Below are 72,089 nucleotides of genomic sequence, written 5' to 3'. Positions count from 1 at the left end.
CTGAAGAAGAGAAGGATGAGAAGATGGTGGATGGAGATAAATACAGCGGGAAATTGAACCAGCACTTGAACTAGTGGACCCTTTTTGTAAACTTACGGAAGTGGAAGATGAAAAGGATGACCAAGAGGATGAGACACCAATAATTTTGAGTGAGAAGGAAATAAATGATGAGACAAAGAAAAAGAAAAGGAAAAAGAAAAAAAATAAAAAAATATGAAAAAAATGAATAAAAAATGAGAGAAGAGAAGAGGAGAAGAAGAGTAAGAGTGAGCGTGCCATAGAGAAGAAAAAGGAGGCAGCTCCAGCTGAAGGGAAAGAGGTTCCATATCCATTGGTACCCTTAAACAAAGAAAGGGAGTGGCACCTAACTCGGTTCCTTGATATCTTCAAGAAATTGGAGATTACTATGCCTTTTAGAGAGGCTTTACAGCAGATGCCACTCTACTCAAAGTTCCTGAAAGATTTGCTAACCAAAAAGAGCAAGTACATACATACTGACACCATTGTTGTGGAGGAAATTGTAGTGCAATAATTCAACCGAACCTTCCACCAAAGCATAAAGATCCAGGCAGTGTCACTATTCCTTGCTCGACTGGTGCAATTTCTGTGGGAACAACTCTTATTGATTTAGGAGCAAGTATTAATTTAATGTCATTTTCCATGTGTCGGAGGATGGGAGAGCTGGAGATAATGCATACAAGAATGACTCTGTAGTTAGCTGACCGCTCCATCACCAGGCCATATGGAGTTATTGAAGATGTTTTGGTCCGAGTGAAGCATATTACTTTCCCTGCAGATTTTGTGGTCATGGATATAGAGGAAGATGCTGAAATTCCCATAATTCTAAGACGTCCTTTCATGTTAACTGCCAACTGTTTCGTGGATATGGGGAAAGGCAAACTAGAATTAAGTGTGGAGGATCAGAAAATTTTATTCAATTTATTTGAAGCAATGAAGCACTCAAATGATCAACAGGCCTGTTGTGATGGGGAAAAGGTGGAACAGGAGATAGAATTAGCAGCTACAACCATGATACTGCAGTCCCCTTTGGAAAAAGCATTGAATAATCATGTCGAATGTCTGACCAAGGAAGAGGAAGAAGAAATGCGGGCTTGTATTGAAGAGTTAGATGGTGCAGGGGAAAAGTCTGTTGGACATACAATGTTTGAAGAATTGAAGGGCAGCAGGCCAACGGAAAAACCCAAAGTAGAATTGAAGACTCTGCCTGTACACTTAAAGTATGTATTTCTGGAGAAAAACGAAGTCAAACCATTCATAATTAGCAACTCCTTGAAGAAGGCCGAAGAGGATCAACTAGTGCAGATTTTGAAGAAGCACAAAGCAGCGATTAGATGAAACATCTCTGATTTAAAAGGGATCAGTCCATCTTACTGTATGCACAAAATTAACATGGAAGCTGACTACAAGCCAGTGAGACAACCACAAAGATGACTGAATCCAGTCATGAAAGAAGAGGTGTGCAAGGAAGTACTCAAGTTGCTGGACCAAAATGTTTGTTCTGAGATGGATGAAGTTGAGGAGGAGAAGGTTCTAAAGGTTGGAACCAAGTTTGACCCTGATCCATAAAGTAAGATGCGTCAAGCTAATGACGTTAAAGGAGCACTTGCTGGGAGGCAACCCAGTCCTTTTTAATTTTATGTTCATTGCATTTAGTTTGGGAATACTTGTTTGTGATTGTTTGAATGAATATTCAGCATGTTTTGCATTGAAAATGGGGTTGATCAAGCATCTTTGGAAGTTGTGGATGGAAACACTTAGAAAATTTTTTCAGTCATCCACTCGCTCAGCGTGCCCCATGCGCTAAGTGAATAATCCTTCACGCACTGAGCGAGTCACTTCTCGCGCTAAGTGCATCAACCCCTGTTCATTGGCTGAAGGGGTCTTGTTGAGCGAGCCTTGTGTGCTAAGCCCAAAAACTTCTTTGGAATTTCATCTTTTGGAATTAGGCTAAGTGAGTCATCTCACTAAGTGCACAACTTCATCTCGCTAAGCGCCCACTGTACGCTAAGCATAATTCCTTCTCTATTGGACCTTATTTTGAATTGGGCCCAGCGGGTCAAACCGCTGAGCCCAAATCCCTCTCAAGTTTGGAATTGAGCTAAGCGAGAGCCACTCGCTAAGTGAGCTCCACTACTGCATCAGGAAGCATTTTATTCATTAAGCCGGCCCATGGCCCGCTAAGCAAAAATTGCAGACCAATCAGAGCTACAGAACTCGTTAAGCGTGACCCTTCGCGCTAAGCCCAATTTCTTCTCTGGAATGTCATATTTTTGAATTGGGCTAAGTGAGTCTGCCCGCTAAGTGTATGAGTTTGAATTCTGAAAACTAAAAAGTCCTTGAGTGCTCGCTAACCGAGTGACCCACGCTAAGCGAGGCAGTCGAAACTTCCAAAAATAAGGCTTAACTGCCTTAGGCAGTTTTCTTTTGTGCATTTACAAACATCTTCTCACTCTCATCCTTTGCATCCTGCACTCATCTGCACTGTGCTCACATTGCGCTCTCTGCTTCTCTGCTTTCCTCTTGCTCATTTCTTACTGTAATCCAAGTAAGTAATCCCAACTTTGCACTTTAATTTTTGTTCTGAACCTTTGGATAAAGGACTTATTTTAGTAGTTTGAAGCTTTGATTTTGTGATTGAGTTGTTATGAGATTTTGTTCATGCGCTAAGCGAGTCAGATTGCTAAGCGCAATTTCTTTTCTGTTTTGTTTATTTTGGGAATTGGGCTTAGCGAGTCTACTCGCTAAGCCAATTAAGTTCCAGTAGTGTATTTAGGCTAAGCGCCTGCTGGCGCTAAGCCTGTTTAGTGTGTCACGCTAAGCGAGTCAGTCTCGCTAAGCATAATTAGCTCTCTGTTAGAGAATAAGGCTTAGTGAGCCATGCTCGCTTAGCCACTGTCTTGTTTCAGCTAAGCAGTGTGTCTTGCATAGCCAGAGTCTTTGTTTTTGTGTTGTCGCGCTAAGCGTGCCCTTTGTGCTAAGCGAGTGATGATATTTTCATAAGGCACGCTAAGTGACTCAGTCTCGCTAAGAGCCTAGTCTGTTTTTCAGTTTTATTTTTCTGTTTTCAGTTGAAATAAAAACCTGTCTAACTTGATTCTTGTGCTCATTTTTGATGCAGATAGCCTCCAGGAAGAGGAAAGCCATAACATCCCGGCCCCAGGAACCCTATGATACCACTAGATTCACCTCTGAGGGGGCCTGAGAACGTTATTCACAGAACATTCACTCCCGAAACATCCTTTCAAAGAGGAATGTTAATCTTTTTGTCACTGAGTACGACAAATTCTGTCGAGAGTTGATCAGGGGGAACTGGCACAAGGCCTTGACCTTGTTCATTGACGGGCACATTGATGTGGCCCTGGTCAAGGAATTTTACTCGAACCTGTATGACGCTGAAGACAAATCACCAAAATAGGTTCGAGTCAGAGGGCGGCTGATTAATTATGATGCAGCATCACTGAATGCTTTCCTGGAGACTCCACCAGTGATTCAGCCATGGGAGCAGTACCCTTCTTACTCTATCTTTTGCAGGTCACGCACAGATCCTCAGGAGCTTGCCTCTAAGCTTTGTATTCCAAGGCGTGGATTTGTTCTGAATGCTGATGGAGCGCCTTGGAAGCTCCCGAGGAAGCATCTGATGACGCTGGCCCAGACCTGTAGCGTGCTGTCATATTCTAACCTCGCCCCCACTTCTTATACCTCTGATCTGAACATGGATCGGGCGAGGTTAGTTTATGGAATAGTTATGAAGATGGACATGGACGTGGGCTTCCTCATATCACATCAAATCTCTTAGATGGCCCAGTCCAACTCCTCGAGGCTCGGCTTTCCAGCCCTTATTTCTGCACTTTGCGTGGTCCGAGGAGTAGTCTCAGATTCTCTGACCTTCGAGTCCCTCAGGCCTGCCATTAATTTGGCATACATAAAGAAGAACTGTTGGAACCTAGATGATCCCACGATCGAATTTCCAGGGACCCGCAAGGCACGGGCTCAAGGATCTGAGGGTCCATCTTCAGCTGCTCCTCCTGCTCTTGCTTCCTCTGCACTTGCTCCAGCCCCTTCTACTTCAGCACCACCACTTCCTCCTGCTCATTCTCCAGCACCAGTTCCCTCTGCTCCATCCTCATCATTCCAGTGCCGATGCTCCGAAGTCATGATTCCTATGTTGCAGATCATCCACCGTGGCTTATGCCTGGTGATGCAAAGTATGCATGACTCGACTCAGCATCGGCCTTTTATTAGCATGGATGAGTTCGTGGCACAAATGGCCTGGCCAAGAGTCCAGTTTTCTCCTTTAAGGGGAGGTGAGGCTTCCGCAACCTAGGAGCCTCTGCCAGAGCCAGAGGTTGCTCATGAGGCCACTCTAGAGGCGACTTCACAGGTTTCACATGCTACTTCACCTGTCGTGGAGGTCTCTAAGGGTGAAGAAGGCGCCGAGGACATTGACTATGCAGTAGATCTACAGGCGGCGCAGAGTACCTGGGATCCCTGGCCTACAGCAGCACAGGAGACACCTCAGCCAGCCCAAGATACTCTTTCTTCACCTCATGGAGAGCCTGCATCAGCTCAGGACGAGCCCACTGCTACTTAGGATGATTGTTGACAGGACTTTCATTTATTTTTCTACTTTAGATACATTTTATTTTTAGTTTATGTTTTTAGTACAATCTTTATGTTCAGTTTATTTAGTTAGTAAATTTTGAAAGCTTGTTGAACAGTTTTCAATTTGATTATTATTATAGTGGTTTGGTTTGAATTGATTTGATATGAAAATCTTGTGTTTGTGATTGGATTGTGTCATACCCTAATTTTGTCTGGGGACCATTGTTTGGTGGCATGCAACCTTCGCCTGACCGCCTCGACGTACTTAACACCCATCGCTAGGTAATCCGTAAAGTTTCGCGACATTCTGGAAATAAAAAAGAAGCATTATTGCGCAATCCGTAAAGTTCCACAACATTCTGGAAGTAAAAAAGAAGCATTGTTGCACAATCCGTAAAGTTCCGCAACATTCCGGAAAGAAAATGGATATCGTTACGGAATCTGTAAAGTTTGGTGAGATTTCAGAAAGAAAACAGCCAAAAACACAAAAATGGGGGGGGGGTGAACTTATCAAGATAAGGGTGTAAATAGCAATTCGAGTCTAGGACCTTCTGGAACATTTTGGAAGTTAGGTTGCTTAAGGAGGAAGCAACTGGGCAGCAAGCTCCTCCACGTTTTCGAAAAATGGTTTCCAGGGCTTCCGTGCCTTCCGTAATGCTTCCGTAAAATTTCTGAAAACCTTGGGTAAGCATATTTCACTTAACATTGGTGAAAGGAAAGAGAAAAAAAGATGAAAATCAAATCCAAAACACTTCCGTAAGGCTTCCGTAACTTTTCCATAAAATACGAAAAGGGGGGTGAACTTAGTAATTCAGGTGCCCTTAGAAATCTTCTTCATTAAGTCTCTGGGCGGCAAGCACCTCTCTTTTTCCCTATAAATAGGGGAGGGGGCTGTTTCAAAAATACTCATCACCCCTTGGCTATGTATTTCGGTTGTTTTGGGTGAAATAATGTGTTTTCGTGAAGAAAATCCAAGCCAAGGTGCTTCCGTAATCGATTCTGTAGAAATTCTTCATCGTTCTTCACCGTTCTTCGTTCGTTCTTCTTCGTTCTTCGGTCTTCAACCGGTAAGTTCCCGAAATCGAATCTTTCAATTCATTCTATGCACCCTTAGTGGTCCCTACTTGTTTTGTGTACTTTCACTTTCATTTCGCTTACTTTCAGTATTCTTTTCTTCCGTTTTAACGGGCTTTAACCGTTTATTTAAGTCGTTTTCTCACCTAATAAATGATAAAATGAATTTCAACCGATCATTTGTGTTGTAATCTTGTTTAATCACTGTTAAAACAAAATCTAACCGATCATTCACACTATAACCACGGTTAAACCAAAAAAAGGCAAAATAATAATAAAATAATCAAAATATCTTGAAAAATAATAATAAAATACTCAAAATATCTTTGAATAAAATAATCAAAAAAATCAATTGGACGTTTTTCTTTGGAAGTTTCGTTGAATGAATTGACTAATAACCAAAGTGAAACTAAGGCTAAAATCAACTCACAAATCTAATTTTGTCCGCAAAAGTCACTCAAAACCATTTTAAGGTCCAACGCCTTAAACGATCCTCTTTGCTTTTATCGGTTAACATGGACCATTCAAAAGCATAAAATCAACACAACTTTACCGCTTTTGCAAGAACTACGTAAGTCTGAGTTCCTCATCGCAATTAAGGATACGTAGGAGCAAAAGCCCCGCTTTTGTCGACCACCCCAAGAGATCGTTAATGATCCAATGCCTTAACGTTTCTCTCCTTTCAAAAACAAGAGATTGTTAATGGTCCAACGCCTTAATGTTTCTCTCCTTTCAAAATCAAAAGATCGTTTAATGGTCCAACACCTTAAATGACTTTTGTTCGGTTAAAATTGATCTTGCGGAAAAAGATCAAAACAACTTAACCAACGTTTAGTTATGAAAGAACTATGTAGGTCTGATTTCCTCATCGCAATTGAGGATACGTAGGAGCGAGGGAAACACCCTTGTCGACCACACCAAAATTAAAAACATAAAAAGCATAAAAACACAAAAAGACATAAAAAAGGGAAAATAAAACAAATTGAAGACATGATATTGCACATTTGATTAAAGGCTGCCGTCCCTTGTGACGGACGCGTGGGGTGCTAATACCTTTCCCGTGCGTAAAAACAACTCTCGAACCTTTCACGATTAAAGTTCGTAGACCACACCTTTTCTGGTTTTTCCGACGTTTTCCTCGAATAAACGTTGGTGGCGACTCCACGTATTTTCCTTTCTTGGAAGACGCACCCGTGAGCCTCGCGTTGCCCTCCCGTCGAAAGGTAGGTTGCGACAGTTGGCGACTCCACTGGGGACTGTTTTTAGAGAGTTATGCCTTCTAATCTCGTGCAATATCATGACTTCCTCCTTTTTCGGTTTCCTTTTACTTCCCTTACGTTCTTGTATATAACTCTTTGATGCTTTTAGTGTGTTTTTGAAATATATGCATGAGATAGATATTTATTCATTTAATGCACACAAACACCAACATTATTTGTACACACAGTGAGTTGAAAAGGGGCCCTATACCCGGGTCCATGGGAACATAAGGAGTGGAGGTGAATCTGTGGTCATGCTGGGTCTCCGACTTGCTTGATAACAGTGAACCCTCATCTAGAGTTTTTCTCTTTGATAACATATTGTTGTTGGTAGTCCCTACTGCCGCAATATATTTTTTCGAAGGGGATGATACCTCTAGAAACCATCAAGAGAGATATGACCACCTTGGGAATTATCACTAAAAGCCTTTTAGTTCCTCCCATTTAGGTCCCTAAAATAGGGGCACGAAGCGAACACGCTGCGTGCATTTTAAACACTGCCATACATATAACCTAAATGTCATGTACGCATTTGTTGTATGATTATTTGAGGATATTGCCATGTTGTGTACATCCCCCTATTGCGCTTTTGCGCATCTGCATCATGTCGTCACGCATGCGTTGTATGTTGGTCTCATCTTTTGTCACGGGAAGCTGGAAGGTCCATATCACCTTCTTAACTGTACACATGAGGCACTGTTCCCCCAAATGCGCAAGTAAGAAGATATGATTTTTCGGTCTCTCGTGTTCGTAAATGCATTCATATCATGCACCACATAAGCATCTCTTCATGGCATCGTAAAGGACATATCATTCCTGCATTTGTCACTTATCATTTCATGCATTGCATTTTGCATAAGTCATTTCATCACCATGCATCTACGTCTAAGATGTTTTTTGCATACCATTTTTTTTCATGTTTACTCATGCATGATCCTTGCATTTTCCTCTGCAAAACAAAAACAAAAAAGGAAGCATGAAAATTCACGCTGCATTCTTAGTTGCATATGTTCGGTACCATGAGCCAACCATGTTGGGATCATAAACCCGTTTCACTTAAAAACAAAATGATTGAACATGGTACCTAATGCATGGTTAACCAAGAAAAAGATGTTTCTTCGGGCATCTCAATTTCATAATTACATTTGCCATGCATAGCTTAAGTATGCTCGAGCCATTCATCTCTGTGAAATGTTGTCAAATTATTGGCAATTGAAATTGCCATTCCTTGGGTTATGGGGTTGAACCCAGCTTATGATTTTACAGAAAAGGTTCATCAAGTCAAGTTGAAGTATGAAAGTAACCATCTTGCCAAAAATTGGGGCAAAAGATGGATTGAGTTACATCACTGCTTCGTCTACTGCCAAACACATTTAGGACTGTTGATGTCCTTGTTACTTCCAGTTTCACTTTGACCAAGATGTCATGGACCATGTTGAAAATCTAAACTAATTCAACCCCATGCCCTACGTAAAAATTCGCAATACTTCAACTGTGTATCATTCGCATACATCCATGTTTTTCATTGGTTGCATTGTTCATTGCATTCTTTCCTTGAAAACCAAATTGTAATCATTGTAATCAAACCGAAAGAATGCGCTTTACGACACCCTTACCAAATGCGTGCTAGAGCTAAAGTAATGGGTGAAGTAGAGGATGTACAATAACAGATCAAGGCTGACATGGAGGCCATGAAAGAGAAAATGGCCACAATGATGGAGGCCAATATGAGCGTGAATGAGATAATGGAGGTCAATGCGGCTGCATTGTTGAGGTGGACCCGACTCAACCATCTGTCCTCAATCAAATAAGTCATCCAACCTCGGATGTGAGAGGCAAAGAGTTGGCAAGTATGGGCGGCCCCCATTGTGTGCAAATTCAAAACAAGCACGCCTTCGCTCCATATGGCTTGCCTCCCAACTATACACCACCCAATGTGGCGTACACTCCTAGTGAGGATGTCAATAACTCCGCTCCTATACTCATTGAGAGCCGACAACCTCATCATGCACATGTCTCTCAACCCATGGGGGGAGACATATGAAATACCCCACCACAATCTAGCCGACTTCGAGCCTTGCCTCGGATATGCCACTGAATGGCAAGCAGTTGGTGGTATACTCCTGCAAAACACTTTGGAGGGCCCTCAATTTTTCCCCCAACCACAACCCTTGCATTCCACAGCAGGTAAAATCCCTCCTATTATGGAAGAAATGGGAAAAGTTGGATCACATAGAGGAAAGGCTCAGGGCCATTGAAGGAGGCGAAGATTATGGCTTCGCTAACCTAGAAGAGTTGTTCCTAGTACCCAATATCATCACCCCTCCCAAGTTCAAGGTGCCGGACTTTGACAAGTACAAGGGGACTACTTGCCCCAAGAACCATCTAAAGATGTATTGTTGGAAGATGGGGGCATACGCAAAAGATGAAGAACTGCTGATACATTTCTTCCAAGAAAGTCTTACTGGGGTAGCTGTTACCTGGTACACTAACTTGGAACCTTCCCAAGTCCATTCTTGGAAGGACCTAATGGTTGCTTTCGTTAGGCAGTGTCAGTACAATTCTGATATGGCTCCAGATAGGCGCCATATAGGATGCAACTACAGAACATGTGCAAAAAGGGGCACAAATCTTTCAAAGAATATGCCCAAAGGTGGAGAGACCTGGCAGCTCAAGTGGCACCTCCAATGACGGAGAAAGAGATGATCACAATAATAATAGACACATTACGAGTGTTTTACTATGAAAAAATGGTGGGGGTATGCACCTTCAAGCTTTGCGGATACGACTTGAACGCAACATGTGCATATCATGGAGGAGTTTCGGGACATTCCATTGAGCACTGTATGACTTCGAAGCGTAAGGTGAAAAGTCTAATTGATGCGGGCTGGTTGAAACATGAGGAGAATCGCTTGTGAATCCTAACATTGACAAGCGACACTACACACAGGGCAATTTTGAAAGCTGTTGTTAGATGTCTCTAATGACTCATCAGGATTTTCAAGTTTATGCCATTATTGTAAACCACAGTTACAATGCTAAATAAAATGGATAAATTTGACATCTTTGTCCCTCATCCTCTCGTAATTACATCTTTGCTTCCACTGGAATGTGAGTGCAAGCCATTGGTTTGTTTGCTTAAGCGACCTGTGCTCCTAAGTTTTTTGACTTCCAAGACCGTTCAATCAGAGATTACTCGTCCTGCATGTTGGTGGGGGTGCCGTAAAACGACGAGTAAAGTTCAAAACAATAAGTTTCAAAATAAAAGAAAAAAAAACATTTGATTGATTGTGTGTCGAATAAAGTACAGACATTCATGTGACCTCATTTTATCATTCCTGAAAGTTTGTCTTTTTTGAGAGAGAATGTGAGTTATCAAGAATAGGAATCATTTTACTTAATCTGTCAATTGAAAAAAATCCTTCAAATGTTTCTTGTCCTTGAAAATTCATTTTTGAGAACCTGCACAGTTTCTTCCTTGCTACAAGGTCATGACAAAAGACAAGGTTGATACCTCAAAGCCCTACACTGGGGCAATGAGGGGCATCGTGCATGAGCCTCAAGCGAACCTAGGGGCAGATCAAAAGTTCTCACCTGTCGATGTTTTTAAACAAAAAAGGGGGGGGGGGACAAACCCTGGAATTTCAATGGATTGATTAAACGTCAAACGACTCCATTGTCGTCACTCCAAAATGGTCAAGTGTTTAAATCAAACAGAACATACACTCTGAGGGAGTTCCTAGAGAGATTTGCAAAACATAGGATAATGTTACATGAATTATCACCTCTTTCAAAAGGACAGTCGATCTGTGTTTTCCAAAAAAAATAAAATCAAATCAAAATCACAAAATAGGGAAAGAATGTCATGAACAATGTACAACTTTCCACTACATTGCATTGTTGCATACGAAGTCCACATTTACCGCATTTCAAGGCAAAGGTTGCATGCATCTCCATCCCTAAAAATCATGTTAACTACATAGATTTCCAACATCTAATGTCCCAACTTTTAAGTTTGGGATGAGAGGCCCTCTCGATGAGTCAATCTCTTGCTTTCTCATAGGGGTGGACCCTCGGGTACTAGTACCTATCGCCTTAGGAGGGTTGCATGCCCTCACCTTTAGAGGGCTGCATGTCCTCGCCTTTAGAGGGCTGCACGCCCTCGCCTTAAGAGGGCTGCATGCCCTCGCCTTTAGAGGGCTACACGCCCTCGCCTTTAGAGGACTACACGTCCTCACCTTCAGAGGGCTACACGCCCTCGCCTTCAGAGGACTACACGTCCTCGCCTTCAGAGGGTTGCATACCCTCACCTTTAGAGGACTACATGTCCAGGCCTTCATAGGGCTACACGCCCTTACCTTCAGAGGGCTACACGTCCTTACCTTCAGAGGGCTACACGCCCTCTCCATTAGAGGACTACACGTCCTCGCCTTCAGAGGGCTACACGCCCTCACCTTCAGAGGAGTACACGTCCTCGCCTTCAGAGGGCTACACGCCCTCGCCTTCAGAGGACTACACGTCCTCGCCTTTAGAGGGCTGCATGCCTTCGCCTTTAGAGGACTACACGTCCTCACCTTCAGAGGACTACACGTCCTCGCCTTCAGAGGGCTACACGCCCTCGCCTTCAGAGGACTACACGTCCTCACCTTTAGAGGGCTGCACGCCCTCGCCTTCAGAGGACTACACGTCCTCACCTTTAGAGGACTACACATCCTCGCCTTCAGAGGGCTACACGCCCTCGCCTTCAGAGGACTACACGTCCTCGCCTTCAAAGGGCTACACGCCCTCGCCTTCAAAGGACTACACGTCCTCGCCTTTAAAGGACTACACGTCCTCGCCTTCTGAGGACTACACGTCCTCACCTTCAGAGGACTACAAATCCTCACCTTTAGAGGACTACACGTCCTCGCCTTCAGAGGGCTACACGTTCTCACCTTCAGAGGACTACACGTCCTCCCCTTTAGAGGGCTATACGCCCTCACTTTCGTAGGGCTACACACCCTCACCTTCAGAGGACTACACGTCCTTGCCTTCAGAGGGCTACATGCCCTTGCCTTCAGAGGACTACACGTCCTCACCTTTAGAGGACTACGCGCCCTTGCCTTCATGGGGCTGCACGCCCTCGCCTTCATAGGACTCCACATCTGCACCTTCAGAGAACTCAAGGTCCTCCGCCCTTAATGCTTAATCGAGGCCTGCGCTCTCGGATGAAGGGCTAGTAGTTTGCTTTTATCAGTTCCTGGGCCACCCCCTGATATTGGAAGGTGACCAATTGTACGAGCACAACCAGAGAGGGAGGCTATTGTGCAACTACTATGCATATTGGGGCAAGATTTCACCCGTGTCGCTGCAAAGAGACGAGTGCGGATCATGTGCACCAACATGACCACTCTTACGCAGATAGGGATGATGTTGCTACTTAGCAACATTCTTCCCAGCGACCACAATACCCATCTCCCCCTACGGAAGTATCAGTTGGTCCGTGACCGACAAGTCATCACACGTCCAGCTCCAGACGTTAAAGAAGCGCTACTAGGAGGCAACCTAGTACCTTTTAAATTTTTACTTGTTATTTGATCACCTTTTGTTTTTCAAGTCATAGTAGGACACACCTAGTTGCTCATGATCCTAGGAATTTAAATAAAACAAGCACAAGCTCAGAGGGTAGTCATACCTCACAATATATATATATATATATATATATATATATATATATATATATATATATATATATGTTTAGGTAGCAAGATACCTTGGATATGCATGTATATAGCAAAAATACCTCACAAAAATATACATATGTTTAGGTAGCAAAATACCTCAAAAAAAACAAAAAAAGAAAAACAAACAAGAACAAAAAATATATCTTTTGGCTGAAAAGCCAACACGCTTTTCAAAAAAAATAACTTCTAGCTTTTCTTTGAAAAAAAATTCACCGATTAAAACAAAGGGTTTTTTTGAAAAAAAATGTGTATACACCTGAAGGGTGAATGCTGTGAAAATTTTTCCAAACACCCAAAATGGACTCGGATGAATGCATGAATTGATAAAAGAACATGTTTTGGAAACACTGGGTTGACTTAATAGGGAAAATGAATCCTGAGCCCTAGTGTCACATGACCATAAAAACTTGATGCTTGAGTGTCCACATGGGTGCGTGCATGACTAGTTTTGCATAAAATTTCCAAATTATCATTGTTGCATGTGTGTCATGGAAATAATATGGGGCATCCCCTTTATCCCTGAACCGCTGGCCAAACCCACACCCTGACATATTTCATGTCCAGCCGTTCTACAAGCCTTGAGCCAAAATCCCAACTTACCATAAACCTTGACCCGGGGTGAGAATGTCTATCCTTACCCTCGGAAGAAAACAAAAAAAAGAAAGTTCCCGATCAAAGATCGGAAGAAAGCAAAGGAAGAAAATTCCCAATCAAGATTGGAAGAAAGCAAAAAAAAAAAAAAAATCCCGATCAAAGATCGGAAGAAAACAAAATATACAGAAAGGTCTTTGGACCAGACAATATCTGAACAATGCAGAATTGTCACAAGTAAACAAGAAAAGAAAGAAAACCACGACTTGAAGTGGTCCCCTCCCTTTGATTGCCAACCAAAATCTTATGCGCTAGCGACTTTCTCGCCCCGCACTAAACAAAAACAGAAAAGGAAAAGGCCAAAACACACAAAGCCAAATTTCCCACCAAAACACCATTCCCAAAAAAGTCCTATTAATCCATGATCACGCACGTAATCTTTGATTTGATAGGAAATGATTTGCAAAATTAAGTCATGCCATATCTATGGTTCAGAATTAGGATAAAACACTTACCTGTGTGAGATTGATACGCTTCGAGTGATTTTCTTCTATTTTGTTGGACCCAGTGTTTCCTTTAAATGGTCGTTTAGAAACGAAACGGTAACATCCAAAATCTCATTTATGGTTATCAGAAAATTTCATCAGCATACTCTCCTTCCCCAATAGACACATTGTTTTTCATAAAAAAATTATGTGTTGCTCTGATCGATTGGAGGTTTTGTTTCTTTACTAAAGCATGTTCGCATTTTAGTGAAAAAACACTGAGACTATTTTAGTCTCACAAAGTCAAGAACTATGTAGGTCTGAGTTCCTCATCACAAATTGAGGATACGTAGGAGCAAAAGCCCTGCTTTTGTCGATCACCCCACCTTTTGTTACCGTGACCCAAGAGTCCAGTGGCATGTGGAGATACCCGACAGTAACCCACAAACACCATTTGCTATCAAGTGACCCGAGAGTCTCGTAGCATGCGGAGACACCCGACGGTAACCCGCACACACCCTTTGCTATCCAACGACCCGAGAGTCCAGTAGCATGCGGAGACACCTTACGGTTATCCGCACCTCGTCATTCGGAGACCCCAAGTTCAATTGACAAGCAGAGGCCAATGAGGTCATCTGCACCCTTTTCGGAGATGTCAGCATCTTTCGGTAGAGACTATTTTAGTCTCACACCGCTTTCGCAAGAACTACGTTGGTCTGAATTCCTCATCGCGATTGAGGATACGTAGGAGCAAAAGCCCCGCTTTTATCGACCGCCCCACCTTTCGCTATCGTGACCTGTGAGTTCATTGGCACGCGGAGACGCCATATACGGTAACCCGCACACACTTTTTTGCTATCCATCAGACTCAGAGTCCGGTAACACGTAGAGACTAACGTCGTCATCAACACCCTTTGTCAACCAGGGGCAAGCAAGCCCATTGACACGCAGAGACTAACGTCGTCTTCTGCACCTTTTGTCATCTAGGGATGACAAGTCCGATGACATGCGGGGGTACCGTATGGTTATCCGCACCTTTGGTCATCTAGAGATGGCAAGTCCGATGACATGCGGGGGAATCGTATAGTTATCCGCACCTTTCGTCAACCAGAGGTAAACAAGCCCAATGACGCGCAGAGACTAACGTCGTCATCTGCATCCTTTGTCAACCAGGGGCAAGCAAGCCCGTTGACAAGCAGAGACTAACGTCGTCTTTTGCACCTTTTATCATCTAGAGACGGCAAGTCCGATGACATGCGGGGGTACCGTATGGTTATCCGCACCTTTTGTCATCCCGAGCGGCAAGTCCGATGAAATGCGGGGGTACCGTATGGTTATCCGCACCTTTCGTCAACCAGGAGCAAACAAGCCCGTTGACGCGCAGAAACTAGTGTTGTCATCTGTACCCTTTGTCAACCAGGGGCAAGCAAGCCCGTTGACACGCAGAGACTAACATCGTCTTCTGCACCTGTTGTCATCTAGAGACGGGAAGTCCGATGACATGTGGGGGTACCATATGGTTATCCGCACCTTTTGTCATCTAGAGACGTCGAGTCCGATGACATGCGGGGGTACCATATGGTTATCCGCACCTTTTGTCATCTAGAGACAGCGAGTCCGATGACATGTGGGGGTATCGTATGGTTATCCGAACTTGTTGTCATCTAGAGACGGCAAGTCTGATGACATGCGGGGGTACCGTATGGTTATCCGCACCTTTTGTCATCCCGAGACAGCGAGTCCGGTGACATGCGGAGATACTCAAGTGGTTATCCGCACGAACGTTTTCTATTAACCATGACCTGGGAAGTCAGGTGGTAGGCGGAGATACCTTATGGTCATCCGCACCTTTCGTCAACCGAGGCGAACGAATTTGACGGTATCAGGATGATGTTGGTCGTTTGATTCTGATTATTTTCAAAAATTTTACAGGTTTACTCTAGTCGTCTGAAGACATTCAAGCCCAACGACGCACGGGATTCTTCTCTGCTGGGCCGGGACGATCAAGTGCGATAGCACGTGGAAACGTCGTGGTTATCCCATTTTATCGCTTTCAAGACACTGAAGTTTTGTTGACGCTTCTGATGCCTTTTCTTTCTTTCTGAATGACAGGTTCCGTTGGTTGGGATATTGATCGGCTGAATGATGTTCCGCTCGAAAGGAAAGAGAAAAAAAGATGAAAATCAAATCCAAAACACTTCTGTAAGGCTTCCATAACTATTCCATAAAATACAAAAAGGGGGTGAACTTAGTAATTTGGGTGCCCTTAGAAATCTTCTTCATTAAGTCTCTGGGCAGCAAGCACCTCTCTTTTTCCCTATAAATAGAGGAGGGGGTTGTTTCAAAAATACTCATCACCCCTTGGCTATGCATTTCGGCTGTTTTGGGTGAAAAAATGTGTTTTCGTGAAGAAAATCCAAGCCGAGGTGCTTCCGTAACGCTTTCGTAAGCGATTATGTGGAAATTCTTCATCGTTCTTCACCGTTCTTCGTTCGTTCTTCGTCGTTCTTCGGTCTTCAACCGGTAAGTTCCCGAAATCGAATCTTTCAATTCATTCTATGCACCCTTAGTGGTCCCTACTTGTTTTGTGTACTTTCACTTTCATTTCGCTTATTTTCAGTTTTCTTTTCTTTCGTTTTTAACGTGCTTTAACTGTTTATTTAAGTCGTTTTCTCACCTAATAAATGATAAATTGAATTTCAACCGATCATTTGTGTTGTAATCTCGTTTAATCACTGTTAAAATAAAATTTAACCGATCGTTCACACTGTAACCACGATTAAACAAAAAAAGGCAAAATAATAATAAAATAATCAAAATATCTTGAAAAATAATAATAAAATAATCAAAATATCTTTGAATAAAATAATAAAAAAAATCAATTGGACGTTTTTCTTTGGAAGTTTCCTTGAATGAATTGACTAATAATCAAAGTGAAACTAAGGCTAAAATCAACTCACAAATCAAGCTTTGTTCGCAAAAGTCACTCAAAACCGTTTTAAGGTCCAACGCCTTAAACGGTCTTCTTTGCTTTTATCGGTTAACATGAACCGTTCAAAAGCATAAAATCAACACATAACTTTACCGCTTTTGCAAGAACTACGTAGGTCTAATTTCCTCATCGCAATTGAGGATACGTAGGAGCAAAAGCCCCGCTTTTGTCGACCACCCCAAGAGATCGTTAATGGTCCAATGCCTTAACGTTTCTCTCCTTTCAAAAACAAGAGATTGTTAATGGTCCAATGCCTTAATGTTTCTCTCCTTTCAAAATCAAAAGATCGTTTAATGGTCTAACACCTTAAATGACCTTTGTTCGGTTAAAATTGATCTTGTGGAAAAAGATCAAAACAACTTAACCAACATTTAGTTCTGAAAGAACTACGTAGGTCTGATTTCCTCATCGCAATTGAGGATATGTAGGAGCGAGGGAAACACCCTTGTCGACCACACCAAAATTAAAAACATAAAAAGCATAAAAACACAAAAAGACATAAAAAAGGGAAAATAAAACAAATTGAAGACATGATATTGCACATTTGATTAAAGGTTGTCGTCCCTTGTGACAGATGCGTGGGGTGCTAATACCTTCCCCATGCATAAAAACAACTCTCGAACCTTTCACAATTAAAGTTCGTAGACCACACCTTTTCTGGTTTTTCCGATGTTTTCCTTGAATAAACGTTGGTGGCGACTCCGTGCATTTTCCTTTCTTGGAAGACGCACCCATGAGCCCCGCGTCGCCCTCCCGCCGAAGGGTAGGTAGCAACAGATTGGATTGATCAATGGCATGAATTAAGTGAATTGTAATGCGTAAATCATATGCTTTGAATAAGTATTCAGTAATTAGAAGAGAAAGAACATGGATTAGATACATGATTGAAAATGTTAGTTGGTTTGACAGATTGATTATGAAGAAAATCATTAGTCGTTACCCTGTGAGTGTGTGATCTTTAATTGAGAGAACGACTAACATTGGGTACTGATTTTTGCATGAATATCTGATTACTGAATGAATGCATGAGTTTGAAGATGATGAAGGCAATGATTGATTGAAACAGTTACTTAGCCAAAAAGCTTACCTTGTGCATGAATGGCATATCCCTTGCACCCATGTTGAGCTGAAAATTTAATTGCTTGATTTGAACCTTGAGCTTGTGAAATTATATCTCCATCTATCTTGTCTTAGGTTGTAGGAGAGTACCATTCATAACAGGATTGGTTCAAAGCAAATTTGTTCCAAATTTGGGGGAGTTCATTGGGTGATAGCAATTGTGGTAAGCAAAATGTCAGCACACACAGAAAAGTATATAAAAAAAGAGAAATTTCAAAAATAAAACTAAGTGTGTGCTGTCATAAAGCTGTTTGAAAGCTAAGTGTGGTAAATATTGAAAGGCAAGTAATAAAAGCTGGAATAAAAGAGAAAAGGGTTTATCTAAGGATGAATGATCTCTTAGAACTTAAGACTTTTGCATCCTAGAAAAACCATGATTTGTTTGCAGCCCAGCCTCATTACAAGCCAAGAAAAGTCCTTCGGATTCAATTTTGTGTATTTGTGACTGTATGGCATGAGATGAAATGCAAAGATTGAGACTTGTGTTGGTTGTTAATTGATAAATTGCCTAAACACTTGTGCTTAAGTGAAACAGTGACCGTGAGGCATTGGCTTGATGATCCTTCCTTGATATCTGTCTTGCTTACTAACTTATTTCGCTTGTGTTCCTAATTATCATGTTCATATCTTTGAAAAAATGCATATCTTGTGAAAAGTTGTTGGTTGAAGCATTGTATGCCACTTGTGTCATGTTATTGAATGCTTGGAAACAAACACAATTTTGAATAACCACTGTGATTTTGTCACTTGAGGACAAGTGAACTGTTCTTTCTTTGTTTGAGGACAAGCAAAACTGTAAATTTGGGGGAGTTTGTTAGTCGTCATTTACGACTAACTTTTGTATAGAAAAGTGTTATAAAATGTTTGTCTTTTCCCCAATTTATGGTTCTTTTTGTAGGTTTGTACATATTTTTAGGTTTAATTTAGTTTTGTTTAGTAGAAATGCCTAATATTGTGAATTTAATGTGTTTCAACTTCAATTTCAGGTAAAAAGGATGAAATTTGTGAAGGCTAGCAGATGGTGTCTCGCTAAGCGAGGCTTGTGTGCTTAGAGAGAATCATGCGCTAAGCGAGGCACTCAGCCCGCTTAGCGAGTTGGGAGAATTTGGAGGAGAATCTTAGAAGCATCTGCGCGCTCAGTGAGACGTTTGTCTCTTCCTGCGCTAAGCGCGCCCAGCTCGCTCAGTGGATATTCACTTACTTGCGCTAAGTGCGCCTTTGAGGTTAGAAAGCCCTTTTTAAGCCTGAAATGAAGAGAAAAGAGGGCTTGGCTGAGAATAGAGAAAAACAGAGAATAGAGGCGCAGAATAGAGCAAGGTAGCAAAAACCTTAGCTTTTAGGTAGATTCTAGGTTTTTGAGTGATTTTTCGGTCCTTAGAGGTGGAGGAGACATCCTCCCCACTATGTATATGTGAATTGCTCTCAAACCCCTTCTCCTGCTTGTATAAGGTGCTTCCTTGTGATGGAAGGCTAAACCCATTGTTGGGGAATTCTGCTGAGTAATTGATGTAAACTCTTACCCTATTTATTTAAAGTTGTTTTATGTGTTCATTGTTTCTATCTGTGCTTTATTATCGCATGCTTGTGGCTTAATCACCCATTTGTATATGTTGTTAGGAGCTATAGCATTGGAAAATGTATTGCATCCTTAGAACTGGATAGGACAGGGCTAAGTTATCGTATGTCTGGACACGGAGTGCGGTAATTTAGTTTTTATTATGTTGTAGTCGTAACGCTGCTCGGTTAGGCTAAGTTCAACAAGAGACATCTGAGAATGAAGCTTAATTTGAATTAGTCCAAACTCATGAGACATCGGTGTTTGGTATTTTAGCCCTCAGCATAGAACACAAAAATAACCTTAAATAGAGAAATACTTTTAATTGCATCAAGTATCTCAGTAGGAGGACCCAACGCTTTTACATATTTGTTTTCACATCCACTTGCTCATATTTACTGTTTTCAATTAGAATAGAAATCAATTTTGTTTTTAATTCATGATAATCAATTCTTTGCACAAATGTCTGCCTATTGAATGATGCTTTGCCAAATAAAACAAGTTCCCTGAGTTTGATACTCGGTTCTTACTGTTTTATTATTACTTGCATGACTCGGTACACTTGCCGGTTAGATTTTGCATCACCAATTTTAACAAGTAGTACGAAGGCGAAACAGGTGCCAATCAAACTATCACAGACATTTTTCTCCATATGCATAACGTCCAGACAATGCCGAACATCTAGATCGCACCAATATGGGAGATCAAAGAATATGGACCTTTTCTTCCAAATGTTCTTCGCAGACAAGTCCTTTTTTTTGTGTCTTACCAAAGATAGTTACAATGTCTTTCACCCGATCATAAACATCATGTCCACATAATGGTTGAGGCGCACTTTCAATCTCATTATCTCCATTAAATGCTTTCTTCAAACGCCGGTATGGGTGATTATGGCTTAAAAATCTTTTGTGCCTTGTATATATTGTCTTCTTCCCGTGTGTTAGTTGGATGTAACTAGTGTTTTTTTTTTCACAAATAGGACATGCGTGGTGTCCTTTCACACTATATCCACTCAAATTACCATAAGCCGCAAAGTCGTTAACAATGCACAAAATCATTGCACGTAACTGGAAGGTGTCTTGAACATTCGCATAATAGACATTAAGCTCGTCTACCCACAATTTCCTCAAGTCTTCAATCAAGGGACTAAGAAAAACATCAATATCATTTCCTGGCTGTTTTGGACCAGCTATCATCATAGACAACATTATATATTTTCGCTTCATGCATAACCACAGAGGAAGGTTGTAAATCATTAACAAAACCGTCCATGAACTATGATTGGTGGTCAAGTTACCGAAAGGATTCATTCCATCTGAAGCAAGAGCAAGCCTTAGGTTTCTTGGATCCTGTGCAAATTCTAGATACAATCGATCAATTGTCTTCCATTGTGGACAATCAGTGGGATGTCGGAGCAGGCCATCCTTTATTCTTCCATCTGCATGCCACCTTAAATTTTTTGCATCCGATGCACTACCAAACAATCTCTTAAACCTTGGTATTATTGGCAAATACCAACATACCTTGGCTGGACGACTACTACTTGTGGATGCACCATCAATGCATTCCCCATGGCTGACTTTGTAGCATTAGACGCCACATGTGGGGCAGTTACGCATTTCTGCAAACTCATTTCTGTACCAAATGAAGTCATTAGGACATGCCGACGGGACATAATATGCATGATAATCTCACTTTTTCATAAAAAGGTGTGGTCCTATCCCATTCAGGAACTCTTTTTTTTTTTAAGTCATTCATATGTAAAAGTTAAGTACGATATGGTAAATTTGATAAAATTTTGGTAGCGCATTGGTCTCCAAGTGCACAAAATGAAACAGGTCATATGATTTGACCACGTTTAAGGATGCACCCGAAGAACAAAGCCATATGCAATCAACCGAAACTTAATCAAATATAACACAACGTACTTAACATATAACTATGAATGAACCTAAAAAAATAAGTGCTCCCAAACTGTCCAAGCAGACAATTCAAGATCCAATACAGTGATTAATCCAAACTGTCCGTATTAATCACTGTATTGAGGCTTGAACGGGAAACTAAGGGTCACTCAGCATGCACATAATATTAATATTTAAGAATTAACATATTTGAAAAAAATGTAATATCCGCATAAGAATAAGTATGACATACATACCTAGAAAGATACGTGCAACAATAACTATGATTGCGGTGATGGCAGTGAAATAGAAGTACCTACAACGAATCCCAAACACTATAATTAGGTGACATACTAAAGCAGTTATATAAACATTAGGAATAAGACTTGCAAGAAAGTCAATTATGGGCTTCAGGCACCTCATGTGAAATAAGTAATGTTGAACATGTTACGTGACAATATATAATGTTCATAAAATCATGAAATATGTGAAATATAAAAATGGCTACCAAAAAAGGGTTAACTTACTATAGTTGTAAAGCAACAAACTTGTATTATCCTTAATTGCTGTGAAAAATTGTGACGAATTAATGTAGCAGGATCCACTGATTCAAAGTCGCAATGTGCAGCCTGCAAAGTGGTGTTTAAAAAACTGTAACTTTCCCTCTAAGAATACATCATACAAGGTATACGAAGTCTCGGGAAAGAGTGCTATTATTTATCAGAATAAATTCAGAAATATCAATAACAACAACACAAAACAAACAGGAACCACACAGACACCGAAGAGGAACATCGTGCCTAATTTGCAGCTGTTACATCAGCCGAAATCACCACTATATACAGCTGGTACATTACATTTATTTTAGACTCAACACCAAACGAGAAGTGCAGGTGTACACATCTTTGTGTTGTGTTTGTAACTGATATAAATTCCTTTGGTTTGACCAGCTACCCCTAGTTTTAACACTTGTTACTTTCCTATTCTACAATGTCAAAAGAAGCAACAGACTGTGGTTGCTTCTCTTCCTAGCTGCATTGCTCTTACATACAAAAGAGCATAAACTGATGTAAGCAGGTAGCACCAGCCACCACCACACTGAAATAACCCCTACAAAAATAAAATAAAGAAGACCTCTAAACAACTTACAAGTAATCACCTAATTATCAACAAAGGTGTTCATTATACAACTCATTTCTATGATTGAAAAATCACCTACTAAACAGAAAAATGAAGCTTCACCATAGGAATGCGATGAAGTTGTTGAAGGCTTCAGCAGCATAAAAGCAAAAGCTAAGGCTAACAAATGCAAGAACCACAAAAGAGTGCGGATTCTATTATAAAGAAATTATGGGCTAAGATTTTGGAATTGGTCCAGCATTCAGAACTATAATGTCAATGACCAAGTTTAAAATTTACTACCTCTTTTTTTTGTGTGCTATATAAATGTTTTTGTTAGAATTGTCTTATTTTTCATTGACTATGGATGGCTGGGAAAAGAAGTTTCGTCATTGGAATGATGAATTTAAACGTACCCTGCAACTAGGGGTGGGTAAGCGGGCTGGCCCACCCCGCCTAAGGCCCGCCCGCATAAGCCCGCATTGGCAGCAGACCGGGCCAGTCTGCCCCCGCCCCGTGGACCTTGCAGGTCAAACGGGCCGGTCCGTGGGCCTAGTTTTAAAAGAATTTCAATTTTAATAAAAATACAATACAATCAAATTAAGTTCAATACATATTTAATTAAAATCTTAATAATTAGTCAATTACATCAATAAAATAAATAGTGTCTTAACAAAACAAAATCCAAGCAATAAATCTAAAATATGAAATTTAAACATCTCCAACAACAAATGATTCCATATTTGAAGTAGCTTAGCCTTCTCCATCTCCACATTTAAGAGTACAACAACAATGAATCAGCCCCAACAAAAATAGGATAAAAACAAATTCTAGAGAGAAGAGATGTACTTTGCATGGTGGCACGGTGGTGGGCCAAGGTTGTGCCACTGTGGTGTGTCGCGTGACTGCGTGAGTGTGAGTCGCATTTTGTTTTCCTTGTAAGGGAAAGAGTCGTATGACTGGCGCGCGTGCATGACTACGTGGTGGAGAAAAACCGTGAGGACAAAAAGTGTTCTTAGCTTGTTACAATGATAACTACTAAATATGATGTGAGTTATTTTTATATAATAAAAATATATTGAAATATCTTTAAAAATATTTATTTAGCAATTATTTTTAGTTTAAATGATAAGATTGATATTTTTATTATTTATGGCTTGCAGATATGAAAAGGATAGATTGAAAGAAAAAAAGATCGAGAAAATATCAAAGAGGAAGATTTTTAGCATGTTATCACTTATCTTTTTTTATCTTAATCTTTTATTTCTGTTATCCTTTATTTTTATTATCTTATCCTTTTTTATCTTTATCATATTTTAATTTAAATCTTTTATTTCTATCTTTAAATCTTTATCTTATCTAATATATTTCTTTATCTGTTATTTTAAAAGAAAAAGAGAAAATCAAACATAATATAATTGGGTTAGGGTCACACAAATCAAACCTAATGCGGGTTGCGGGCAACCCGCGGACCCCACGGGCCAAACCCGCATAGTCCGTGGGTTAAGTGGGGCGGGTCCAAAAATATGACATAATCATGGACCGTTTAAAAAAATTGGTCCGTAACCCACGTGGACCGTGGGTCCCGTGGGCTAATCCATGGACCTGGACCCGTTTACCCACCCCTACATGCAACACTACTGGTTTGGTAGAAAACTACGTTGTGCTGATATTAGGATAACCTCCAAATTATTGTTCAAACTTGCTAGTCGAAAGAGTCTTTCTAGAAGGGAGAGGCAACAACTCACAAGGACAACGACTAATATTTTCAGCCTAGTTGCATTTGTTGTATTTATCATAGTTCCATTCATGGAGTTATTGTTGCCAGTATTCCTTAAATTATTTCCCAACATGCTACCTTCCACTTTCCAGGACAAGATGAAAGAACAGGTGACTTTATTGTACTCATCAAACAATACATGCTTCACTACTGTTGTGCTCTATTATCACTCAATTTTGGGAAGGCTTAACTTGTAGGAGGCATTGAAAAGAAGGTTGAATGCAAGAATACAATATGCCAAGTTTGTTCAACATACTATAAAAGAAATGGCAAAGGAGATTCAAAATTCACAAAATGGAGAAATGAAGAAGACAGCAGAAGATCTTGATGAATTTATGAACAAGGTCAGTTGTACTTTTCAAGATATATTATGTTATTAAAATAAGTCAGAACAGGTGCTCCAATTTCTAACGATCAAATCTTAGTATTTGCCAAATTATTTAATGATGAGCTCACCCTGGATAACATTAGTAGGTTGGTGCTTCTACCATTGGTTATGTTTCAATCTCATTATTTCATGATGTTGTACTTTTCTAACATCATTCAATTGAATTATCTTACTGTTGTGGGAGAAAGTTATCTTCTTTGCATGGATTGTTATGCTACTGTTAAGGGAATGACTCTTGTCGCCATTCATAGAACTTACATGGTTATGGTCCTTTAGTGTCTTTGACTTTTTTAGAGTATGCATTAGTATATGTTTGGTTTAGACTTTGATAGAATTGATTTTGTGTGAACTAGTCTTTCGTGCCACTACTAGAAAAAAGATTTTCTAAGATGGTACAAAATAGGATACAACGACGGTTGTTGACCATCGTAGAATCGAATGTCATCAAAACTTAAAACTTTCAATGACGGGTAAAAAAACACCGTCTTAGAAAGCGAGAAACTTTCAAAGATGGTGCTTACGTAAGCATCATCCTTGAATTGAATATTATTTTTAATTATTGATATTTTCTCCTTGATATCCCATCAGAAAAAATATAAATAATTAAAAATAATTAATATTAGCATCATTGTAATTAATATTAATAGTAAAATTTATTTTTTAAATAAATATTTAAATGATAGATTAAATCAAAATAAGAGGTTTATGTATTATTTATATTTAATCTATCATTTAAATATTAATTTTATAAATAAATTTTAATATTAATTACAAGAGATTAAGAAAATAAAAATTCCTAAGACAATTTCATACAAAATACTAGTTATTATATTTTTTTATATAAATTTATCATAATTCCTAAGACAAATTTATAAAGTTAAATAATTATTTTTCAGAAAAATTCAGAGGACCAAGTACCTCATCTTTGATAGAATCGATGATATTATCTCTTACAACATACACAAAGAGAAGCTGAAAAAAAAAGTAGATGAAACAAATATTTAAAAATTCCACAAATTTGTATTTATAGATTTTTAACTTAAATTTAAAAAAAACAAAAAAATAAGCATAAGCACATGACTCACAAAATTACTCATTTAAGGTTATGTGTTATACATTTTGAAGTCTTTCATACTCTTGTTGGCTGAAATTTGTAATTTCAGTTTGTTCACCAAGAGCTTCCTGGAGTCTTCAAACGTGACATTTGATAATTTTAAGCATGAAGGATAACAATTATGTGTATTGTAGTATAGGAAGATCTTCCATAAGAAACTTATAAGAAAGCTCATGTTCTGGCCGCATGAATGACGGTGAGAAAACGGTGGTAAAAAATTTGTTCTCTGAAATAAATTATTGGTAGACATCACCAATTAATTTACAGAGACAAAAGAAGCAAACCTAGCATCATACTTAGCCATTGGAAGCAAGGCATGCAAGCCTCCTACAATGGCCCTGGAATATAGAAATATTAGCAAAAAAGAATTATTCCTAGCATCATACCTAGCATCATAACTTGATATATTCATAATGAGTATAGCAACATAATTTCCCCAATATAGAAATATTAAGAACAAAGAATTATTCAAAACTATGTACTCTTGTTCAGAACCTAATAAGGCTGTACAAATGATGAATTCACATGTAAGCATTTAAAAATTCCGACCAGATGAAACTAAGTTCTTTATCTCCATCAAATGTTCATCATTTCAAATATGGAGTGAGATACGAAGGTAAGTCAATAATTGTTCTTGTTCCCAACTTAAAGGACCTGAAGCTTACAAAACTTCTATGGTATTGTGATAGGCATGCAACTCTAATAATAATGTATTCCTTGTGTTCTTTTGTACAAGGAAAAAAATATTTTATATTGATTAAGAAATTTATTTTACTTTATTAAATCATATTGTTTCCAATTAAAAATAATTTTCTTCTAAATTACTCTTCAATCAAATTTGATAATTAAGCGCAACTCTTTATTAAATGAAGGTATTTTAGATATAATATCATTAAATAAGATAAAAATAGTTAAATTTTTACTTATATTTTTTGAAAAATTGAATTTTTTATTATAAAAAACTAAAGAAATTAATAAGATAAAAATAATTAAATTTTTACTTATATTTTAAAAAAAAGTTGAATTTTTTTCTTATAAGAGAGAAAAACTTTCACCTACTCCAAGAGCAGCTCTCTTCATTTTTATTCTCACCATTCCCTTTTTTTTTTTTTGAAATACTGAGATTGAGTGAGAGAAGTGAGCACCGATTGTATTTCTACTACTTATAAGAAAAGCAAAACTTGATAATTTTTTCAACATAATTACTTTATCACATTCATGTAGGCCATATCCCTATTTGTTTTGGCTGGTCCATCTCCTGACAGATTTGAAATCATACCCATTCTTGCCACTTATTAACTGGTAAGAAGAATTCACAATTAAAAGCATCAATGATAGATTAATATGACTGAATTGCAGAGCAAATATAGATAAAACACCTATAACACCATAGAATAAAATCCATGAAAATATCATAAATAAATAAATAAATAAAAACACATAACATCACAGACGAAAATCCACTAAAAACAACAGCAAAAATAAATTGAAAATAGCATAAAAAACAACAGAATCATAGACTAAAATCCAAAAAAATGTCACAAGTCTCGAAGAACTTGATTTTGGGTTGTCCTGTATGTGAATAACAATTGGGAACATCATTATAGGTTTAATAAAAAAAATCATAGAACATGTTAATAAACAAAAAACTAAATTCTGAAATTCTAATAAACAAAGAACTAAATTCTGAAATTCTAAAAAACAGAGAACTAAATTCCCTCATATTTTTTACTATATATGTCCACTGTTCTAACTGAGTAAATGTTGAGTGTTGATACAGTAGCCAATTTATTCAGGCTATTCTTACTAATTGTTGATATTTGGCCAAGTATCAAATAGGGGATGTCATTCATAATTTTAAGAAAAAATTATGATAGCAACACAACAGACTCACAAAAGCTGGATCCAGTCCAAGAAAATTCCTACCATTTATAGTCATTTATAGAAAATGACTATAAATGCTGAATTGAAGATATCGCTGCTACAATAGCACCAGGAAGATATCGCAGCCAGCATTGAAACAGATAAAATAAACATCATTGAAATTTTAATTAAAATATGGAATCCCATTATTCATGTGTTAATCTAACTAGAAGACATTTTTATAGCCACAATTTTTTGTTTTTGATTTGAAGTTCCCAAAATCTGCCAATGCAACTCAGCTCACTAGTTGGATAATCATTTGTTAAATCTAGCATAGACCAAACACACAACTAAAAAAAACAAAAAAAATGCACAAGGAAGAATGAAAGAAAAACAATTTAGTTTCACCTTCTTAGCTAAATTAGTAAGAAAGGAAATTTAGGCAGTAAAATTAACAATGAATCATGCTGGTAACTAAAGTTTCCATACATCAGATTTTACTTGTTAATTGGAACTGCTTATCTCATGAGAATTTCCATTTAAAGATGCTACTTGGTAATAATGCCTTCCATCAATATTTTATATGGCAATCTACTTTGAAAACCAGCAAAAAAACAAAGAATCTATACCTGTCACTTAAATCTTCCCCGTTCAAAGCAAATTCACCCAACTTCTAACGCGGCACACATAGAGAACTGCAAAATTAACAAACCTATCCACCACTTGTGACCTCGCTCAGGAAGAAAGAACTCCCAAAACTAGAATCAAGCAACACAAATTCACTTCCAAGCCCCCAAAAACTTCACAAAACACGGTTTTATACTTTTTATTTTCCAAAAAAACGATCATCAAGGCCGTGTTTGTTTGAACGACAATAAAGAAGTTAAGGGGAGCTGACAGCAAAGAATTTAAGGGAAGCTCAAGAAGTCGGAGCCGAAGCCCTATTAGTAGGTTAAAGCCCTAGGTAGGGTTAACCCTTAGGCCAAAACCCACATCGACAACTCTACATAAAAAGGGCCAAATATCTGAGAAATAGCAACACCCAAGCAAATGTACCAACCGAGCAACACACGAATAAAACCAAATCATTGTTAGTAGCTATCAACAATGATTACATATAAATACCTGGGTACAGCTAGCGATCTGAGCTTCGGTCACTCGAGATACGACGGGAGCTATAGAGATGGCACGACGGTTGGAGCTATGGTCAACACAGGAGTGGAGATGGCATCGGCAAAGCTTCCGTCAACATGACGGTGATTAGCGAATGAAGGAGGGATTAGGAGATGAAAAGGAACGTACGCGCTGCAAGTCATTTTTTAATTTTAATTAAACCAATTAAAGACGGTGTCCCTAAAATCATCGTCCTTGTCTCTCAATGTTTCAAAGACAGTGCATATCCACACCATTTTAAATCCTTTTAAATAAAATAATTTATTTTATAAAATAAATATCATTGAGCTTTCTACAACGGTGTTGTAGTACCTGTCGTTGAACAAGTAATTTTAAGACAGATTTCAATAGCATCATCTTCGTATAGCAGCTTCAAATTACAAAAATGCCACCGCATTTATTTTTAAGACGTTTACCTTATGACCGTCATAAAAACTGGGTCGTGGAAAATCCTGTTTTTAGTAGTGTGCACGACACTCTTAGCCTAATATTAGTATTTGTTTGAAGTTGGAAAGGGGAGAACAACAAGTTTTGTGAAGACCACAGATCCATGACATGAGTCAGACAACATATCGCTAAAGAAAGAGAAAAGGTCACAAAATTATTTGGGCCTAACAAATTCACTAAATTAGGTTTCACTAACATGGGAGAACAAGTGGCAGAAAGTTTGCAAATGGATTGCAAGTCATTATCTATTTTTCTGCTTTATTTATCTGCTACAGGAATGGGACACACAAGATGCATCTCAAATTGCTACCGAGGTTTGTGGCTTTGTCACAATTTTATCTGGGACCTTTCTTCTTCACAAAACCAAAGATATGGGAAATAGACCCATAGAGTCTCCTGTTTTTGTAAGTACTCCACAACATGCTAGTAATCACCCAGGGACTTAATAGCCATGCCTGGACGACAATGGTATTTCACCTATGTTTCCAAGCTAAGTAGACAGCTTTCAACAATGAAGATTAAGCTATGGACTTAATATACTTCAATGTTGTCCTCATTCACGCGTAAAGGAAAAAATTGAAATATTCATTTGAGTGAGAGTACATGTATATTAAGATCTTTAAAAAGAATAAAGTCAATTTAAGAATTTCTTTTCTAGCTAGGCTTGATATAATTTGATTCAAGAGTGAAATAGAAACTTAGAAAATAAGAGAAAATTACTATTGAGTAAGATAATTTGTTACTCATTTTCATTATACTATGATATAGTTATGTATGTTTATAGCAAAGATCATATACTAATTGAATCTGAGCTGACATAACATAGTAATTGACAGTTTTTAGATAACTAATATAGCAACTATCATATCAAGAGTTGAAAATTCTCAAGGGGGACTTGAGCTAAAGAAAAAGGATCAACATCACTAAGTTTGGTGTACAATTCACGAAATCGAGTACTTTCCAAAGCTTTGGTAAGAATGCACACAATCTGACCAAGGCACAGAACTTTCTTGAGCACACTTTCTATGACAAAAAGGAAATTCAACTCCATTTGCTTGGATCTCAATGACAGGATACGAGTCAAGGACACTATGCTAAGATTGTCACGGTAAACAAACCAGGGGGGTTGTAATAGAAAGGCGAAGTTCATGCAGAAGATCTAATGTAGTGTTGGTCAGATTTCAATTTTCAGCCTCTACGTTTGAACAAGAACAAAGGCTGTTTGTTTGTCCACCTAGAAACCATGTTTAGGCCAAAATAAATGTAGAACACAAATATGTGGAACGACGATCATCTTAGGTCGGAACTCGGAAGCGCAATCTGCATCATAAAAACTAAAAATGGCCAGCTGAGTGGGAGTCTGGGACTTGAAACAAGTGCAATAGTAGCCCATGGTGAAGGGTCCCTAGCAGATACACTGCAGAATACGTTTGACCATTTTCCAATGACCTAGTAGTCCAGAGAGAAATTGACATATTTTGTTCACACTATAGCTAATTTCACCAACGATGGACCTATAGAGGTGAGGGTTTTGGACAAAATCAGGTCTAAATTGTTAGACTTTGCACTTTGTAGGCTTTAGGCATAGGGGTGAAGGTACCTTTAGCTGAGGACATATTAGCTTTGTCCGAAAATGTCTCTAATATATCTTCCTTAAGATAGAAAAATAGAATCATTTTTGAGATACATGACTTCCATACCCAAGAAGCAGTCCAAAGTATCCCATTATTTAAGTGCAAATATGGAGCTTAGTTTGGTTATATACTGTTGAATCAGATCAGGAGAATTTCCTGTAATTAAAATATCATCAACATACACTAGAATTTATGTGCAATGTTGGGGAAGTGGTTAGTATAAAAATATAAGATGAATCACACTTGCATGAGTTGAATCACACTTGCATGATGAATGGCAAGGGAGTCAGGGCAATGATATTGCAACTCGAGAGGAAGACGAGGACTCTGTTGTTGAATCCCCTGTATGTCATGATGAGACTTCTATGGCTGACTGCCACAATAATGATCTGGAAGCCTATAATGAGTATGCAGCTGGTGAAACTTGTGCAACTAATGAAACAGTGGATTGTACCAATAGGAATATAGATGATGATTCCAAATATGATCCTGTAGAGATGCATGCCTCTAGGGGATTCTGGAATTGTTTTACGTATTCAAAATATTGCTTTCATTCTCAATGGCATTTTGAACCTGTTAGTAACTATTGGAATAGAATATAATCCAATTCAATTAAGATGCAATCCTATATGATATGAGTTTTATATTTTTTTACCTAAACTGATTCAGTTCAATTTATATATGCTGATTAAATTAAATTTGTTATCATTATATATATAAATTAATTATTAAATATAAAGTACATCTGCATTTTCATTGAAAAGTGCAAGAATTGATTTTCTAATTTTAAAACAGACAATGCCTTAATATATAAATATAATTGATGTGAGCCAAACAATTTATGTTTGTTACCTAGGTTGTAGTTGCTCCATTGATGATGCCATTCTAGTTGTGAGTGTGTTTTGGTCTTTTGATTCTCTAACATTACATCATTACTTACCTACATTTTTACCAATCATAAATTTTCCTACAAAACTATAGAGAGAATAATAACTTTCAATAATTGAAATGTTTTCTGCAGACTCTAGTTATTGGAATTACATAATTTGAAATGAATTTCCTTTCTTCAAGTCACTGGATGGAATCTAGATCTTCGTAAAGCTGTCAAGTATTTAAGTTTCTCTTTGTTTATTATGATTTGGAAGAAAGGATAAACTTAGTATAAATGGAATGTGTCAAGTCACTGGTTGGCATCAGAGGTTTCTTGTTTTGATGGTTTATTTTTTGAAGGTAGAACCACTTCTAATGTTTTGATTTGGGATGTGACTAATATTTGGTATGTGCAACAGCGACCTGCAGGGCATCCATTATTAGATTAAGCCAACAGAGATGGATCTTGAAGTCCTCAGACAACGTGCAAACTCACCAGCCACCTACACAAGAGGGTTGATTCTAGGTGATGTAGTTACGATATCTGAGGCCTCAGGGAATGATGTTCATTGATGATACCCTTTAGTTTTTCTAGTATGATCTGAGTCTGTTTCGACCTATTTCTGAGCATTGCAACATTTGTTTTCTGAACAACTAGGTACAGGAACTAATGTAAACATGGCAACTTAGTTCCAGCATTGGAACATTTTCTTTGTGAACCACTACCTATGGGAACTAATGTAAACATGCCATACAAAAATACATTAACCAACTTCACTACTTACAGCAAACAACCAATAGTAATAGTAAGAAACCTGTGCCTCCATCAACCTAGGTACAAGGGTAAAGCCAAAAATTAAAAACAGCATGCATACCTTCGACAGCGGGGCAGGCTAGGGCATGACGGGACGCGCACGCCACAGAACAATGTTGATGCGGCACAGGCAACCATGGCAGGGCAGGCTAGGGCACGACAGATGTCAGCTTCGAGGTTCAAGTGCTTCGCTTCGTGCAGAACACGTACGCTATGAAAGAGACAAACAACATATTAAAAAAAAACAAATTAAAAAACCTTTTTTATTTTTTATAAAATAACAAAGACGGTTTTCTAATGACACTCGTCATAGAATGAACTCTTTAAATTACGAAAATGTCATCACGCCCTACGTACAAAGACAGGTGTCATAGACAACCGTAGTTATATTGCCTTTAATTACAAAAATGCCACCGACGTACATTCTAAGACGGTTCCTGGGAATCACCTTAGAATGTGCGTCGTAAAAAAAAGTTTTTTTAGTAGTGTATGGAATATAGAGAACCAAAAAATAAAAAATAAAAAACCCACCATGAATTTACTCCTGGAACTAAAAACCGCACTGGAATGTTTCCACGAAACTCTCTTGTTCACAATCCCATTGATATTATCGTTGCTTTGCATAGCATCCCGGATCCATAGAAAAACGGCGTTGTATCCACCATGCCCAAAAGGCCTACCCCTAATAGGTAACATGAACATCATGAAGCAGCTCACACACAAAGGCTTAGCGAATTTAGTTGTGGTGGGAGACAAGAACCTCAAGAATGCGGTTAAGGTGTTTGTGGATAGGCTTGCAATTAAAGTGGAGAATGGGGTAGAAGGTTTCGAGGGCTTTGTCGGGCAAATCGGCTTCAACGTAGGCTTTGATTAGGTAAGTGAAGAGGGTGGGATTGATGGGGATGAGAATCGGATTTGAGGCGACAGAGGAGACAATCGAGGAAAGTGAAATGTTTGGAGCGACCCAATTTGACAAGGAGGATGAGGTAGGTGGACTAAGCATGGTGGAAGTGGTTGGCGAGAGGCTAAGTCAAAGATTTCTTTGGCCATAAGAGGGTCTGATGGGAAAGCTATTAGCTTTTTGGAATCGAATTAGTGACCTGAATGAGGTGTTCCCATTGTTGCTGTCGAAGGAGTGGGAAGCTTCTTGTTGCTTCAATGATGTTGGTCTTGAAGAGAAAATGCGATTGGAAGCAACGCTGATTAGGGTTTTGTACCGAACAAAAGATCTGTGCATCTCATCGGTTTCGGTTCTGATGGATAGTGGAGGATAACAATAACATACAAGAGGCCGCAAGAGGCGAGATTGATGGTTCTGTTGAAGTTGTCGAGGCCCGCAATGTTGAACTCATCGTTGTCGTCGATGAGTTGTTTGGCGCAGCAATCGTCGTTGGCCATGCCTTGTGAAGCTGGAGGGAAGTTGAGATCAGAGAGTTGGAGAACTGAGTTTGGATCTCTAATTTGCTTTGCTTCGAGTGGAGATTGTTCTTTGATTGTGGTGTGCACTTACCTCCATTTCTCACATTGTTAGTAAGAAAGACAAAGCATACGACAAAGCAAAAATGTAGTCACTGACATTAAAAGTTGTCCAATCTACAATGGTTTTTGGTGAAAACTGTTGTTGTGTTGTATTGAATGTCTTTATGACGGTTTTACCTAAAACCGTAGTTAATATGTTCATTTATTCATGAAAATACCACCGGTCATGGAACAACGACGATTTTGATAAAACCATCGTTGTTCTAGTGTCATAAAATATATTTTTTTAGTAGTGTCTCTTTTCCTTCTCATATGCAATTCATTTTAAACATTTGATTCAACATTATTTTACCCGTGTTTTTTAAGACTTGCAACTATTTAATTGTTGCAATACATTTCCTCATTTGTACGAACATTAGCAAAACATGCATTACCCATGAAAACAAAACATGCACGGCTGCAATATCATCTCACACTGCCTTTATTTTCACTTTTCAGGCTCTAATGAAATGCACTTGTTAAGATAAAAATTAAAGAAGTTATTTACTCTTGAATTCTCAACATATGAAAGAAAGAAGAAAAGAATAAACAAAGTGTACTAAAAAAAAAGTAAAGAGGAAATCAAACTATAAATCCATGTTCTAGCTATGTTGTTAGATCAAGCCTAGTATCACGTCAATCATCTTTATCTTCATCTTCATCGTAATTGAAAGGGAGAGGCACGGACTTGAATGCACGGAACTTGCCAACATTAGTCAAGTGCTCATTCTCCACTCTGAAAGCCAGAAATATTATTAGATAAATCAAATAAACTTTGGAAATTAGGTTTGTTTTTACAAACTGCATCATTGTTTTTGCTACTGTAATTGCATTTGCCACTGTAGTATTATGATTTTTTTATTGAAATATTGATTAATTACATGTTTACCTCAAGAAGTTCCATATGCCACGACGAATGATCTCTAGACACGCAACGATGCTACTCACGGCTTGTTTGTGAAAGAAGGTAAACTTAAAATTCAAAACTGTCTGCAACCAGGCAAATCTCAGCAAGACATTAAGGACCTGCAAGGTTTCGATTCGTCAACACTTTTCCAATTTAAAAAGCACAGAGAAACAAGATATCAATCATAATTGTAAAGCATGTTAGAAAATTTTAAGTGGGTACCTAGTTTTCGTCAGGGACCTTAAGTGCACCTAAGGTGCCTATTCTCCCTCCGAACATGATTTATTTTATATCTAAGGATCAACTATGATTCATACTCTGAATTATTTGATTAAGAGACATAAGTCACTATCACTTGTGTCAACTATTGTTAGTCACAATTGTTTCCTCTTTCCCTTGTGTTGTTAGCTAAATACATACCATTGCTATAAAATATACACTTTTATGAGGGATTGCAAGTTTGTCTCTCAACCAACGATTCTTGGAATGCCCTTGCAAAAGGCCCCAGTCAATTACAAGGTCCCAATATGTAGAAGCAACTGCTGCAAATATTGAGAAAATCATTGCCAGCACCATCCACACCATTGAATTGTTAAGACTATAGGCTGTCCTTAGGCAAACAGCAATAATTGTGAGGAAATATTTCAATCCGTTATATCCTTGCATTGGATCTTTCTCTTCGAACAGACGCCTAAGACACTGCAACATGTTGAAGAAAATTTTATTAAAAACTTGATTTTATTTCAATCTGTAATAAAATGAAGAAAATTTCTACTTTATACTTTGATTTAACTGTTTAACAGGGTATTACATTACTCATTACACACTTGGAAGAAAATTAGACAAAAGGGTGTTTTCTATTCTGTTCATTTCTGTTTTTACCTCCAACAAACACAGTTCTAAAAGTTGGGAAGAATTAACAAGTATAGTCACCTGGAGGAAACGACACCAGTAGGGAATAACAGCAACGATGAATGAAAAAGTTATGAATACACTGTTAGAGTTGCAAGTGTTTTCTCTTTGTTTGAAATCCCCCCCGCAGTAGTAACAAATGTAGAACTCAAAACTTCTCAAGGCTTGCACCTGGGTACATAACAGGATCACAATGTTATAAAGGAATGATAATGCATGGATAATTGTTTTAAGGCTTAAATAACTTTTAGGTTTCTTGATATATATTAAATTTTTGTTTTGAGTTCTTAATAATTGTCTGAGTCCTTGATAGATTAAAAATTTTGTTTCAGATTCCTGTCATCAGTTTAGTGATGATGTGACATCATGTTAACAAATGATATATATTGAAAGAGTCATTGATATAATGTCATATCATCACTTAATTGACAAGATTCAAAATAAAATTTTTAATATCTTAGAAATTTAGAATAATAATAAAATTTATTAGGGACTAAACAAAAATCAGGTATATATATCATGAATCTTAAACATATTTAAGTCTTGTTTTAATCTGTAACAAACCTGACTAGTAAATTGATCTGCCAAGAAGAAATCCGGGAATGTGACCTGAGATACATGGAAAATGATAAGTGTTAGATTACCCCAGAAAACCAGAAAAATGCAAAGACCTTGTATTTCCAAGGATTTTTCTTTACCTTGTAAAGAGGAGCACATATGCAGTGAAACAAGCATATGAGGAAGAAAACCCTGCTTGACCGATATATGATGTTTAAGGGGCACAATAAAATAGCAATCACAACCTGCAGTGTAATAATGAATGTACTCATTATGTACTTCAGCACTTAAAAATGGAGAAAAATATATTTTTGGTTTCTATACTTTTGGTTAAACATTAAAAAACAAACATGATGGTTTATTAGAAAGGAAGGACTAAATCTACATTTTTGTTTTTTTTTTTAAGTTTGAGGATCAAATTCATCAATATAAAAATACAAGGACCTAGCATAAGCACTAAAAATACAATTTTGTCTAAAATATTTTATGGAAAAATCTTTCAAACATGAATTCCTTACAAGAAGCAAAATGAGTGGAATAAGTTCTGTCAATGTTTTGTAATCTTTTGTCTCTGGATCTATCTGCATGTCTAGGTTTGCAAGCACACTGCCGAGTGCGAAAACTGCTAGGCCAAAACCGAGAAGAAGGACTTCATTGTATCCCAAGCCAGTGCCTCTCTTAAAACCAAATATGAATGAGTGATTCACTCTATATTGCCTCCAGAAGTATACATTTGCAGCATACATCAACAAGTGTAGAACTATGAATCCATACAGACTGCAAAAAAAGAAAGTTTAACTTGGTTATAGGTACATGTTTGGATAATCATTCTGAATGTACCTTTGAGTACTCTTGGTATCTTTTATTTTCAACTAATTTTCGGAAGGAGTGCCACGATAATCCAAACATGGTTTTGGTTACAAGAGTTTAATCAATATATATTAACAGTCTGATGTGTTTTTACATTGTAATTTAATCACAAATTATTATGTATATTAACTTTGTTGTTTATGATAATAACTACATAAAAATTATTATAAACATAATTTTTAATTGATTCACAGTATAAAACTTTTATGGTGATAGTCCATACTAATTAAACTCTTTGGTTACCATGGTAGGTGCTCTTGTACCAAAAAAAACAAATAATATATGAAATGGAATAGACTCTTGTTAATTAGGATGAGTTATGGACTTTGGAAAAATTACCTTTTACCATAACATTTTTATCCCTAGGTAGATTAATTATCTCCTATATGTTAATTTTGATGTTGGACAACAAATAATGAAAAAAAAATCTTGTCGATTGATTGGGATAAGCTATGTAATTTGGAAAAGTTACCTGTGCAGTGGGAACAAGGTTTCCATGTACTTGGTAGTTTCTGAGTTGTCGAATATGTTACGAGTACGAATGATTAGAATAAGGGCTAACACTAGAGCTGTTGTGCATCCGGCGAAGAAACCTGAGAATGTGTCCACAGTGTCGGGAGAAAGAAGAAATGTGAATAAAAATTTGTCCTCTTTAGCCCCTAAATTAGAGTCAATATGAATATGATGGTGCTTACCCATTGAAAATGTAACTCTATGTCTTTCTCTCTTTGTTTTTGGTCTTAAGATACGCATGGCTTTATTACGATTCGAGTTGTAAAAGTGCTTAGTGAATGTTTTTTCAACCCTATCCATAAGTTTTGTCACCTGCCATGGGAAGTGTCAAGTTAGTTGTGACTATAAACATTGAGAAACTCGAGTCTATTTAAGCATTGACAAGTGTTAAAAAAATTTATATTATTATTCAATTATAAATTATTATATTTTCTAAATTTATTAATTTTTATAATTATTATTTTAAAAATAATGCTTAATTACCTTCACATCTAATTGGTTGACTATAAAAAACTTTTATACTTTTTATACTGATAATAAACTTATAAAAATAAGTTTCAAATGCAATTTTAATCCCTGTAATTTAACATTTTTTTATTTTCATTCTTGTAATTTTTTTCATTTTAATCTTTGTTAAATGTGTTTATTTTATTTTTTGTTCTTAAAATATTTTAAATAACACTTTTTTGAATGCTTTAAACGGTATAAAAACTGTTATCTAAAACACTTTAAGAATGAAAATAAAACAATTATATTTTAGAAGGATTTAAAAAAAAATTATAGGGACAAAAATGAGAAGGTGTTAAAGTGCAAGAACAAAAATGTATATTTAAACCTAAAAATAATGAATCTCAATGTTAGGCCTTCTTTTAATTAGCACTCTCACCACATCAGAGCTTCCAAGGTAGGAGTTGTCCACCATTTCCATATAAGCTTTTGCTCCATCTCTTGATGTGATCTGCATTATGAAGTTACTATATGAGTGATAGCGAAGACAATAAGATTGTATTTTCAAAAATTTTAATGGGTAAAATGAAGTGAAGGGTAATTGAATTTCCACCTTATCATATTTCTTCATTATCTTTGAAAAAGCCAAGATATTTAGAAAGCTGTTAATTTCATGAAAATGGTCAGATAATCACATGATAAACATAAGGTTACAAAATACATTGGTTTCTTATATTACATTACCTATAGCTTTTTAGAAGCCTAAGCTTGCGGTAGAATTCAATGAATGTCCTTTTAAGTTGTTCCTCAACTTTGTTCAGATTTTTTCTGCTGAAATTAACTAGTTCTGTATTGCTATGGAAATTGAGAACACCTTTTATAGTTGAACGTGGAGTTTCATAGTTGTGGTTGAAATGCACTCGATCAAGTATTTCCAAAGGGGCTGGTCTAGTCACCCTGGTATTCTTTGGCTTCTCTGCCTCAACTTTTGGTTTTACATGTTCTTGATTATCTGATTGTTCATTATGACTGTTGCTCTCTTCGATCATTTCCATGGCCATGGAAACATTTCCTGTATAAGAAACGTAAGGCAATTAAACTTGTACACTTGTAGATGTATTTAAGAATGGGTTTAATTACACTTTTATCCCATTTTATTAGTGAATTTTACTCCAACAAATTAATTTGACATATTTTATCTTTAACTTTTAAGAAATTTATGAATTTTATTTCCTATTTTATATCCATTAATAAGCATAAAAGTTGGGGTAAAATTTGTCAAAAAATAAAAAATAAGAAATAAAATTTGCTAAAAAAAATAAAAAAGTTTGATGTATCCAAAAATAAAAAGTTGGAAGTAAAAAGTACAATTATATTAAGAGTAAATTAATAGAGGGTAAAATTCACAAATTTATTAAAAGTTAGAGTAAAATACGTCAAATTAATTTGGTGAGGGTAAAATTCACCAAAAATAAAAAATATTGAAGGTAAAAAGTGCAATTAAGCCTTAAGAATACAAGTTATGTTTGGTCAAAAAAATAAAAAGAATATAAGTTATGCTAAATTTGAAAATAGGTTATTATGAATACCATTGTGAAAACTTAGACCCGTTTGTGCTAGTTTTCTATTTTTTGTTTTCAATTTTAAAATATTTGAAAATCAAATTCAGTTTAATTTCAACTTTGATTTCGAAAGTTGATGCAAAATAGAAAAGAAGCTTCATAATCAATTTTCAAAATCATTCCTAAATTTCTCCCATGTATCTTTAACATTAAAATTTTGTAATCTCAAAAAAGGTCAATCTAATAGACTGACGATCCATGATCATCGATCGTGACCATTAGCAACCATCAATGACTGCAAATGTTATTGATGATCGACTACTGTAGCCAGTGACCGACCAACACCGTTAATGACAATCAACAACTGTGATCGGGGAATGACGTTTGCAACCGATGATGGCCAATGATGACCATGATCGTTACCAGTGACTAATGATTGTGGCCGCGATTGACAACCTGCAAATGCAGCCACGACCTATGATGGTTACTGATGAATAGTGACCACGACCATTATTGGTGACCGTGACAAAAAATGATGACTGCAATCATTAATTACGATCAATGACTGTGACTAGTGACAATTAAAGATTGCAACCAACCAACGAAGTGAGAGGGAGTAGCTTGAAGGAAAAATGCTAGAGGATTAAAGTAAAACCAAGAACAAAAACCCACAAACCTATTTTATTATTTTTAAAATGGGATACACAGTGTTTTGAAGAGAAGAAAAAACCAACTTAGTTTCATTTTTTTCAAACATATTTTTGTTTTAAAATAACATTTTAAAACAGAAAACTAATAATTAAAAACCATCCCAAACGAAAACCTTAGTTAAATGGTTCAATTGATGGAGAAAGTTAAATAAGCTAAAGGAATTCATCTTCAAGAAAATAAAATTCTTGTGCTGACGGCTGATAATTATAAGATTTTAATAAATGTTGATGAAAGAAAAAAAAAATCCTACAAAAAGTCTAAGATCAGTATGGTAGACATCATCAATGGAAGAAGTCATGTGAGGCTCGAAAGTGTACTCGTGACGAATGCTGAGGGGTCACGTTACCACTGTTCATTACTTTTGTAACAACATCGTTTGCCTTTAAGATTTTTTTTTTTTTAAATGTAAGAACAAAAATGTTAATTTTCTTTTTCAATTTGGGGAGAAAACGAATTTATTTTAAATTTTAGGAAGTAAAAAAAATTAAATTGATAAAATTATAATAATTTAGTTTTCTTTTTTGGGAATTATAATTTAATCTTCTTTTAGTAATAACGTTAACTTTTTTAATTTTATTTTTCTTTCCCTCATTTATATTTTTTTTTCAGAATTTAACTTTTTTATAGCCTAATAATTAAGTATGTTAATAAAATATCACATCATTCTAAAACTGAATTTAATAAAAAAATATTTTATAAAAAATAATTAATATAATAAACATTTTAGGTTAGACCATAAAAAAGATCAAACCACAATTTTATTAGGATCGATCTTCTGATAAGAATCAAAGATAGTGGTTGAATGTTTCTTGCAACCTACGTATTTGACTATGCTGTTTGGTTTTACGGGAGTTCAAAACCCCGGAAAAATATAACAAGATATCATTTAGGGTTGGTGGAGGGGGATGTTTTAAAATCTCCAATAATAGATGATGTTGCTTTCTCATTTCTATTTCTATTTTATTTTTCATAAATTAAATACACCTCTATATTTACACTTTATTTTTGTTTGACTTAAATATATTTTTAATTTATGTAATTTAATATTTTTTTTCATTTTCGTTCCTATAATTTTTTTTTTTCATTTTAGTGTTTACAAAATTTGATTTTTATTTTTTGTCTTTAAAGTGTTTTAGATAGAACTTTTTTTATTATTCAAAGTATTTTTTTTACTGTTAAAAGCACTATTTAAAATACTTTAAGTAGAAAAAAAATAAACACATTTTACAAGGACAAAAATAATTTTTTTATAGGAAAAAAATGAAAACAATACTAAATTGCAGAGATAAAAAATGTTACCAACTAAGAGAAAGCTTTAAACAATGGAAAGAGTTATCATTTAAAACACTTTAAAAAAATAAAATAATCATATTTTACGAGAATTAAAATATAAAAAAATTGTAAGAAGAAAAAAAGAACGTTACATTAACAGGACAAAAAAAAACATTTTAATCTTAATTAAATCATATTATCAAGAATCTAAATGAGGTGAAGGTGAAAAGTAAATTACTGTTCAATTTGGCCCCTTTGGGTGTGGAAACTGCCAACACTGCAGATGAAGAAGCAACATCAGAAGCAAGACGAGTCATCTCCACAGAATGATCAAATAACAACAAACTTGGCTTCTCAACCTTGATCCTGAAAGCTATCAAAGCATCCATTTGCTTGTTGAGCATTGCAGCTTCCTTCATCACTTCCTCCACTTTTGACTTGTAAAACTTGTCCACTTTGTTGAATTCATCATCGAGCCTCTTGAAGTACACCAACTCGTATTCTCCACCTTCTTCTGAGGTCATAAGGAACGTAGTTTCGTACTTATTTTCAGAGCCGTCACGGTTCACTATGATGGGTTGGCTCTCAATATCTTGCTCCTGATGAGAGGGACTGTGAGAAACAGTGTAGTGTGTTTGTGTGAGGCCACTGAAGGCTCTATATAGTGTTAGCTTTCTTCTTAGGCCACTTGGGGTGAGAGAAGGCTTGTTCCTAAGCTTGAAGCGTTGGATTTCTTTCAAAAGGGATTTTAGAAAATTGTAATCCATGTATGCTTCTTGCCATTCTGGCACCATTTGGGATGTGTATTCTTTCCCAAACTTCATTTTTCGTGGCCTTTAATTATGTTGGTTGCACCAAAGATGTAATGTAGAGACTAGAAAGGGTAATAATGAATTAGAGCAGAAACTATAGAAACTCCTTTGATATAATCAATAGAGGAAGAGGGTTGCTATATATAGATGCTGTTATTTATATATATATGGACTTGTGTACGTACGTGTGAATGCTTTTTGAGATAGACTCTTTCAGCGCTTCTCTTTACGTTAAATATTTAACGTAGAAATTAAGACAGTTAATTATTAGTAGTACGTAGTTTTGATTTTAAGGGAAAAAGGAGTAGTATCTGAAAACAGAAGGAAAAGACTGTTGTTGATGATTTAGTCTTTGATTAATTAGTCTTTTGCACAACGCGACATGCAATGCAAAACAATGGTTCATTTCCCTGTGAGAGTAAAAGAAGACCTGTAGTAGTTACTAGACATCTGACAATGTCATCATGTAATTAAAAACAATGTTTAACCCCAATTTAGTTACTTGATTCCTTTGTTACTATTGTTGAAAATATCTTTCATCATATTAGATGAGTGTCTCTTTTATTTATAGTAATATATTTTAACCAATTAGATGAAATTTGTTTGAAGGAGTATGTCAAATTATGTTGCTAATTATAACAATAACATTATTATTATTATTATTATTATTATTATTATTAAGGTTAGTATCATATTATAAATAGATTCTTTTGAATACATTTTTTTATGAGTTTAATGTATATATAATGATAATGTATAAACAATTTTATATTGTTATGTAATTATAAATCAAATCATAGGTTTAATTATTTTAAGATAATTATTTAAAAAATTAATAAAATTATCATACTCGATAAGTTTAATGCATATGAATTTATAAAAAATTATATATAACTTTTTTCCTTTTTTATTAGTTAAATTTAATGAAGATTATAAAATTATATAACAGATTATTGTTTATACATTTTTTAAAAATGTATAAAAATAATAAAATAATTATTAATAATAATTATATAACTTTTTTTCTCTTTTTTATATATATATATTTTTAAACTAGTATTTTAAAAATAATAATAATAATTTGAAAACACTATTATAAATTATTAATAAGAATAAAGATCAACAAAGTCTTAAGTCTTTGTTTTCTTGTGCTTTCTAGAATCAAATATCAAAGTAGGCGTTCTTGACATGACTGTGAAAAGTAAAAATTCTTTTTCTCCTCGCTCACGCTGCAGGCAGAAAAAGTAAAATTCCAAGTGCGAGGTAGGTTAAACCGCGCCTGAATTTTCACTGCCAAAACAACAAATATTTTTTAAAGCTTATGAAAGATCTATTTTTTTTTTTTTTGACCGAATGAAAGATCTATGTTAGCATTTTAAATTTAAATTACTAAATATAGCATAGTTTAAAAATGTTTAATAGGTCTGTAGAAAAAAAAATGTTTAACAGCTGTCCATAACCGGTAATAAAAATGTCAAATATGTAGATTATGTTTGAAGAAACTAATTAAAAGGTCATAGTTGAAAATTAGTAGTTAAAGCTAAAAAGTTAACTTACTAAATTATAATATTTGATAAAGTTAGTAGTTAAAATATTTGAAAAGTATAAAATATCAGAAAAATAATAAAATTATTTATTTAAAAAATGATAATTAGGAAATTAAAAAAATATACTAACTTTTATCCTAAATATAATAAATAATTATCTAACTTATTAATAATAATAAAAATAATTAGATTAATTAATTTATCATAAAATTTTATTTTATTTCAACACTACCCATGATATTAAAATAATTTGAGTGGTAATTATTTTTAAAAGAGAATTTTTTAACAAGAGTCTCTTATTTTTATGATACCTCAATAAATATACTCACTTTCACCTAGATGTATGAGTGAAATCATTAATAGACCTTATAATAACTAGTGCTAAAAAGAAAATTTAATAATAAAGTAACTTATATTTCTTATAATTAAGATAAAAAAAAATGTTATTCTTTTATTTGTTATATATTGGACCAAAATAATATAGAAGATAAAAAATTAAAATTTAAAAATTTGATGTAAATATTTTTATCATTTCAAAAAATAATAAAAGTTATTAAAAAAATTTATTTACTGAACAATTAAATAAACTGTTAAATCAATTAAAAAACTTAAAACAAGTTGAACTGAATATAACTTTAAAATAATTGTTAGTAAAGTTTTGCCATTTCTTTTGCTAATCTATTTCAATTTATAATATATAAATTATAGACATTAAACAATGCGTTGCCCCGTTGATGTATGTTTATTTGCCATGTCAGCTTATTTCTTTCCAAAAAGTATACTACGTGAACTTCTTGAAACTATATAGAATTAAAATATCTCCAAATTTCCCTTCGATCTAAGCCTCATGTTTGTCATATTTTCACCTTTGATTTTCACATGATGATTACCTAATGCATTCTCATATTATCCCCAAATTCATTATTGAATTAGTTTCCAAATAGCACCAGCTCTATCAAAAATCATATTTAGTAAATTTTTATTTGGTAAATCAAGCATAGTATTTAATAATTTTTATTATTAAATATAAATTAATATATTAATAATTATAGCATATTAATAAATTGAGTATACTAATTACAAATTAATTTTTAATATATAACTGCATATTAAATGTATTTTTTTACTGCTCATATTAAAAGTAATTGAAAACTATTAGTTACTGTTACAAATTATAACATTAATTACCACTTATTATTAAAAATTAAAAATACCCGTTACTCAATGCATATTCTAAAATAATTATTATGTTTAATTGCGACACATTTGGCTGAGTTGATTTTTTTTAATAAAATATTTGTTATTTTAATTTATTTTATTATCATGTGATTTTGTTGTAAGTGAACTATTTTGTTATTAGACTTAGAGATTCTGTTTTCAAATATTTTTAAAATAATTTCTAAATCTTTTATCTTATAATGTACATGTACAAAGTATATTTTGAAAACTAATTTGATGTAGGTAAGTAGATATTCAGAAAAGATTATAATATCCAATTATCTCACGTGATTTATGCCATAATTTCCCTTTTTAATATAAAATGTTAATTGGTATCAATATTCTATTTTAAATGCAGGAGACATTTTTTTACTGAAAATGCAGGAGACATATGATATGTAATGATATTAATTCAATACAAATTTTAATAATTAGTTACCTTATATATGCACCCAATTAAAAATATTCCTCGAACTCAATTTCTGCATTAGTGTATAAATATTTGAAGATATTATGCAAATACATTCGCAAATCATACGATCATCCAACCAAATACTCAAGAGCACGATTAAAAGTTTGATTCACTTCATGTACAAAATTTATGTTCGAGCTTAGCTAGTATCGTATCACTCCTCTTTATCTTCGTCTTCTTCGTAATTGAAGGGTAGAGGCACTGACTTGAATGCACGGTACTTGCCAACATTAGTCAAGTGCTCATTCTCAACTCTGAAAGTTACAAATGTAGCAATTAAATTTTGGAAATTATCCTTGTTTCTACAAATGATACATGGAATACTAATTTGCAATACATAAGTTAAAGGATCTGATGTAACGACGTTTAGCTATTTTAGACACATCAGTATTGTGATTTTACTAAATTATTGTTGCGGTATTAAAGGATCTGATGTAACAACATTAGGTTATTTTAGACAGTATAAGGACCAAAAGAGTTAAAAAAAATTGCAATTGTATAAATTAAAATGAGATATTTTAAACTAAAGACAAAAAGGTAAAATTGTTATAACTATAAGAACAAAATCAAATCTTTAATTTCATGTTTACCTAAAGAAGTTCCATATGCCACGACGAATGATCTCTAGACATGCAACAATGGTAGTCAAGGCTTGTTTATGCAAGAAGCTAAACTTGAAATTCAAGACAGTCTGCAACCAGGCAAATCTCAACAACACATTAAGGACCTGCATTGTTTCAATTTGTCAACACTTTTTTTTCCAATTTTAGAAACATAGATAAACAAGATATCAATCATAATTGTAAAACATGTTAGAAAATTTCAAGCACAATTGTTCCCTCTCACATACCATGGCTATGAAATAAACACTTTTATGAGGAACTGCAAGTTTATCTCTCAACCAGCGGTTCTTGGATTCCTTTTGCAAAAGCCCCCAATCAATTACAAGGTCCCAATATGTAGATGCAACTGCTGCAAATATCGAGAAAATCCACGCCAGCACATTCCATGCCGTTGATTTGTTAAGACTATAGGCTGTCCTTAGGCAAACAGCAATAATTGTGAGGAAATATTTCAATCCGTTATATCCTTGCATGGGATCTTTCTCTTCGAACAGGCGCCTAAGACACTGCAAAATATTAAACAAAATTTTATTTAAAACATGAAATTTTTGTAATAACATTTTGAGTTCAGCACTAGGAAGCATAAATACAGATATAGCAGTCTAATGTTCCTCTTAAATAATTATATAATGAAGTATAAAATAATATTTGTGTCTAAATATTAATCTTGGACCCTTACTAATCCAGAATTCATCTGAAAGATAAATAAAATCTAATAAAAAATTGTTTCATTAAATATCAAATTTAAATAATATTTGAACAATTTAATTTTAATTTGAACATATTAATCATTTGTGTTTAATAATTTGATTGGTCTAAGAGGATATTACATTACTTTGTTGATAAAAATGGAACAAGTTTAGTCACCTGGAGGAAACGAGACCAATAAGGAATAACAGCAATTATGAATGAAAAAGTTATGAATACACTGCTTTTGTTGCAAGTGTTTTCTCTATGTTTGAAATCCCCCCAGCCGTAGTAGCAAATGTAGAACTCTAAATCTCTCAAGGCTTGCACCTGAGTACACAATAGTATCACAATGTTATATATTGGCAAAGAGCATAAAAGGGAATGATAATCCAAGGATTATTATTGTTTTAATTTGGTAACAAACCTGGCTAGTAAATTGATCTGCCAAGAAGAAATCCGGGAGTGTGACCTGAAATACACGGAAAATAACAAGTGTTAGACTATGCTATGAAATTGGGAAAATCCAAAAACAATGTGTTTGTAGGGACTTTTCTTTACCTTGTAAAGAGGGGCACATATGCAGTGAAACAAGCATATGAGGAAGAAAACCCTGCTTGAGCGATAAAAGATGTTTATAGGGCACAATAAGATAGCAATCACAACCTGCAGAATAATAATGAATGAATTCATAATGTACTTCATACTCCAGTAGTTAAAATATTTAGTGGCAAAATATTTCCAACATAAACTACTTACAAGAAGCAAGATGAGCGGAATAAGTTCAGTAAATGTTTGGTAATCTTTTGTCTGTGGATCTATCTGCATGTCTAGGTTTACAAGCACGCCGCCGAGTGCCAACACTGCTAGACCAAAACCTAGGAGAAGGACTTGATTGTAGCCTAACTCAATGCCTTGCTTAAAACCAAATATGAATGAGTGATTCACTCTGTATCGCCTCCAATAGTATATATTTGCAGCATACATCAGCAAGTGTAGAACTACAAATCCATACAGACTGCAAAAAAGAAAGTTGAACATGGTTACTAGGTACATGTTTGGATAATCCATACCTACTCTTTCTACCTGTTATTCTGAACATAGTTTTAGTTACAATAGTTTATATTGTCATTCAATCACAAACTAACATCTAGGGTCAGCTTATTGACTTTTATAATAACAACCTTTAAAGTTATATTAAACATGATTTTAAATTTGTTGATAGTGTAAATTACACTGACAGTGCATACTGATTTAGAGTCTCGTACCAAAAGCAACTAATTTGAGAAATGAATTCTTGTTAATTAGGATGAGCGATGGACTTTGGAAAATTACCTGTTAAGTGGGAACAAGGTATCCATGTACTTAGTACTCCCAGGCGTTTGCAATATGTGACGGGTACGAACGATTAGAATAAGGGCTAAGATTAGAGCTGCTGTGCATCCTGCTAAGAACCCTGAGAATATGTTGACAATGTCAACAGAATGAAGAAATGAGAATCAAAATTTGTCTTCTTTTTCACCACAAAATAAGATTTAAAACTATATATACATGAATATCTTGGTGCTTACCCGTGGAAAATGTAACTCTATGTCTTTCTCTTTTTGCTTTTGGTCTTAAGATGCTCATGGCTTTATTACGATTTGAGTTGTAGAAGTGCTTAGTGAATGTTTTTTCCACCCTATCCATGAGCTTTGTGACCTGCCATGGGAAGTGCCAAGTTGTGACTAAAAACACTGAAAACTCATAGTATTTATTGACTTTTACATTGTTATCAATCTTAAACTATTATGTCATATATAATAAGTTTATTGATTTTTCTGATAATTATCTAATATGATTTTTTATTGATTGATAATACAAAAAATTTTACATTGATGGTGAATAGAAATGAAACTCCTAAGAATAATTGATGAATCTCAATACCAGGCCTTCATTTTAGCACTCTCACCTCATCAGAGCTTCCAAGGTGGGAGTTATCCACCATTTTCATATAAGCTTTAGCTGCATCTCTTGACGTGATCTGCATCAAGAAGTACTTACTATATCAAGTGATAGCAGAGACAAAAAACTTTAAATGAGTAAAATGAAATGAAGGGTAATTGAATTTCCACCTTATCATATTTCTTCATTATCTTTGAAAATGCCAAGGTATTTAGAAAACTGTTAATTTCATGAAAATGGTCAGATAATCACATGAGAAATACAAGGTAACAAAATACATAGGCTTCTTAATTACATTACATTACCTATAACTTTTAAGAAGCCTAAGCTTGCGGTAGAATTCAATGAATGACCTTTTAAGTTGTTCCTCAACTTTGTTCAAATTTTTTCTGCTGAAATTTAATTCTGCATGGCCAGGGAAATTGAGAACACCTTTTATAGTTGAACGTGGAGTTTCATGGGTGTGGTTGAATTGCACACGATCAAGTACTTCCAAAGGAGTTGGTCTAGTACCAGTGATATTCTTTAGCTTCTGTACCTCAACTTTTGGTTTCACAGTTTGTTTTACTTGTTCTTCTTGATCATCATTAGAACCATCATCATCTGATTGTTCATGATGAGTGCTACTTTCCTCAATCACCTCCATGACCATGGAAACCTTTCCTGTAAAGAAGCATAATGCAATTTAACTCGTACACTTTTCTTACATTCAATGCACTCTAAATATAGGGTTTTTTTAGCATAGACATGTGTATCTTAAAAAGTAACAATGCTCAAGTCAAATAATATTCCCTCCTTCGTCCCATCCCATAATGATCATCAAGAAAAAAAGTTACAAAATTATTATCATTTTAACTCGGTGACGATGTAATATTAATTATTTTTTCTACTTATATATATTTCATATAATATTCATAATGGATAAAAAATGCAAAAAAAAAAATAATGAGGATAAGATTAATTATTATTCTTTTTTATTCATTTATTTATTGATTTTTTTTGGTACCGGACGATAATTATAATAGAACGAAAGAGTATTATGATAGGTAATTATCTTTTCAAATACTACCTATGATTTTTTATATAAGAAATAAAAGAGAATATTTTTTAGATCTTAATTATAAGAAAAATATATAAGATCAATTTTATGTATATTAATTACTAGTTAATTTACACTTATATAATTTATTTAACAAGAATAGATAGGTACTAAAAGATAAAAGCTATATAAAATAATTATGTCCTTCAATAACGATTTTATTGATAGCCTAATTTTACTTGAATTTTCAAATGATATTTATATGTATGAAGAATAAAAGTTAAGTTAACCAGTAAAATAAAAGTTAGGTTAAATTTGAAAATAGCTTGAGTACCGTTGTCAAAAGTAAGGCTAGCTAAATGAATGCCTTTGTGAAAAGTAAGAATATTATATGATATTAAATTGATGAAGAAAGTCAAATAAACTAATGGCTTTCATTTCAGCAAAAAAAAAAATATTTCAGGCTCATTACTAATAATTAAATAATAAAAAGATCAAGTTCAACGAAATTAGGAGACATTAACAAATGTTGATGAAATGATACGGAGTCTTGCAGAAAAATGAAACTATTTTAATAATTAATAGACAAAGAAAAGAAAGCAAAAGAGGAGGAAGAATATTAAATTTTTTCTAAAGTAACTGCTTATATATATTGAAAAATACTCTTAATTAAGTAATGCGCCAAGTTTATGAGGATAAAAGTTTAAAAGTAATTACATTGTAAGTAACGGCAAAACAAGGAATACATATGAAAAGGAATATGATAAAACTTAAAATATAAAAAAGGAAGAAAGATTCAATCAAAATACGATATCATGAACAAATTATGAATTAAATATAATTAGAATATGTTGTCCGTGTAAAAGTTTTAAATTTATATTCTCATTTAATTTATATATGATAAGATCATTAATTTTATAATATATTTACCATAAAACTCATATATAATATATATGATTTTTAATTAAATAATAATGTAAAAAAAACTCTATAGTGTATAAAAAATAATTCTTATTAATATGGAAATTAAAGTGTGATATAGAAAATAAAAGAAAAAATCACTCTTAAAGAGTGTATGTATCTTGAGAAGGAAGTTAAAGATTAAAAGAAGAAAGATAAAAAAAAATATAAATATAAAGTAATAGTAATAAGAAAGGAAAAGGAAAATTACAAAAAATATGACGTATGAATTTTGGCATAAAGAATTAAAGTCATATAAAATATATTTAACGAATATTAAAAATATATGCAATGTATTTTTATTATTGAATTAATGCTTATAAAGTTTAAAAATACTTTTAAACGTTATTACAAAGAAATAAAATCAAACCAAGCATTATTATTATTATATGTTAATTACGAGAGCCCTGATTATTCTTCACAAGATTTAAAAATATTTAGATTGATATATTTTGCATATTAGATACAAAACTTTTAATGAAATATTTAAAATCACTTTGACTATAAAGTTTTCTTCAAATAAATTAAGTAAACTATTTACTCATATATTAAATATTTTAATCTATCAAAAAAATTACAATCATTGATATCGATGTATGATTTAAACAACATCTTCAACAATCTGGCTGGTAATTACTGTTTCTACTTTCTACAAAGTTAAGCGAATGAGCGAACCAACCGCATTAACACGTAACAGCAGCGTATTTTAATAAAATCGCAACAACATAAAGCTTTGACCAATGAATTTATTAGACTTCACATTCACTCTTTTATTTTTATTAGACTTCACATTCACTCTTTTCACACGTAATTGAGCTCAATGAATTTAATTACAATGAATTCATACATTAAATGGTTTTTGTACTCTCGTTTAATTACTAATTACATATAATGAAATTCTTAATTTTTATATTATTTTTAAAATTCATATTTATGATATTTTTAATCGATCAATAGTGTAAACATGTTTTATATTACGTTGATCAAAATTAACTTATTAAAATTATTAATTTTTGTAATAATTACACTAACACGATTTCTAATTAAATTATAATAAAAAAGTTAGTTATAAAGCATCTAATAAACAAATATGAACTAATTATTTCATAATCTCAAGCTATTAATTTTGGTGTTTTGTTTGGATAAATTTTTCATGAATATTTATCAGAGAATAAGATAAAAAGAAAAATTAATTTATATTTTTATAAGTTAAAATTTAACTTACATAATCTAAAAAAAAATTCTCACTTTAGTATCTTTTAAAAATTTAAAATAATTTTAGCTCAATGAAAAAGTTTAATTTTTTTGGTGGAGAAGTTTGCCAACACTTGACCATTGACCAGGGGCAAATACAGGTTAAACACTATGGGAGTAATTGTTCTCACAATTTTTTTTACTTATATATTTTGATAAAAAAAAACACTTGCCTAACAAAAACAAGTGGTGTCCCATAGAATATTTTTTTAGATGAATGTGAGAAGTTATAATTAGGAGATAAATGAGAGAATAAATTAATAATAATTTATTATTTTATCCTTCTAATTTTATCGTTTGTCTCTTATAATACTAAATACATACTTTAAGTCAGTGATACAAACACACTTTAATTGATCAATTGTAATTTTTAAAAACTGATATAAGTAATTTGGATTCTTTTCATCATAAATTATGTATTTAAAAAAATATATCCATATTTATAAGACATAATTGACTAGTTAGATTATGTTTATTAAAAAAATATTTAAAAATTAACATTAAATTTATTAATAATTTTTTTAAAATTTGTCCTAGCATTAATGGATTGCATATTTATATTCGTTCATATTCATAGGAGGGATAAAGTGACAATTCATAGTAACATTTAATTATAGATCAAAATAAATAAGGATATTTTTTTTAAAAAAATAATTAATGTACAAGAGAAAGATGAAATAGAATCTTATAATAAGAGATAAAAAACATTATTGATTATGTCTTAATTTTTCTTTTGTAGAAAGATAATATATTATTTCCTTGTCCTATTAAACAAAATTTATTGAACCGCCCCACAGAAGACTAAGCATGGATTAAGTTAATGGCAAGGGTATGTTTGGATAAACTTATTTAAAAACAGTTCTAAGATAAAAAAAAATAAGATAAGTTTTTTCATAAGTTAAAATAAATTCTCTGTTAGTTAATTTATAAAAAATTATGATATGAGAAAATATTTACAAATTAACTAATGACTAATTAATGAAAATTTCATTTCGTAAGCAAGTTGAAGAAAGGTTTACTGTTCAATTTGGCTCCTCTGGGTGTGGAAGCTGCCAACACAGCAGATGAAGAAGCAACATCAGAAGCAAGACGAGTCATCTCAACAGATCGATCAAAGGACCCAGTTGGGTTCTCAACTTTGATCCTGAAAGCTATCAAAGCATCCATTTGCTTGTTGAGGATTGCAGCTTCCTTCAACACTTCCTCCACTTTTGATCTATAAAACTTGCCCACTTTGTTGAACTCATCATCGAGCCTCTTGAAATACACCAACTCGTATTCTCCACCTTCTTCTGAAGTCATACGGAACGTAGTTTCGTACTTCTCAGAACCATCATGGTTGTTCACTGAGTGCACCATAATGGGTTGGCTCTCTATGTCTTGTTCTGAGGGAGTAAGTTGTTGGTAGTGTCTTTGTTGTGTGAGGCCACTGAAGGCTCTGTATAGTGTTAGCTTTCTCCTTAGACCACTTGGGGTGGGAGAAGGCTTGTTCCTAAGTTTGAAGCGTTGGATTTCTTTCAAAAGGGTTTTCAGAAGATTGTAATCCATGTATGCTTCTTGCCATTCTGGCACCATTTGGGAGGTGTATTCTTTCCCAAACTTCATTTTTTGTGGCCTTTAAATATGTTGGTTGCACCAAAGATATGTATAGGCCTAAAGGGTAATGCATGCAATTAGAAACTATTTTGATAAAATGAAGAGAGGTGGTGAAAAGGGAAAATAATTATGGATAGTGAAAGAGAATGAAATGAGAGATATATATAGTCCTAAAGGGTAATACAATTAGAAACTTTTTTCATTTTTTGACAAAACGAAGGTTCATATTACTGTGGTTTGATAGTTGGTGCGGTAGTTAGGCCTGGAAGACAATTTAGCGTCGTATGTTTAAGTAATTTGAAAATTAGAATATAGAAAAGACAAAGGGTAGACAATAGACACCACGTTACCCTGACCTTTAGGGACCAAAACAGAAAGTTAGAAAAATAGTGACACAAAACAAAGAATTTGTTTTGATTTTCTGGAAAGAAGGGGTTTGTGGAAAAAGAATAGAAGACTACTTTTTGATTAGGTCTTTCGTTGGAAAGCTTTCTCTCACTCTCAAGAAGACATTATTGAAAAATAATGTCTACACGTCATTTTGTACGTTACGTTAGTTTATTTTTAAAAAAATAAAAAAAATAATCGTCTGAGTGATTGGACAACACCCCCACCATGTTAAAAAAATAAAATAAAGGAGTCTTCTAATAAAACCAATAATGGTTGACGTTGACAAGCACTCAGACTGTGATATAAGGATGCAAAATAAGATTTGTTGACGGTGAGTAATGGAAGATGGACAGTGTGAAACTTTGAACTATATAAGGTAGTTGTTAACTTCCTGTTGGCTTATTCTGTTGGACAGTGCGAAATATCAAAGTTTGAACACGTGAAATGAAGAGTCATCATAATTTTAAATAATTTTATAAATAAAATTTAACATGAGTCTTTTTTTTAAAAAAATAAGTTATATTTTTTTTACCAAACTTACCAGTATTGGTTTGTTGCGTAAATAATTACAATAAAAATAATTTGGATATTAAAATAAATTTACAAAAAAGTTTACATAAATAATTCACATATTTATGAAATTTAATTATAAATTAAAAAATGTAAATTATTTAAAATAAAACATATAAAATAATATAAAATAAAATTTGAAAGTTTTATGTATTAAATATTTTTTTAATTTATAAATTTTGATTATAAATTTTTTATAATTCTTGACTAATAATACAGAAAATAATATTAACTAAATAAAACAAATTTCTTAGTTATGTATTCCTTTATCTATAAACAAAATATCATACGTTTAATTTCTATTAAGATATATTTTTTTTTCATATAAGCCTAATGTCAATTATCTATATAAACTTCACCTTATCATGAATATATCATATCAAACTCAGAGATAACTTTAGATGATCAAATAATAGGAGGAACAAAATTATTTATTTTGAAAAATAGAAAGACTAAATGTCATGATTTAAAAATAAGTTGATCAAAATTATAATTTAACCTTATTTTATCCTCCCATTCTCTAAAGTATGTACTCACATAATTGATGTACTTTAAGGGTGTTCAAAGACTAGTTCAATAAAAAAATCAAACTAAATTAGTTTTAAATTGTTTTAATCAGTTCGATTTTATATCCAAATAATCAAATTGGTTTAGAAACAAGTTCAAAATAGAACTAGTTTTAAAAAATTGACTTTACACAAAACTAATTTTAAACTAATTTTAGACTGATTTTAAGAGTTGGAGTAATTTTGAACTGATTTTCAAACAATTTTACAAATAAAAAAAATATTTAAGTGAAGATTAGTTTGGTTAGTCAATCTAGTTTTATGAAAACAATTCAGTTAATCAAATTAATTTTATAAATACAGTTCATGCCTTTTCCAATGAACTAATTCAAAAAATAACCAATTCAATTTAAGTTTCATTACAATCCGATTCAATCCAAATCAATGTTTTTGCTCACTCCTATTTTTCAACCCTTCTTACAAATTCTTCATTAGTTTGTTGTTGGGTGTTTTAGCCATCAAAGTGAAGAAAGGTGATCCCTCTCTCGCTCCGTCCTTAGCTAACATAAGAACCACTCCTAGCTGTAAATTCCATGCTGCCCTAGCCTCCTGATTGAACCAGTTTATGTACTCTCTTAAAGGCTCTTGGTCTCCATGTCTGATTTTCTTTAGATCAATCTCGGTTTTTGGTCTTGCTTGACTAGCAACGAAGGTATCACGTAATTTTTTCCTTAGATCAATCCAAGAATCAATTGACTTCAGAGGTAGCGGTTGGATTTATTTCAACATGGATCTCTTCATATTAACAACGCAAAGGCACCTTTTTACAACAATGTATGTTCGAATTCAATGAGGTGATCATTCGGATCAACCACCCATCCTTCAACTCCATAGTTGGAAATTGTTGCAGTTGCTTCAAAACATGTAAACTCAAAATTCGCGCTGAAAATGTCATGTTGAACGGAATCATCTCATGATTCTTGACTCCACCTATCATATTATAAGCTTTTGCTCCAATTATCAGATTCCGATCAATAACTTTGGATGTGACAAAATTTTCCTTGTAGTCTTGACCTTTTCTTTTTTTTCTTTTCTCAATTCTTCGATGTTTGTTGTTGTTGTCGCAAGAGTGTCACAAGTCTCACGACCTAGAGTACCAAAGATTCGTCTTCATCTTCAGGAATAACCCCATTCTGAGGAGCGAAAGGACCTATTCTCCTTCCTCGCAAGGCGATTATGGTAGCCTAGCCTAAGAAAGTGCTGAGGCCTTCATCTTATTCCTTGTGCTTACCATCACTAATCGTTAGATCTGTTTTGAACAAGAAATTGTATAATGATTAAATGAATTGATGAAACCGATTCCCACAGATGGTCAATATTTTGAAGTAGCCTCGATTCGGGGTCAAAGACCACCAAGTAGAATGGTGGTCCTCAAGTGCTTTTGGTGATGGCACCCCCAACAACTTGGACGTTCAAGTAAAATAAAGTGTATGTGGAATGGTAAAAATGAATCATGTTGCCTTCATTTGAGAAAGTCCTCATATATTTATAGGTTTCCTTGACGAGAAAGTTGGTTGGATTGATTGCGCTCCACGTGTAGGCGCATGTGACTATGTATCTAATAATTTGTCACTTAGGTGTGAATGTTGTCTTTATCTCGATATATTCGGGTTAAGTGCGGATACTAGTTTGAATGATCATGACTGATGCTCTTTAAGGTGATTTGTTGATTATGATAAGTCGAACTCCATAACATCTTTAAGTCAACGTGATAATATTTGCAGCCACCCATGTAATGCTCCTTTATTGCTTGAAGCAAAAAGAAAATATTTACACTTGAATTCTCAACATATGAAGAAGGAAAGAATAAAAGAAGGAGCGAAAAGGTGTTTTAGAAAAGAAAAAGAGGAAATCAAATCAAACAATAAATCCATGTTGTAGCCTAGTATCGCATCACTCATCTTTATCTTCATCTTCGTCGTAATTGAAGGGTAGAGGCACTGACTTGAATGCACGGTACTTGCCAACATTGTTCAAGTGCTCATTCTCCAATCTGAAATTAGAAATGTAGTAATTATAAAATAAATCAATCGAACTCTGAAAATTATCCTTGTTTTTCCAAATGATGCATGGAATATTAATTTGTGGTACATAAGTTGATGAAAATTTGAAAAATATAAGGTTAACTTAATAACTGAGAAGAAAGCTTAAGGCTGAAAGGAACCAGAGGTTGCATGTTTGAATCCCTATTTTTAACATAACTAACTAAAGTTAACATTAGTCAATAAAATAAATTATCACTGTCAAAGTATCAAGGATTTACAACACTCAAAACACATTTGCTCGACTAATTGAGTTTTACCCCTTAGTTATTAGAATCCTAATTAATTTCATGTTTACCTGAAGAAGTTCCACATGCCACGACGAATGATCTCTAGACATGCAACAATAGTAGTCATGGCTTGTTTATGCAAGAAGCTAAACTTGAAATTCAAAACAGTCTGCAACCAAGCGAATCTCAGCAAGACATTAAGGACCTGCATGGTTTCAATTTGTCAACACTTTTATTCCAATTTTAAAAACATAGAAAAATAAGATATCAATCATAATTGTAATAAATGTCAGAAAATTTCAAGCACAATTGTTTCCTCTTACATACCATGGCTAAGAAATATACACTTTTATGAGGGACTGCAAGTTTGTCTCTCAACCAGCGATTCTTGGAACGCCTTTGCAAAAGGCCCCAATCAATTACAAGGTCCCAATATGTAGATGCAACTGCTGCAAATACTGAGAAAATCCAAGCCAGCACCATCCACGCCATTGAATTGTTACGACTATAGGCTGTCCTAAAGCAAACAGCAACAATTGTGAGGAAATATTTCAATCCGTTATATCCTTGCATTGGATCTTTCTCTTCGAACAGGCGCCTGAGACACTGCAACATATTGAAGAAGCTTGTGTTTAACACTTCAAATTTTATTGATAACAGTTTGAGTTCAGCACTAACATGCATAAATACAGGAAATTTGTCCAATATAGGTATTTTTTTAAAAACTAAATACCACTTTGAGATGATCTTCTTTCAATTTATTAGACTAGGTGATTCGTGTCACGTAAGAAATTGGTGACACTACTCTGAAGAGTATTACTTGTTCAGGTATGTGAATGATTAGTGACGCTACCCTGACTAGTTTCACCCAGTCAAATACATTTTTTCAACCATGAATAAGGATCCTCTAAATGATATAATGAAGTGTAATATAATTTTTGGGTATCTGAATATTAATCTTTCTACATTATACTTTGGTCTAAGTAAGAGGATATTACATTACTCCTTATTCACTTACAAGAAAATTCAAGAAATGGATATTCATATTTCATTTCTACTCTGCTCATTTCTGCTTTTACCTTCAACAAGTACGGTTCTAAAAGTTGGTCAAAATGGAACAAATTTAGTTACCTGAAGGAAACGAGACCAGTAGGGAATGACGGCAACGATGAATTTAAAAGTTATGAATACACTACTAGAGTTGCAAGTGTTTTCTCTCTGTTTGAAATCCCCCCAGCCATAGTAGCATATGTACAACTCAAAACTTCTCAAGGCTTCCACCTGATCAATACACAATAAAGCATCACAATATTATTATATAAGAGAAAGAAACCATAAAAGAAATGATAATCCATGGATTATTATTCTTTTAATTTGGCAACATACCTGGCTAGTAAATTGATCTGCCATGAAGAAATCCGGGAGTGTGACCTTAAATACATGGAAAATAACAAGTGTTAGACTATGCTTGAAAATTAGGAAAATGCAAAAACAATTTGTTTGCAGGCACTTTTCTTTACCTTGTAAAGAGGAGTACATATGCAGTGAAACAAGCATATGAGAAAGAAAACCCTGCTTGAGCGATAAAAGATGTTTATGGGGCACAGTAAAATAGCAATCACAACCTGCAGAATGAATTCATAATGTAATTCATACTTCAGTACTTCTTAAAATATTTAATGGCAAAATCTTTCAAACATAGAACGAGTTTGCTTAATTAAAAAAAATAAGTATTTTTTATATGCGCTTTTGTAAGTAGATAATATTTATTTCTTAAAATAAATAAAAAAAATATTTTTTAAGTAAAAATAATTTAGACAAACATTTTAAAAAATAAAAAATTACTTATTTTATTAAAAAAATACTTATTTCAACGAATAAGTTTAAGCAAACCGATAATCTCCTTACAAGCAGCAAGATGAGTGGAATAAGTTCAGTCAATGTTTTGTAATCTTTTGTTTGTGGATCAATCTGCATGTCTAGGTTTACAAGCACACCGCCGAGCGCCAATACTGCTAGACCAAAACCTAGGAGAAGGACTTGATTGTAGCCCAACTCAGTGCCTTGTTTAAAACCAAATATGAATGAGTGGTTCACTCTGTATCGCCTCCAGAAGTAAATATTTGCTGCATACATCAGCATGTGTAGAACTATGTATCCATATAGACTGCAAAAATGAAAGTTTAACATAGTTACTACTTAGTACATGTTGTTTGGGTAACCGTTCGTATCTTTGAGCACTAATTAGTTTTTTGTACTCTGAAAATACTTTAGGAAGGAATGTAAGGATAATTCAAACATAACTTTAGTTATAATGTTGTTTCTTTTTCCTTATGTAGATTAATTATCTCCTAATGTTGGTTTTGGTGGGGGCACTTGTACCCAAAATTGACTAATTTGTGAAATGGATTCTTGTTAATTAAGATGAGCAATGAACAATTGAAAAATTACCTGTTCAGTGGGAACAAGGTATCCATGTACTTAGTACTCCCTGACTCATCCAATATTTTACGAGTACGAACGATTAGAATTAGGGCTAACACAAGAGCCGCTGTGCATCCTGCTAAGAAACCTGTGAATATGATGACAGTGTCAACAGAAAGAAGAAGTGATAATCAAAATTTGTCCTCTTTTCTCAAAATATATAATAAGAGTTTATATTATACATGAATATCTTGGTGCTTACCCATTGAAAATGTAACTCTATGTCTTTCTCTCTTTGCCTTTGGTCTTAAGATATTCATGGCTTTATTACGATTTGAGTTGTAGAAGTGCTTAGTGAATGTTTTCTCAACTCTATCCATGAGCTTTGTGACCTGCCATAGAAAGTGTCAAGTAATTTGTTACTAAAAGCATCAAGAAACTTAGTGTTTATCCATTAACAATGTCATTCATAAGCTATTATGTATAATAAGTTTATTAACTTTTGACGATAATTATCTTAAAAATTTCATATCATATTTTTTTTTTTTGATAACACAAACTTTTAAACTAACGGTGTATAGAAATTAAATTTAAAAGAATAATGAATCTCAATGGGAGACCTTCTTCTTAGCACTCTCACCTCATCAGAACTTCCAAGGTGGGAGTTGTCCACCATTTTCATATAAGCTTTAGCTGCATCTCTTGACGTGATCTGAATTATGAAGTTACTATGTCAAGTGATAGTACAGATAATAAAGTTTAAATGAGTAAAATGAAGTGAAGGGTAATTGAATTTTCACCTTATCATATTTCTTCATTATCTTTGAAAATGCCAATGTATTCAGGAAGCTGTTAATTTCATGAAATTGTTAATTAGATAATCACTAATAAGGAGAATTAGAAACATGAAGTAATTCATCATACACTTGCTTCTTACATTACATTACCTATAGCTTTTTAGAAGCCTAAGCTTGCGGTAGAATTCAATGAATGACCGTTGAAGTTGTTCCTCAACTTTGTTCAAATTTTTTCTACTGAAATTTAGTTCTGTATTACCAGGGAAATTGAGAACACCTTTGATAGTTGAACGTGGAGTTTCAAAGGAGTGATTCAATTGCACACGATCAAGTACTTCCAAAGGAGCTGGTCTAGTGCCCCTGACATTATTTGGCTTCTGTACCTCAACTTTTGGTTTTACAGTTTGTTTCACATGTTCTTCTTGATCATCATTTGAATCATCTGATTGCTCGTGATGAGTACTACCCTCTTCAATCACTTCCATGGCCATGGTAACCTTTCCTGTAACAAGCATATAATACAATTAAAACTTGTACACTTTTCTTACATTCAATACACAATGAATACAGATTGACATGTTGGAAGGGTATCTCAATTTTATTAAAGATTAATTTATTTTTAGTAAAGACCACATGTGTCTTTCATAAGAAATAACTGTGTTTAAGCCATATAAAATGACTGTAAGATAAAATTCTCTACCAAACATTAAACTCAATTACTTGCTCATAACTCATTTAAGATTATTGATTAAGCTACAAGTTCATTACATACTCCGCTATTAAGGAAAATAGTTTAATAAGTTGAGATAGGAATAGGTAAAAAGAATACAAAGTATAATTATCTCCTTCAATAACAATTTTATTGTTAGTCTAATGTTATTTGAATTTTTAAATGATATTTATATACAGTCGTATTCATAAATTTTATTATTTAAATTTTATCATCTAAGTTTTTTCATGAATTTTATTGCCAAAATTTTGATTTTACACATTTTCCATCACTGACAGTTCAACAAAAAAAAAGTTAAAAAAAATAAAATGAGCTCCTTTTGTTACCCATTTTTGCAAAATGATATCATTTTGTTACAACACAATAGTAAAATGAGTAAAATTAAAAATTTGGGTTGTAAAAATAAAGAAAACAAACTTGGGAAATAAAATTAGTGAAATGATAAAAGTTGGATAGTAAAACATATGATTAAAGTCTTATATGCATTAAGAATAAAAGTAAGGTTAATTTGAAGATATCTTATGATTACCGTTGTGAAAAGGTTAGCTAAATGAATACCGTTGTACAAAATAAGTTTGTTAAATGATATTAAATTGATGAAGAAAGTCAAATAAACAAATGACTTTCATCTTCAGAAAATTAAAATTCTCATGTTGATAGCTAATATTTAAAATGCAAATAAGAAAAAGGTCAAGTTCAACGAAATTAGGAGACAAATAAATAGATTTGTTGATGAAAAAATAAGGAGTATACAGAAAAAATGAATCTATTTTAATATTTAATACACATAGAAAAGAAAGATAAGAGGAAGAACAATATTTGTAGCTCAACTAACTGTTTAATTACAAAAGACTTTTAAGTAATGCGTCAAGTTTATGAGGGAAAAAAGAGAGGTTCAAAAGTGACTAAATTATAAGTACCCACAACATGGATTATAATAAACAACTAGAAGAAACAAAGGAATAAGAAAGATTCAATAAAAATACGATATCATTAAGAAATTATTAATGAATTTTTATTATATTAACCGTGTAAAAGTTTTAAATTTATATGGTCATATAATAATAAATTATCACATATAAAATGATTGTTAATTTTTTTATAATTACTACTTTAAATTTATTTATAAAATAAATTCTAATTAAATAATATTGTTAAAAAATTTAGTGTGCAATTATCAATTTTTTTATTATATATGAAAAAATATTCACAATATATAAAATTTAAGATATTGGGTAAACAATATAAAATGAACGTATAGATTGTGGCATAAAAAAATTAAAATCATATAATAACGTGTCAAACCTCAGTATAAATTATAAAGGTAAATTTCCACCCCCTCAAGTCCCACAGGCTAGTGCCCCTTGGGATTTTCCACGGTCCATCTTTATGATATATTTTATTTTATACTAGAAACAAAACTTTTAATCAAATATAATTTTAGAAGCATTTTGACTATAAATTTTCCTTCGAGTAAATTAAGTAAACTATTTTTTTTGTTACAATAAAGCAAACTAACTTAATCATATATTAAATATGTTAATTTACTAATTAAAATAAAAATAAATCATAATCAATGATACTGATGTATGATTTAAACAAGTGCAACCTGACTGATAAGTACTGTTTCTACAAAGTTAATCGGACCAACCCGTCAATAGCAGCGTTTGTTAATTACGTTGACAAAAAATAAAGAAGCACCGTATGTTACTAAACTACCAACAAGATAAGCGATGACCAACATCATACGTTAATAACATGGACTTTCTTCATACGTAATTGAACTGAAAATAATTAATAACAATGAATTCACACATTAAAAGGTCTTCATAATCTCATTTAACTATTAACTATTTATTATTTTTATAATAATTATATTAAAATTATATTTAAGATCATTTGTAATCAATTGATAATATAAACATCTTTATATGTTATATCCAAATTAAACTTATTAAAAAATATTAATTATTGTTATAACTACCCGGCCTAGCTAACATGATTTCGAATTAATTTATAATGTCAAAGCAGTTATAAAACATCTAATAAAAAAACATGAACTAATTATATATTATCCTGTAATGTCAGGTTATTTTTATTAAGATTTTGTTTGAATAGTATATATTTTAGAGTTTAATAACTACGTGTGTTTTATTTAAAAAAAATACAGCTCTGTGTTGTTAATTAAAAAATATAATACCCCGTCAATACATAATCTAAAATCATTTCAAACTGTACTATATAACATATTTTCTATTTTTCAAATAAGTATCTATAAGAGAAGCAAAAAAATATATAAATATTTTTAATAAGCTAAAACTAACTTATAAATTTATAAAAAAAAAACTCTCATATTAACTTTTTCAAAAATTAATTTTAACCTATGTGTAAACTGCATAATTTTAATTTTGAAGAAAAAAGTTTAATTTTTTTGGTGGAGAAGTTTACCAACCACGCAGGACTAAGCATGGATTATTTAATTCGATGGTATTTATCTCTCACCAAATAAAGAAAGCAAATATAAAATAATAAGTTGAAGGGTTGAAAAAATGAGTTACTGTTCAATTTGGCTCCTTTGGGTGTGGAAGCTGACAACACAGCAGATGAAGAAGCAACATCAGAAGCAAGACGAGTCATCTCAATGGATCGATCAAACGACCCAGTTGGGTTCTCAACTTTGATCCTGAAAGCGATCAAAGCATCCATTTGCTTGTTAAGTATTGCAGCTTCCGTCATCACTTCCTCCACTTTTGATCTATAAAACTTGCCCACTTTGTTGAACTCATCATCGAGCCTCTTGAAGTACACCAACTCGTATTCTCCACCTTCTTCTGAAGTCATAAGGAATGTAGTTTGGTACTTCTCATAGCCATCATGGTTGTTCACTGAGTGCACCATTATAGGTTGGCTCTCTATGTCATGTTCTGAGGGACTAAGTTGTTGGTAGTGTTTTTGTTGTGTGAGGCCACTGAAGGCTCTATATAGTGTTAGCTTTCTTCTTAGGCCTCTTGGAGTGGCTGTAGGAGGCTTGGTTCTTTGTCTGAAACGTTGTATTTCTTTCAAATGGGATTTCAGAAAATTGTAATCCATGTATGCTTCTTGCCATTCTGGCACCATTTGGGATGTGTATTCTTTCCCAAACTTCATTGCCTTTGAATTTGATTATGTTGGTTGCACCAAAGATGTGTATGTATGTATCAAGGTTTTAGATATTAGTCCACCTTGATGTGTGTAGGTAGAGGGTGATGAATTAGAGTAGAAACTCTTTTGAGATAAGATATCAAGAGAGTAGGTGTAAAGGGAAATGATGGATAATGAAAGAGAATGGAATAGAGATCACGATGGAGTAGGTTGCTATGGATGCTGTTACATTTATATGAACAATGAATATTTTACAAGAAATGACGGTGGGTTGGGTTTGATAGAGTTGGTGAGGTAGGCGTGGAAGACTAATTCACCGTTATGTGTTTAATTAATTAAGTTGTGAATTAGAATAGAAAAAAGGGTATAGACACTAGAAAATCACGTTACCCTGTCCTTTGGGACCAAAACGAAAAGTTAGTGCTTTTTAAGTTGTGTTTTCAATTATGCACCAAGAAAAAATAGTGCTTTTTAGGAAAAGTTGTTTTGATTTTCTAGGAAGAAGCGGTTTATGGAGAAAGAAGAGATGGCTAGCTTCTACTTTTTGTTGGGTATTATTGCGTTGGTAAACTTTGGCTCACTCATGCCTTTACTACCACTACGGCGGGCTGTACGTGTGACACGTTATTATCATAGAAAAATAATATTTACATGTTACACGTCATTTTGTTATCTGATTCCTATATTATGGTTATTATTTAAAAAAAAATAATCATGAGTCATTAACAACATTATGTTAACAAAAATAAAAGAATCTTCTAAATTTCTAATAATAAAAAATGGTTGACATTGACAAGTACACCACTAGGGATCGATCGATGTAAAATAAGAATTGTTGACCATGACTAATGGCCCTTGGATAAGTGTGAACTATATAATAGGTGTGTTGACTTAAAATAAAAAACTTCGTGTTGGCTTGTTCTGTTTGAACTTTGAATCGAAATATCAAAGTTTGAGGGGCTCAAATGGGGGCAATGGATGTGGAAAAGTAAAAATTGTTGGTCTACACGTAAAAAAACCGAGTGCTCAAGATACGGATGTACGATCGAGCTCAATCAAACCCAGAATGTTTCTTTCTGTCCTAAAAAGTCTTTCGTTCATGATTGCCAAGTTGTAACTTTAGACTCAACGAATACATTGCTGATTGTGTAAACATTTTTTATTAGTTTATTTTTCTAACAATGAATGTTTTTATTTTATTGTTTTTAAAATAATATGAAACAAACAACACTAATTGGAGGATGAAATCTTTTACAACAATACGTCTTATTACTATTGTTAGTGAGACAGAGGAAAGAATCACCGACGGATTCGACACATTGAGACAAATTATAAAAAATAAATTAATGAGTTTAATTATATAAATATAGATAAAATAAAATATAAAAATATAAAATATTATTTACAAATTTAATGAATTTTAAAAAATGAAAAGTGCAAGTGCACCTCCCGAAGCCAAGGTAAGTTTGCCACTAGAAGGAATGTGAATTATTTTTGCAGAACTATATATATACTTATTTCATGGTAGGAGTAATTTAAAAAGCAACATACAAAAACTCATTCTAAAAGATAGGTAGTGTAATATATCAATATAAGGATTTATTAGCATATACTCCGTTGTTTTCTAGAAGAAGGATTTTAACAATTTAAAACTTTAGTTTTCTAAAAATATAACCAAAGTGTAACTTATTAAAATACTTTCTTTTAGAACTTGATAAGAAAGTTAATGATTTGGCTGAAAAAAAATAATTTATATAAGATTTAAACATATTTTTCGTTCTTTAAATTTGGGTAAATATTTTTAGTGCTTAAAAAACTTATTTCTATTAGTCACTCAATTTTTTTTAAAAAAATATTTTTAATTTTGTTTATTATGTTCATAGTTTCACAATTTATAATAATTTTTAATCACCCAAATTTATTATTTAAGCTAATTTTTAAAAAAATGGTTTTTGGGGGCTGTATAAGACCGTCATAATATTTAATTGTGTTTTTTTCATATTCTAACTGTTTCAAAGAAAAATAAATAAAAACATGAGTGTGAAATTGTTGCAATTTATTTATAAATTATGGATTTTTTAAAGAAATTATTATTTTTTTATAAAAATCTTATAGTGAAAAACCACCCCAAATTATAACATCACTGACAAAATGAAAGAAAGAGAATAGAAGTAACTTTTTTTAAAATTTGAGGTACTAATAAAAATGTTTTTTTAAGGATCTAAAAAATAATTATTCAAATTTAAAGTACTTTTTTAATGCACAAATTTAAAATACTAAAAATATACTTAAGTTTTTATATCATAATACACAGGAAGAAAACATGTATGGTTTGTTAAATACGTACATATATATAATATTAATAGTTAATTGATTGTTTTTTGAACAATTAAAAGTGTTCACTTATTCCTTGAAAGTGATCAGTTCCTCACTTTGAATGAATGAGATATGATATATCCTTTTTCTTTTTATTTTTAACAATAATAGCAACAAAAGATTTACCCCAATTTCCCTACTAGACCGATGCTATTAGTTTAACTTTAATATAACCTGTTACGATAGCGATCCTTTAATTTGCTGTGGTTTTATCTACAAATCGAATAGACTTTTTATTTGAAAAACGCGCAGCTAACTTTTACTGCGTCGATGATTGTTTCTGTTTTATGGAACCACAGTTGGGCGTAATCATAAATTTAACCTAACATGATATAATTGACCTGACGCTACTAAAAAGATCATTCTAGATTAGTTTTTGAGTTTAATGCCTACATAATCATTTAATTATAAATTACTGTTTCAATTATTTTAAAATAATTATTTTAAAAAATTTATTATATATAATAAATTGTAATTAGATGACTATATTTTATATTGTCAGGTTATAATTTTTTTTTCTCTTTATTTTTTTTATCAATATGCTAAAGTTGGGTCAAAATTAGTGTATCTTATTATTATAAATATTGAACATCTTGTTATATATTTTCAAATCTAATAAATTTGACTTGAATATTTTCTTGAAAAACTTGTTTTCTTCTTATTGCCATTATATATGATTAAGTTTTATTTTAAATGTTATTTTATTTTGTCTAAATATTTCTAGAAAAATAATAAATAAATAAAGTTGTACAAAACCTGATGACCCCAATGAATACAAGTTTACAACCTGATTTTAGTTTAGTTATTCAAAATAATAGCGCGCGTGTTTGATGAATATTAAAGTAGGACAGTAATTCTTGTCATTTATGAGTTTTATTTGGACAATTAGGTTGAATTAACTAAAGCTTAGGATGCGGGGTTCAAATTCAAAAACAATCAACGGAGGAGAATAAGATTAGACACAACTGTTGTTAGAAGGTTTTGGTGTTTATTGTTGTGTACTGTCGTTTAGGTGCTTTTAGTTAGATCCATTTCATGAACTTATACTTAATTTAAGCACTCTTTCTAATAAAATTATATTTGCTTACAAAAAAAAAAGCTTATGATTATATATATTTAGAATGATCAGTGATGGTGTGTGAAAAATATAAAGGAAAACCCAAAAAAAGGTTTAAATTGTCTTTTAAAAAAATCACAAATATTATAGAAAATGATTCAAAATACTTGAACCAGGTAATTAGTTCGTAAATCTGATCATGTCAATATGACGAGTAAAAGATATTGTCTAACAAATGTTTTAGTTTTTGAATTTAGAATGTGTATTTTTTAATTTATGAAATTTAAAAATATTATTTTAATCCTCAAATTTTAATTAATTACTCTTTTTAGTTATCGTGTGATAAATTGATTTAATTAGGAGGTTTCCTAGATTTCTCATCGCTTTGTCACAGTTAAGTGCAATATTGATGGCTCTGCTAAAGGCTCTCCTGGGCATGCTTCGTATGGTGCAGAATACATGGGATTTTTTTTGGGTTGTTTATCATTTTACATGGGCATTCAGAATGCATATTTTACTTAAGTCTCTGTTGTTGTTGTTGTTGTTGTTTTAGCACGGGAAGTGACTCAAAATCATGGTTGGCCCAACCTCTGACTTGAGTGTGACTTTTCCCTTGTCATCCAAGCTTTTAGCAACTCTTTGTTGGTCCTTTGGAGCCTCGTAGTAGATGGAATAACTGTATGACTTTTTGTAAATTTATAATATTTTTGTTTTTTTTTCTCTCTCTCTCTCATATATATATAAAGAGAGAGAGAGAGAGGGGTAACTATTGTACATATAAACTTGTTAACTCTCCGATATCTTCCCATGATAGTTTCTCTTGGTGGGAGTCCCTTTTTTTGTTAGGACAAATTTCTTTAGGAATAAAGTTTTTCTTTCTTTCTACAGGTTTTGTTGGTTCCCCCCTTGGGTTTTGGCCTAATCTCTCCTCGATTGTTGTTCATCTCACTACTAGAAAAAACACTTTTAACATCGGTTATTTTGAACATTCAACATCGGTTTTCGAATCGATATTGAAAGTACTGACGTTAAAAGTATGAACGTTAACATTGGTTATAAAAACCGATATTAAATGTTATCATGCAAAAAACATCGATTTTTCCAAAAGTGTTTTTTTAAATATAAGAGATAAAATTTAATATAGATAAGAGATTAAAATATCATTTAATATTCTAGATTTTAAATTCTCATTTATCATAATTATAATAAGACTATAAGAGTCTCATATATGTTATGTACTCTATATACAAATAAATTCATGAAATTCATGAAGCTTTATTAGTTTAACAAGAAGAACACATAACAACAACAATCATCGATAACAACTATATGAGTAATAATATAGCACATAGAGACACGTGACAAATAATTTCACAAGCAAAACCATTTTTATGTTCTATTCAATCTATTGGTAGAGGTCTGCAAGTGCCATTGCAGCCTTCCAGACAAATAATATCTATTTTTTAAAATTTCATTAAAAAAAAGAAAGGGTCTTAAAAGGGCTATAAACAACATACCCTAGTATAGGCATAAACTCCAGCTTCAGAAGGAATGCTGCTAATTCTTTTCCCAGCTTCAATTGCCTCATCTATACCCTTCTTGCTTAAAAGGACATCAACACACCCTGTGAATAAGTTCTTCTCATTCCATAACGACTCACCATGCCGAATAAGGATTAAAGTTGCCTGAATGTTGCAACCACCTCAAACTTGGTGAATTCAACTTCAAGAAGCAATATACATGGACACATTTAGCAAACAAGGATGTCCAACAATAAATATAATTGCCAGGAATGTTTAATTAACTTACTTGATTTCTTGTAAGTGTCACTAGCATTGCTTCTTGAAGAGGACAACACTGGATCAGCGACTGATGTTTGCAAAGCTAGAGATCGAATTACACTACAATTCCTTTGGCCAGTGCAGTTACTTCTTCTTGTTGACAAGCCATTATTGCTGATAAAATCCCTAGACACCAACCTTACTAAATTGTTTTGATGCTTTTGGTGATGATTTAAATTATTCAGATAAGAACGGGACTGCAAAGTACTAATAGCCTGGTAATATACTTCAGCAGCCATGGATGAAGAATCTACAGAATACCAGCATGTTAGAAAAGATTCATTTTCATAAATAAAATATGTGAAAAATCTATTAAGAGGAAAATTAAAGATTCATTTTCTTCTTTCTTCTTACCAGCAGCTTCAAGTTTCTCTTCAGTGTTCAAATCCCAGGACTCCTTCTCCTGAAGGGAGAAAAAAGGTTAAGATTACTAGAAATAATTAATTATAGTAGTAATTGATAAAGGTTGATAAAAGTTGGTGTAGTAAATTATAAGTTTCTATAGATTAAAATATCATATATAAAGTTGATGTGTGAAGGAAGAAATTACGATGCTTGAAAGGAGTAAACGGAAACAAAAGAAGCGAAGTGAAGTTGAAGTAAGTAACATTACACACCACTGAATGACTCGGCACCAGATTCAGATCCAGCGTAGCCATAACCCCTAACAACTCTTTTCCTTTCTGTAACATTCAGATCTCAAAAAAAAAAAAAATGAAGGACTCAAACTCCAGCAGTAGCAGCAACAGAGTCATATTTGGGTGACACCGAGAGCAGCTGCAGATGAAAGAGAGAGAGAAAACGTTGTCGTTGTGAGGACAGTGAGTAAGTCACCGTGGATCTCGAACCTTCCGTGGAATGGAAAGAAAACGTTGCGGCATTATTGAAGGTTAAATGACTAATGAAAGAGAAAAAAAAGGGTTTGGCATTGAGGACACGTGACCTTGTTGGCCTTTTTATATTTGCCATCCCTACAACTACAACGTTCAATGTGCTATCATCCACAGGCAAAATTCCTGCATGGGGTTACTTTTAGAAACATTTTCCCGAAATGGGTCTGTTTCTAAAGTAATCCCTGCATGGTGCTCTTTTTTACGTAGAGCCCATGCAAATCGCAGGAGGGAATGGCGCTTTCCCTGTGAATGCGACAGCTGGCCATGGTGTCGCCATTAACGATGGCGTTTTGCTGGAGGTTGGACTCGCCAGTCAAACTGGCGAGTTGATGTTAGGGCACTGTTTGCCCAGCCTACGCGTGCAGCAGGAAGTTGCAGAGAGGGACAGGCTTTTGCAGATGAAAGCGCCAGTGCCACTGGCGATTTGGGCTGCAGTTGGGAGTAGCCAGTGGCACTGGCGATTTGAGGTTGATGTAGCCATTCCCAATGGCGATTTCAGCCCTTTATAAACCCCTGATCCATCTATTTGATGTGCGTTTCTTGAAAATACTGAGAGCTCATATGTTTATGAAGGTGCACATCGATATTTTATGTGCATTTTTAAAAAAATAGTGAGTTTCAAATTGTTTATTATCCTATCAAGTTCAATCCGAAAAACGTTGTTGAAGGCAGGTATAAAAGTTCAAATGTATATTGAATGAATGTTATTTTTATAGTTAGTTATTTTATAATTATATTAAGTTGGTGTTGGTATTTATGTTGTATTAGTGTCTTAAAAATTTATGAGTGTTCTTTGAACTGTGTTGATGTTGGTGTTTTTTTAAGATGAAGCGATAGTATTTTTTTTAATTAGATTAGGTTCATTTGTTGGTGTGTTAAAAATTTATATGCATTGAAGTTGAAAGTATTATTTATTTTAATATAAGTGTAGTAATAATTTTTTAATTACCTATTTTCATTTTGAAGTTATTATTGTGAAGATTAATTATTTATATGTCCGCCTATTTGAGATATTGTACAAATGATTGATGCTATTGATATTTAGACACTTATAAATTACGGACACCATAACAATATGTTTAAATT

The 72,089-nt window shown here is 33.8% G+C and overlaps 3 protein-coding genes across 3 annotated transcripts; all 3 read right to left on the bottom strand.

The window, feature by feature from the left end:
• Positions 1-34,494: 34,494 nt before the first annotated feature.
• PHO1-H11 (PHO1 family protein) lies at positions 34,495-42,738 on the bottom strand. The gene is made up of 13 exons (XM_003556731.4): positions 42,033-42,738; positions 38,994-39,321; positions 38,863-38,911; positions 38,689-38,760; positions 37,985-38,114; positions 37,762-37,882; positions 36,938-37,196; positions 36,560-36,664; positions 36,426-36,470; positions 35,883-36,032; positions 35,370-35,648; positions 34,932-35,068; positions 34,495-34,778 (listed from the first exon to the last, which is right to left on the bottom strand). The coding sequence occupies exons 1-13, from the start codon at positions 42,616-42,618 to the stop codon at positions 34,679-34,681; spliced, it is 2,361 nt and encodes a 786-aa protein (XP_003556779.1). The 5' UTR covers positions 42,619-42,738; the 3' UTR covers positions 34,495-34,678.
• A 3,096-nt stretch (positions 42,739-45,834) lies between these two features.
• On the bottom strand, positions 45,835-54,185 carry PHO1-H10 (PHO1 family protein). The gene is made up of 13 exons (XM_003556730.5): positions 53,370-54,185; positions 49,403-49,760; positions 49,268-49,316; positions 49,105-49,176; positions 48,725-48,854; positions 48,489-48,609; positions 47,913-48,171; positions 47,715-47,819; positions 47,581-47,625; positions 47,334-47,483; positions 46,694-46,972; positions 46,434-46,570; positions 45,835-46,097 (listed from the first exon to the last, which is right to left on the bottom strand). The coding sequence occupies exons 1-13, from the start codon at positions 53,953-53,955 to the stop codon at positions 45,998-46,000; spliced, it is 2,391 nt and encodes a 796-aa protein (XP_003556778.1). The 5' UTR covers positions 53,956-54,185; the 3' UTR covers positions 45,835-45,997.
• A 2,934-nt stretch (positions 54,186-57,119) lies between these two features.
• PHO1-H9 (PHO1 family protein) lies at positions 57,120-65,354 on the bottom strand. The gene is made up of 13 exons (XM_003556728.5): positions 64,254-65,354; positions 61,116-61,467; positions 60,969-61,017; positions 60,809-60,880; positions 60,431-60,560; positions 60,196-60,316; positions 59,653-59,911; positions 59,265-59,369; positions 59,131-59,175; positions 58,876-59,025; positions 58,072-58,350; positions 57,813-57,949; positions 57,120-57,465 (listed from the first exon to the last, which is right to left on the bottom strand). Exons 1-13 carry the CDS (start codon positions 64,840-64,842, stop codon positions 57,366-57,368), a joined length of 2,388 nt encoding a protein of 795 aa, XP_003556776.1. The 5' UTR covers positions 64,843-65,354; the 3' UTR covers positions 57,120-57,365.
• Positions 65,355-72,089: the final 6,735 nt, after the last annotated feature.

The sequence above is a fragment of the Glycine max genome, chromosome 20 (genome assembly GCF_000004515.6).
Source record: "Glycine max cultivar Williams 82 chromosome 20, Glycine_max_v4.0, whole genome shotgun sequence".
Classification (NCBI taxonomy): Eukaryota; Viridiplantae; Streptophyta; class Magnoliopsida; order Fabales; family Fabaceae; genus Glycine; species Glycine max.
Note: the sequence above shows the minus strand (reverse complement) of the source record. Positions and strands in the feature narration are given on the sequence as shown.

Bases quoted from the DNA above. Each gene is read 5' to 3' on its own strand.
- PHO1-H10 (XM_003556730.5), bottom strand. From the start codon at position 53,955: ATGAAGTTTGGGAAAGAATACACCTCCCAAATGGTGCCAGAATGGCAA. The intron at 47,484-47,580 runs GTTTGTTACCAA...TTGTGTACTCAG, and splicing joins CAGATCAATTTACTAGCCAG to GTGCAAGCCTTGAGAGATTT. The intron at 46,098-46,433 runs GTAAACATGAAA...TGTAACTTTCAG, and splicing joins GGCATATGGAACTTCTTTAG to AGTTGAGAATGAGCACTTGA.
- PHO1-H9 (XM_003556728.5), bottom strand. From the start codon at position 64,842: ATGAAGTTTGGGAAAGAATACACATCCCAAATGGTGCCAGAATGGCAA. The intron at 61,018-61,115 runs GTAATGTAATGT...TGAAATTAACAG, and splicing joins AGGCTTCTAAAAAGCTATAG to CTTCCTGAATACATTGGCAT. The intron at 59,370-59,652 runs GTAAGGAGATTA...TTCATTCTGCAG, and splicing joins TTCCACTCATCTTGCTGCTT to GTTGTGATTGCTATTTTACT.
- PHO1-H11 (XM_003556731.4), bottom strand. From the start codon at position 42,618: ATGAAGTTTGGGAAAGAATACACATCCCAAATGGTGCCAGAATGGCAA. The intron at 38,761-38,862 runs GTGGAAATTCAA...TTCATAATGCAG, and splicing joins TAATGAAGAAATATGATAAG to ATCACATCAAGAGATGGAGC. The intron at 36,033-36,425 runs GTTTGTTACAGA...TTATGTACCCAG, and splicing joins CAGATCAATTTACTAGTCAG to GTGCAAGCCTTGAGAAGTTT.